Genomic DNA, 72,089 nt, shown 5'->3' on the forward strand with positions numbered 1-72,089 from the left:
GCATTTTGATTATTGATATTGTTTGGCAAAGCGTAAAAAACAAACTGCCAAACAAAAAAACCATCCATTTTACTGTATTAAACTTCACTGTAAAAAAAGTTGACAACTTAACATTTTAAGGCAACAAAATTCAGAACATTTTTGAGTTTCCTCAACATAAATCGAGTCAAGTGCAGTAATTGCGTTGAAAGTTGCCTTAAATTTTTAAGTTGAGTCAACAGTTTTTTTACAGTGTTCGGAATTTGCAGTGGAGGTATTTTTATAGGTCATTATACTAAATATAGCTTACAACAATACAAAAAATGACAGATATTTACCCATCTTTGTCTTTCACTGTCCACCAGTTGGGTTCGGAACAATCAACGATAAAATACTCTTCATCTTTTTGCAGAGGCAGATCTGTGTGTTCTTTAGGGGTGAAATTCCTCAAAGCCACAACAATCCTCTCCTCTGGCTCTGAGGATCGGCGCTAGAGGAGTAAAAGACAGCTCTGTTAACAGCATTTCTTAAACATAAACTATGGTCTATTATGTAGTAGACATTGAAAAAAACTATAAAACTTGTACAGTGTCCATATAATCTACTAACACTAAATTATGCATGATGCGATAACCCTAAATCAAACCCCAATTTTAACCGTTATTCAATTAAAGATTATTTATATAACGCTTTTTACAATAATTCGTTTCAAAGCAGCTTTACAAAAGGTGCACTAACTACATTACTGCATTACAATCAAAATCAGAAAAGGTAAGGTTATTAGTTACCATAACTTTAATAGTAACTACGAATTTTAAGTAATTAACTAGTAACTAATAGCTTTCAACAGTTAAAATTTATGTTATATAAACATAGTTAACCTGCATTTATATACTATATAGGTGATGTGTACATGTTCAATCCATTTTATAACCATAAATTCAACATGTATACATTACACTCTTCAAAACATTTCCCAGAAACTCTCTAAAGCTGAAATTTGAGGATTTTTGTAGCATATTTCAATCATTCAGAATAGCAAAGTTAAATTACTATAAACATTTGTGCTTTTTATCCAAAGAGTACTGATAATCAGTCTAATAGCAGTTTGGAATAATACATAATAATACATAACTGTTTAATACACTGTTGTGTTTCTATACACTAAATCAATATAAACAATTAACAAAAAGTTTTAGCCTTTATACTAAATTAATATCACTCAGTATGTAATGACAAAGACTAACACTGTAAAATAGAGTGCAAGCCTATAAATAAAACATATTCATAAAGATGAAAGTAAGAAATAAAAGACTGAATGACAAACCGATGGATCCGGCGTTGGCGGAAGAGGTTTGGCTGTGGAATGAGATGAAATACATTTGTGAAACTGATGAAAATGGATTTATTGTTTGTCATACTGCACATTATACTTATTGCATTTACAGACTCTACATTAGAGTGATAAAGAGATTTCATATGAAGTTGTTTTATGTATAGCAAAACATTAAAACAAAGTGTGCACCTCCATTGGGATAGTATTCGCTGCATCCCGTCGCCAGCTTCTCTGTCTGCTGACAACATCTCCATTTTCCTTCTACCCAGAAGTCCGGATGGTATTTCAGGAATAAGCTGTTATTTTGTATGGCTTCATTGGTGGAAGAACATATTACATAAACAAATTATTTACATGTATAGTTGAAGTCAAAATGATTAGCCCTCCTGTGAATCTTTTTTCTTTTTTAAATATTTCCCAAATGACGGTTAACAGAGCAAGGATTTTTTTCACAGTAATTCCTATAATATATTTTCTTCTGGAGAAAGTCTTATTTGTTTTATTTCAGCTAGAATAAAAGCAGTTTTCTTTTTAATTTTAATCCATTTTAAGGTCAAAATTATAAGCCCCCTTAAGCAATGTTTTTCGATTCTCTACAGAATAAACCACTGTTTTACAGTGATTTGCCTAATTACCCTAACCTGTCCATTTAATCTAATTAATCTAGTTAAGCCTTTAAATGGCACTTTAAGCTGAATACTAATATTTTGATAAATATCTAGTCAAATATTACTGTCATCATGGCAAAGATAGAATTAATCAGTTATTAGAGATGAGTTATTAAAACTATTATGCTTAGAAATGTGTTGAAAAAATATTTCCGTTAAACAGAAATACAGGGGGGCTAATATAATTCAGTGAATTTTTCAAATATACTGGAAAAAAGGTTAACTAGTTCATAGTCCCCTATAGGTAATATTTTTATTTCTTTATTTAAAATGAAATAAATTAGACATGTTGATGATTATGTTTACAAATGATAGATATGTTTATTTACAGTTTTATTTTGCATAATGCAATGACAATAAAGAAAAACAATAAATTAATTATTTTATCAACCAGTGCATCAATCGACTGAAAATGCATTGTATTTTATTTCTTTAGGCCGTGTAGAGTTTTCAAACAGCTGCTCACCTTCCTTTAAAGCTTTGACCCATTTTAACCTGCAGTCGTTGTCTGGAGCAAACACATACAGATAGTAGCTGTCATGGATGATCTGTCAACAAACAATAACAACCAAATGAGCTAATTAATCTTTTAAGCAGTTCTGTATATACAGTTGCAGTCAAAATTATCCTGTGACTTTTTTCAAAAATTTCCTGAATGATGTTCAGCAGAGCAAAGAATTTTTCACAGTAATTCCTATAATAGTTTTTCTTCTGGGGAACGTTTGATTTGTTTTATTTCGGCTAGAATAAAAGCAATTTTTAATTTAGGTCAACATGTTTAGGTCAATATTATTAGCCCCCTTAAGCATTATTTTTTTCGATTGTCTACAGAACACTGTTAGACAATGATTTGCCTAATTACTCTAACTTACTAATTTACTAATTAACATAGTTAAGCCTTTAAGCTGAATACGATCTTGAAATATATCTAGTAAAATATTATGTACTGTCATCATGGCAAAGATAAAAAAAAATTGTTATTAAAACTATTATGTTTAGAAATGTGTTGAAAAAACACATTCTCTCCGTTAAACAGAAATTGGTTAAAAAATAAACAGGGGGGCTAAAAGTTCTGACTTCAGCTGTATATAATATATACGTGTGATGTTGATGCTATATACAGGTTCTTATATGTATGAGAAGTTGGACTCCGACAAAGATATTAAACAAACCCCCACTTGATACTCACCTGGAAAGGATACTTGTAATCGCAGGGAATGGGAACATCACTGCGCACAATCTCCACACACTTTATATGAGATAGCTCGATGCAGCCTTTTTGAGTTGGCTTTTTCTAAAATTACAATTTACATGTTATTAAACTGTGCATTCATTTTTGTTTTAAATAGTGTGACATTGCACATATTAAACATTGAAGAATGATAATTAAAGTGAATACATACCCCGGGACGTTGTTCAAAGTAAGCCAGATCCTGTGTATTCAGTATGAATGTCCTCTCTTTGTAATTGCACGGTGATGTTCTTCTCTTCTGCTGTGACTTCTTGTACAGCGTCTCCTTTAGGATGACCCTTGGGTACATGGTGAATTTGGGATATTTAATCACCACGTAGAAGGTTGACTCATGGCAAATGAGGTGTAAAAATCATTATACACTTGCGGAGCTTACAATCATGTACAAAACTACAAGTTTCCGGAGTCGATACTTAGGTAAACCACTTCCTGAATACAAAAAGACGATCTCTCCGGCAATCACAAGCATGCACACACACACACACACACACGCTGCTTCTCCTCCTTCACTGTAACTCGCACACTCACTCATGCATGCACACACACACACACACACTCACACTTACTTGTTCACACATAGGGAATTCTGTTGTTAACAATATTTATAGTTTCTCTTATTGCAGACTTAAGTATGACACACAAACATATTTAAATCTTTCAGTAATTATTATGTTTATTTTGCTGTTTCTTTGTATTGTTACAGTTCTCTCAACAGAGATCGTCATTTCTAACTTAACGTAGCCTTTTGTTTTTTGCTTAATTGTTGAGCTTCAAATAAGTCAACTGAAATGAAATGTTTCAATTAAATGTTGTGCATGAATTGGATTTTTTTTAAGTAAATAGTCACTCATAGACAGAGGCGGATTTAACCAATAAGCACTGTAAAACCCAACAGTCACCTTTATCCAATGAAATGAGTGTAGTTAACTCAAAATTCACTGAAAGTTAATTCTACTCATTTAAAAGGAGTTTTGAACTCAGTGTTGAAGGTAATGAGTTAATTAAATATCTCATTACTTCAACTTAAATGTAGTAAGTTCACCGTACTCATATAGATTAGTTTTTTTTAACTCAAATGGTTTGCAGCAATAGGTTTCCTCAAACGGTTTGGGTAGACTTAACTTATTAAGTTTTACAGTACTCAGTTGGTTTGAGTTCTCTTCATTTATTGGGTTTTTCTGTGCTCAAATTGCTTCGTTCACTCAAATGGATTAAGTTCACTCATGAGGATTAATTTTTGAACGTAAATGGTTTGTTGCAATTGGTTTCCTCAAATGGTTTGAGTTACCTTAACTTTTTGGGTTTTACAGTGCAAGGTAAGCGGCCGTTTAGGTCCCTAGGACATCTGGGAGCCCCCAATAAATATCTAGAAGTATAAATTATACTTATAAGCTATATATAACATTGTTTGGGTGAATACGAGAATTGGGTAAGCTAAATTGTTCGTAGTGTATGTGTGTGAATGAGTGTGTATGGATGTTTCCCAGAGATGGGTTGCAGCTGGAAGGACATCTGCTGCGTAAAACATATGCTGGATAAGTTGGTGGTTCATTCCGCTGTGGCGACCCCAGATTAGTTTTTCTCAGTGGCTTTGGTGCATTTCTCAAAACACTATTTACATTTGCACAACAGTTAATGTATTTCTCAAAACAGTTAGTCATTCGTGCACATGATAGTAGCAGTTTCTCATTCCTTCCAACAAATTGCAAATGCTTTTGGACATGCATCAGTTACTTTTACACAACTCTCTGCTGTTTTATAACAATATCATTTGCTTATATCATGTCAGTCAAAATGAACTAAACTTGTGAATGCTGAATAGTCATTCCATATCAAACTAATAGTCCTCATTTCATTACTTGAGTCATTACATATAAAAATGTTGAACTGGTCGTCAAAATCTGTCAAGCTAATTTTATAAAAAAAAGTAAATCTATTTTTTTCCCTGAAAAATGTCTTCTAAATTGAACAATTTCATGAATGATTCACAGACCTATGTATGTTGTAGGTTCAGTTCCAATATGTACTGCAATATTGTTTACAGTTGTGCAAAGCTCTACCCAAAGGGAGTTATGTTTGTTGTAAATAAGGGTGTATTTATTATTTTGCACAATGCTGTGAAAAAAAGAGCATATGCAGTCAAAATGTGAAACATATACGTGTCTTGTTCTCAGATACCTCATTAAATGCAGTGATGTCTAACTTTACTGTAGTTTTCAAATAGCTGTGCAAATAGTATATAGGGCTGTCTTGAGCATTTTTAGGAAGTGTCACCAAAATCTGACTTTTTTACATTGGAAAAACTGTACAGAGTAAACTGTCATAATGAAAACATGAAAAAACCATTTGACTATCTTGTTCATAAACAATTGTCTCAGGACTTTTCATCTTGATGACACAGACACTTTCATTGACATCAATAGTTGATTTTGAGGAATGAGCTATCCATTTTGAGCAAGTGACACACTTTTGCAGGTTATCAACTAGGTTTTGCCGTTTGTACTAATTGTTTTGAGAAATGCATTAAGTTCATTTAAAAAATTTACAAAAACATAATTATTATGTTTGAAGTATTTTTTACTATTTGTTTTTCAGTATTAATAAATTAGGAAATTACTATGATAGCTTTAATAGTTTGGCATATTTACCTTCGGCCCACCCCCTCAATCAAGTTTGGTTTTTGGCCCTTCGTAAGAAAAAGTTTGGGCATCCCTGGTCTATAACACTAATGTAAACAAAGCCTGAACGTGAAAAAGAGGGATTTGCTTAAACATTTCTGCTTAAATTCCCTCATGCAGAGAGAAGACAGCTTATAATGGATAATGTACATAAAACATACAGGCAAAGTTTAAAAGGTCTGTAACCCCAAACATTAATAAGACGACTTCATCAGATTGAAAATAACAGTTACTGTACACTTATGTTACAGGCTACAACAAAGTACAAAATGAAATCAATTTGTGTGTGTGTTGGGGGTGGGGAAAATATTTAAAAATTCCAATATTCATAACAGTTATGTCTTACTTTTCCTCTTTTAATTTATACTAATAAATATATTTATTTTCACAGCAAGAAAGTTGCTGGTTCGAGCCTCGTCTGTGTCAGTTGACATTTCTGTGTTGAGTTTGCATGTTCTCCGGGTGCTCCGGTTTCCCCCACAAGTCCAAAGACATGCGCTATAGGTGAACTAAATAAGCTAAATTGTCCGTGTATGTGTGTGAATGAGTGTGTATAGATGTTTCCAAGTACTGGGTTGCACCTGGAAGGGCATCCGTTGCGTAAAACATATGCTGGATACGTTGGCGGTTCATTCCTCTGTGGTGACCTTAGATTAATAAAGGGAGTAAGCCGAAAAGAAAATGAATGAATGAATGAATGAATGAATTTCCCCCAAATATTAACTTGGCTGTGATAAATTTTGGACAGTGATCTTAAGTTTTTTTTTTTTTTTTAGATTAGATCCAGTTTTGGCTTTGGTACTGACTAATCTAATGTATTTGCACAAATTTAGCCTATTACTGTACTGTACACTAGAGAAAATAATGAGAGATCTATGAAGGGTGTACTTATTTACCCTGAACAAGATATACATGTTTATATAATTTAGCGTTTATTAGAATTAAAACTAAATCAATATCAGAATGAATGAATGAATCAAAAGCAATGTAAAATGCACAGAACAGTATAAATAAAAACATTTAATTTTATAACCTTCTGATATGCTCATCTTTCTGAGTCGTTCTCTAAAGCTAGGCTACCTATAGGTGACCTGCCAGCACAGAGTGTAAGTAATATATCGTATAATGTGAAAAGTAGCAGCAAGAAGCAACTTAATAGTGCAAAATTCTACTAGAAACATGCATTATCTGTCCCTGAAATAAATTCATAAATACAGTGAATAAAAAGTATTTCATCCCACAAATGTCTAAAATGGCCTGATGGTTAATTTCTGTGAGTTGTTCTGTAAAGGAATATGTCATTCATTTGATTCTCATTCGTTTTTCTTTATTAAAACACTTGCACAAATGTACAAACCCTGTCATTGTCCTCAGCCCAATTGAATCTACAGCTTTAACAGTTTGGTTATGATAGAAACTGTGATTAAGAAACAAAACTTCAGAAATAGCAAATTTAAGTTGGTTTCATTCACATCAATTGATTAAAAACGTTAAATTCTGAATAAATTCTGCAGAAAAATTCAATTACAATTGTCCCCGTGTTTCTGTCAGTCCTGTCACATTTGCATTAAATTTAACATAAAATGCGTCATAAAATTATTGGATGGAGAAGCTGACAGTGATCAAGGATGCGTTATATCATTGAATTGCATGATTTTTTGAGGACGACAAGCTTAAAGGTCAGGTAAGATTTTTTAATAAGTGAAAATATACGTTTCTGGAAGAACGTCCCAAGTAGCATCTTAATAGCAGACATAATGACCATAATGACACAATACAAGCGTTTATGTTCTGACGTCAGCCGGTCTACATGAGACAAATTTATGTAATCAACATCAGGATGTTAGTTTTGTCGTTATTAATGCATTAAGGAGAATGCTGCAGACTGGGGGATTGCTTAAATATTTATCAATCAGTCGAACGACGACGTCATTGAACACAATTTTGTTTGGCCCCGCCCTAACGTGACTTAAGCCAATGAAATACCTCGTAGCTGATGACTCGCGAACCAATCCGTTCAGTTCATATTTAGACCTGAAGAAACCGAGGACCGAGACATGCAAGACGATTTGCTCGCTGTTTTTATGTTAACTAAAAATCTGTTTACGTAGTTGGCAAGACTCTTCTTCAGTACAACAAACAGACTCGGTATGTATTATCTGTTAAATTCAGTACCGACGAAACCCGTAAGGTTAAGCGCTTTGTGAATCCCTGCATAATTTATCCGTTGAATGTAGCATTTAGCTTGTAGCTGATAGCTGTATTTAATAAAAGTATCGTTGAATTAACAAACCTCTATTAAGTTTGTACTACTATTCTACTAAAGCAAACGTCTATGTGACGTTACATGGTTTGTGAAAACGTTTAATCTTAATTATTAATACAAGTTTATTTTAAATGTAATGTGCTTTAGTAGAACGAGATTTTATAACTTGATTTAATTTCAGTATAGACCATTGATTTTAGTAGGCTAAACCTTTCATTTTATTGTTAATATTTTCTAATGTTTGCTATGAATTCTATCATTTGAAGCTAATTGCTGTCTCCTATTTATACATCACAGTGTTGACATGGCATAACATGGTTTGCTAATCAATAAATAGTTAGCTCTCTCTGTTAGTTTTAAGTCAGCTAATATTATGGAAGGGCATAGATGTTATGGAAATTAGTATTAGTAATGTAACTACTCCCATCATTCCTTCCTCTGGCATATGTGTAAATATTAGATCTATTCAGCAGGTGTTAGAACATTAATTGCAATGGCATGTCAATCTAACATTTTCCCAGCTTGTAATAATCAATCAAAACACTCATCATTTTCCCAGTCTAGCTGTGTGTTGTATTGCATATTGTTTAAAGTGCGTTTAACAAAAACTTTAAATCAATGTAAAGGTGAACATTATTAATGTTAGAGCATAGCTTAGCATTAGAACATGGTATATTATACTGTAGTTTACTCATTCTTTGCATTCGCTAATTAGCATTTCACTGTAATGACAAAAAAAATAAATTGTTACTAATATATGAATTACTAATACAATTTGTATATCAGAAAACGTACATTGTGTATTATACAGTGTAGTCTACATCATGCATGTATATCTAGGTTTTTCATTAATATTACATCTTATTTTATTCTTTAAATCACGTGTTTATAATTAGATTGGCGTCACATACTCCTCCTCTTCTGTCTTTAAATGCGCTACTCCGGTTTCTCAGTCCCACCGTTGCAAATCCTTCTAAGTATTTTGAATGTGCAATTGCTTAATTTAAATAAAATATGTTCAAGACAAGCTAATAAGTTTCTTATTAGTATATGTACACTACCAGTGGAATTTCCTGCAATATGAAGGGGCGCCACCTGAAATCTTGCCTAGGGCACCAAATTGGTTAGTGCCGGCCCTGCATTCATTCATTCATTCATTTTCTTTTCGGCTTACTCCTTTTATTAATCAGGGGTCCCAACAGCGGAACTTATCCAGCATATGTTTTACGAAGTGGATGCCCTTCCAGCCACAACCCAACACTGGGAAACACCCATACAGACTCTTTCTTACACATACACTATGGCCAATTTAGCTTATTCAATTCACCTATAGCACATGTCTTTGGATTGTGGGGGAAACCGGAGCACCCGGAGGAAACCCACATGAACAAGAACTTGCTATCTCCACACAGAAATGCCAACAGGCCCAGCTGGGCCCACTGCACCACCGTGACTCCCTGATCCAGTTAATAAATACATTAAATATATATTCTTTCTTTTCTAGACTTCCAAAATGGGGGAGCCACAGCAGGTCAGTGCTCTTCCACCGCCTCCAATGCAGTACATAAAGGAGTACACTGATGAGAATGTGCGTAAAGGACTGGCCCCCAAACCCCCTCCTCCTATCCGAGACAGTTACATGATGTTTGGCAATCAATTCCAATGCGATGACCTTATAATTCGGCCATTGGAAAGCCAGGGCATCGAGCGCCTCCACCCTATGCAGTTTGACCACAAGAGAGAGCTGAAGAAACTAAACATGTCCATCCTGGTCAACTTTCTGGACCTTCTGGACATCCTCATCAAAAGCCCTGGCAGCATTAAGCGAGAGGAGAAGCTGGAGGACTTGAAACTACTTTTTGTTCACATGCATCACCTCATCAATGAGTACCGTCCTCACCAGGCAAGGGAGACGCTTCGGGTCATGATGGAGGTTCAGAAGAGACAGAGGCTGGAGACGGCTGAGCGTTTTCAGAAGCACCTGGAGCGGGTGGTGGAGATGATCCAGGGGTGTCTTGCTTCACTGCCTGATGATTTGCCACAACCCAACAGCTCCAGCATGGGGGAGGCTGGTGGTGCAGCTGGAAGCTCTAGACTGAAAACAGAGCCCATGGATGTAGATGATGTAGCGGGCGCTAGCTGTATGGTTTTACAGACGGACAAGAATATGCCTGTTAAGAAGGACAAAGTCTGTGATAATGATGCTGCAATGTGCCGTATTATAGATGAAATGACTTGAGCTGTCAACAAACTTTTTTTTTATTATTATTATTGTTAGAAAAATGTCAGTTTAACATTGTTACAAACTACTTAAACACAGTCAATAAGCAGACAGCAACTACAGACAGTTTTAAAATGTAACACAGGGCCAGCCTACAGTCAATAAAGTAGACCTAAATGTGTAAAATAATAAACACCTACTGGTCTTTGTATTTTCATATCACTTGCTGTGCAGTTGTTATTTATAGTAAGTTTGGTTGTCCGTGATATGTGTGTCCATGACAATACACCCGATTTCGGTGTTAACATCAAATCAAATTAACAAAAATGATGCACAAATCTAAATCTATATATGACAAATGGGTGGTTTGAATGATAGTGGCGATGTTAAAAAAAAAAAGGTGTATATACAGTGCTCAGCATATATGAGCACACCCCTCATAAATCTATCATTTTAATATTTTTATTAGGAAGCTATACAATATTATATAAGTGCATAAACATTGGATTAGTCAGCACTGAAGCCAAATATGGAGCTAATGTAACAAAATAACTTGCGATAACGGTCCAAAAACTAGTACACCCAAATGTATATGTTATAGAAAAATATTAAATACAAATTTAAAAAAAGAGGAAAAATCAAGAGAAGCAAAAAAAAATTATAAATTTAATTGAAATGTAGTTTGTAATTTTTTATCAATATTTTGCTTGAATTTAATTGTATTATCTTTTGATTTCTAAATATGTTTGGTGACTAAAATATTATTTTAATAAATATATCTGTTTAATAAATCTGTTTTGTTTAAATGCACCAAAATGGTGTGCACTCAATTATGCTGAGCACTGTACATATATGGATTTATGGTTGATAGTTATGTGTTTGAGTAAAATGTCATTTTTTAAATTGTGTATACTATGAATGAAAATTAAAATTTAAAAATGTAATTAAGATTTTTTTTTTTTTTTAAATAACAAAATTATGTGATTTATATGAAGTTTTAGACTTGCAGAACTCATTTTTTTTTTTTACTTTATTAGAGTTGAATCAGTTTTTGGAAACGTTATTCTGACCCATTGTTTTCTTTAAAAAAAACTACGTGATTATTTTTATTTAAATTTTGAAAGAAATGTTATCAGAACTTTATCAGGGTTTCTTCAAGTCAAATCTAAGACATTTTAAAACCATTATGAAAGAAATTTCAGTCTTTTAAAACATATATAAAACTATTAAAGACAAATGTTATTGTAAGGAAAATAATTAAACAATATTGGTAAATAGAGTTAATAAAAAAAACTTTTCTTAACTTTTATTCTGAATGATAGTGATTGGATGCCTTTGTTGGCTCGATTGGGTAGCTTTACATGGACATAGGAAAAATAAGGCCTGTTAAAAATGACCTACAACATAATATTTCAGCAAATATAAGACTTTTTAAGGCCAAAAATTGTGTTTTTAACATCTAAGACCTTTTAAACCCTGTGGATACCCTGTTTATAGAAACCTGACTAACTCCTATCTAATAAATCTAGAGATTTTTCATCCCCACGCATTGTGGAAGTGCCATTTGTACATTATGTATAATATGAATATTATTAAGTCATTTCTGTACTTATAAAACTGCTGCCCAATAACCTGCTCCACAAGATTGCAGCAGATAATTAAAAAAAAAACTTATGCGATGTTGTTATGTGATTTAGCCATTTTCAGTCACATGCTCATATGATGCAAATTTTATGAAAGAAAATAGTTATACAACCTTTACTACATTTATGCAACCTTGTGCAAGTGCACTTTAGACTGAGAGACGGGCGTTTAACCAGCTGAATAATTGTTTCCTCGACAAGTAAACACAACACCCTTTTATTTGCAGCGTCATCTTATGTTGTAATGTCCCTGTTTTAATAATGGCTGACAAGTATAAAACTGAACACAAAGATTTATCAAACTTCTTAAAAAATGGACGGCAAAATAAAAAATCTAGACAAATTTGAAGAGAAATATGAAGTTTGTGACAATGGCTGTAATTGTGGATAAGAATGCAGAATCTACACAAAAATCTAAAGCAAAACCTCTTTATAATTGCTGAAATAAACAAAGAGGAAGGAAAGGACGCTATTAATGATCAAACACGATTATTGAGCACCCATATGTCCAGTTTGTTTTGCAGGGGTCTGTCGTTGAATTAGTGCGCGAGATTCCCTGTTATGAAACTCGTCGTTCGCTGTTTCACAACAGGAGAGGAACGCGGAGCGGGGAGCCAATGGGAAGCGCCGCAGCGCGTCACGTGTTTTTATTTATGTAATGTAATGGTGTCAGGAGCGAAGCGAGCATAATCTGCGTGCTAAACAGAAGAGAAAGATGATGGTCTCGCGAACTTTAAAACAGGTAAACAGAGACCCGTAGCTTGCTTTGTAATTTGTCCTTGCGCTGCGTTGATGGAGTTCGGAGGAGTCAGCAAAGCCACACGGATCGGACTGAAGAAGGGGAGTGAAGCTATTCATCATGCACAGCAAGGGGAAACGATACTCTCACAACAAAGACTGAGATATGATTGACCATGGATGAGCATAGATGTTAAATCTAAATGGTCACCTTTAAACGTCAGTCGGAAGGGAATCCCTGTAGCATGCCATTTCGTAGACCGTTTATAAGCAGTGATCGCGAAATGAGATAAAGCTGTTAAACTATTGGTCGTGTAACTTTTGAATCATGTCAGATTGTATGCTGAAGGATCGGGCTTTGTAAGTTTTGGCAGAGCGCATCAGCTGTTCAAGTTTCAGCAGGAGGCTGTGGCCGGATGAAGGAGTGGGTCATGGATCTGCTGGAGTGCCCGATCTGTCTGTTCCTCATGTGCGAGCCCATGACCATGAGCTGCGGTCACTCGTTCTGCAGGAGATGCATGGGTGCCTTCTTGCCCTCGCGATGCCCCACGTGCAAAGAGAGATTAAAACAGAGAGATGCAAAAAACATCAAAAACAACGTGCTACTCTTTAGCATCATTGAGAAATGCTGCCCCGAGGAGACCAAGATGAAGTGCCACATTCAGGAGAAGCTGAAAACCAGCGAGTTCACGGAAGCGCTGCGTATTGCGGATGAAGGAATCGAGATGGGTAAGGAGGAGGATGCAAAGAGGCATTATCTTATGCAATCACGCTGATGTTTATGTATAACTTACATTGTGCAACGGGGAAGGGTTGGTGTCCCGTTTCGGTTATGCAAACTATGGCTGTATCTCAGGGCAGGGAACAAAATTGATTCAGTTATATTGTTTGGGATAAATACTGCAACTGAACGGTTTTAGTGGTGTTTAGATGACTTACGGTGCTCAAGTTGTTCTGAAGAGTCGATTTTTTTGTGAATCAAAACAAACTACCCAACCAGTGTTGTTAGGATGCCAAACAAATGACTATTAGAAGTCGCTTCATTTGAGTGATTCGATTTTACCCGATTCTTATAAATAAACTCGGCAAACTATGGCTGTGTCTCGGGGCAGGGAACAAATTGATTCAGTTTTTTTTGGATAAATACTGCAACTAGACAGTTTTAGTGATGTTTAGATGATTTACGGTGGTCAGGTTGTTCCGAAGTGTCGATTCCTTCTTTTGTGAATCAAAAGAAATTAGGCAACCAGAGATGTGAATACCGAACAAATGACTCTTAGAAGTCGGTTCATTTGAGTGAATCGATTTTATCTGATGCTTTTAATTCAACTAGAAAAACTATGGCTGTCTCAGGGCAGGGAACACAATTTATTGTTATATTTTTTTAGATAAATACTGCAACTAATTGGTTTTAATGATGTTTAGATGATTTACGGTGATCAAGTTGTTCTAAAAAGTCGATTCTTTATTTTTTTAATCAAAACAAACTACTCAGCTAGAGTTGTGAATATCAAACAAATCACTCTTAGAAGTCGATTCAGTTGAGTGTATCAATTTTTCCTGATTCTTTTAATTCAACTAGAAAAAACTATGGTTGTCTCAGGGCAGGGAACAAAATTGATTCAGTTTTTTGGGGGGAATAAATACCAGAACTGGACCATTTTAGTGATATTTAGATGATTTACGGTGCTCAAGTTGTTCTGAAGAGTCGATTCTTTATTTTGTAAATCAAAACAAACCACCAAACCAGTGTTGTGAATACCGAATAAATGACTCTTAGAAGTCGGTTCATTTGAATTAATCGATTTTACCTCATTCTTTTAATTCAACTAGACGTTACTACAGTACGTTATCACTGTGGAATAACCCTTTTTTTGCCAAATAAAGCATATGAAGGATTTTTGTGATGTTTAGTTCCCTTTACTGTGCAATAACCATCATTCAATTCAAAATATTCGAGTCGATTCATTGTTTTGTAATTTAAAAACACAGCACTAAAGTCAGAATGCCTTTTATGGACCATTTTGAGGGATGTAAACAATAACAATAGTCCTGACGTATTTCCTGTTTTACATTTAAAATTTTCATAGCCTCTTAGAGTCCAAAAAGTTCCACATATTGATAAATAATGTTACGATAGCTGTTATAACACCATGCTATGATTGAATTTCCTCTTGTTACAAATATGAAATAGTTTGACAACAAGCAGGAAATGTTCATGGGCCAATGACATCACCACAATGAAATGGTCTATAAGGTGTTTGTTTATTTATATTAATAAAATTATTTGATTTATTCTAATCTGATTTTAGATGATATATTTGTAGACAGCTTTATATTTAACATTTCTTTCTTCAAACCGAATTATTTAAAATGTAAATGTAAACCCCAAACTGCAGTTTAAATACACTTTGTATAATAGGAATGTATAGCACAGAATAGTAGGACCAACATAGCTACACTGTACTGTATATAGACAGCAAGTATACTATACATAGAACTGTATTTTTGGTGCACAATAGATTCTGTTGATATTAAAGGTGCCTAGGTTTGTTCTAGATAGGGAACTAGAAAGAAAAAGAGAGATACAACTTAAATAGCAAATAAAATTAAAGTATATTCTTTCTTTTTTTCTGTACTGGATATTTATAACCCATAATAATAACTGGAACTTCCCTTTTATAGGACATTTACGCAATGACAGCACACTTCATTCTGCTGAAGTAGGTCACTGAGTTTGTGAACCTCGTACTTATTAATGAAAAGGTATGCATTTAAATGTGTGATCATTGAATAACTAAATTAGTGCAATGTTACAAGTGCTCCTATAGTATTTCAATCATGCCAGTTGAGGTCATCACTGTAGAAAAAAGCATCAGAAAAATGATGTAATAAATGTACCGAGTGCATGTTTTGAATCAGATCAATCCCACACTATCTGTAAACGCAGGTAGGCAGAGATAATGAAAGCCATATGCAGCAGGAGTTTGAAATCTGTTGTTTTTAGAAATGTTTGCCCTAGATTGCAGCATTTTAACACTGCGTGGGTTAGTTAGACTGTTAGAAATTGTCTTTGTGATCCACCTACTCGCACACTAGTGAGTGGAGCTTGTTAAAAGCAACAGTGATTTCATAAGCTCAGGCATCATAAAGGGTTAATGAACAGCGGAGAAAGTGGGTTAAAACAGGTTGTCGGCAGCCGATATCACAATCAGACGGAAGCCAAGGTTAAATAAGGTCACGTTAGCATCTCTAGGGCACGCATAGCTGAAATAACAAGTCCCCCAAGGTATACGACATACACAAAGGATTATATAACATATTGTAAGATGCATTTATGATACTTCTAGGTGCAATGAATGTTTTCTTTAAAATAATAAGCTAGTGAGGTTTGATGTTACACTAAAGTTCTTCTCTTGAACATATGGCATTACTCTTAACCGTACCATTTGGCCTTTAGTGAATTAAGTATCATTTTACAGCCACTAAATGTCTGCAATTATCCGTCTAGTAACACGAACCCTCCGAGGCAAAACTGAGATGACTGTCAACTCTTTGAATGCAATTAGATGCAGTTTCCTGTACGCTCAGCATTCTGCCCCACATCTACTTTCCCTCTTGTGTAACTGAGGATCCTATGACATAATCTGGTTTTGTATTGATAACAGTGCGGCTATTTCATCTGTCAAAGAGCACATACAGCTGGGGAAAAATTGTAAGACTACTTAAAAATGTTGTTCTCTGGATTTATCAGGGTTAGATTTGAGTAAAATGGTGCTATTTGTTAAAGTATGGTCAAATTTATTCCAAATTTCTAATTAAAATATTGTAATTTTAAGTATTTTTTTTCTAGAAAATGAAAGTCGGTCAGCATAACGTTTTTTTTTTTTTGTTATTTTATGCAAGTGCACTAAAAGTAGGGCTGGGCGATATGGAAACAATGCAAGCTCGATAATTATTTTCCATATTGAACAATAATGATATATAATTCAATATAAGTTGTTAATGGTTCCAGATTTAAAAGAGTATCCCAATAATGACTGAAGCCACAAAAATTAGAGGGTCACAACATTTTTGGCCAATAAATTTTCAGTGGCCGAAAATTCAGTATACAGTAACATTTCTGCTGTGTGATTGGCTCTTATATCAATATAGAGTAAAAAAGTCCTGAGCTTATCATTGTTATTAACATAAATTTTAATCGCAATTCGATATAATATTGTTTATCGGCCCAGCCCATAACTTAAAGTCATTTTTATTTTAAAGTGGACTTACTATGCCACTCTTTACAAGATGTAAAATACGTCTCTAATGTCCCTAGAGTGTTTATGTGAAGTTTCGGCTCACAATACCCCTCAAATATAATTTTATATTTCTTTGACGGCCTCTTTTAGACTTTGATCCAAATTGTGGCATTTAGGTGAACATCGTTTTAAATTCAAATGAGATTGTGCTCACAGTCCTTTTTAAAAAAAAGTGCATGGGGCTAAAATGTGTTAGCATAGCGGCATCAATAGATAGATTCAAAGAGATTCAGAATGGCTGTATATGCATGTTGTGTCGTCCCAAACAGAGCACTAACGTTTTTTTTTACAAAGCGAAAATTCTAACCATTTCCCAGATGACATTTGACGTTTGCCAAATTAGTGAAATAAATGACCAAACTACCAAATAATACCTGCCATGAGTGTAATTGCATTATGCAATAGGCATAAGCTTTCACAATCCAACATCAGTGCCTGAAAGCTCCGCCTCTTTCGCTACATGAGCACAGCCACAGCTGTTGAGTGTGTGAAGTGTCCAACAGTCTACACTTCTGTTAACGGGTCAGTAAGTGCATCATCCGGGTATTTAAAGTGCACTAATTCTTTTTAGAGTTTTCAGTGTGAACACACTATTACACTATTTATACCACAAAATGGCGTAGACTAGTGCATAATTATGTGATTAGGGACGCAACTAAAGTGTTTTTGCAGACTGTTTTTATGAAGTGTGATTATAAAAAGTACAATTAATACATTTTTACCATTAGGCGCTGACTATATGCACACACTGTTGCCACACAACTGTGTTTAAACCCCTTATAAAAGTGATTTTTACATAATAAGTAAAATTTTAAATAAATTTTACTACTTTAAATTAGTAGTTTCCAGAATAAAATACAAAATGACACTTTGCTCAAATACATAATAATAAATCATAAATGTTATATGCGTATACATTTAAATGTACAAATAAATGTAAATGTAACTATGTATTTCTATTCCTCTGTGCAATTATTCATAGAAGTGTTGGATTTGTTAATGTCGAATCCCTTTCAATAACCTCTAATACATGTTCATAATTTCCTTCCTTTTTGTCTCCTAGTATGTGAACTCCATCCATTGCATTTGACCTATATGCATTAGACAGCGTTTTTACCTTCTTTTTAGCATTATGTTATTAGATGTTCATTTAATCCTAACCGAGTGTGTAAGTGCTCACCCACTTGTTCTGGAAGCATCTTTAAAATTCAAACCACCTAAGAGGTCAGTCACAGCGGTACAGACATTTGAAGAAAAGTATTTAAAAGCTGAACTAACAGACAAAAGATACAATACTTCTTAAGGGTTAGAACTAGACATGAAGTAGCCATATAATAAGTGGGTTAATGTAAATTTGTTCATCTGCTTTGTGATTACCCGGTTGGGATTTATTCTGTTAACAATCAAGTGGATGGACATTATTTTGAACTAATGAAATCTCTATTTCAATTGTTACTTCAAATAACAATATAAAAAAGCACAACTGGCTGTTTTTGGGAATGGCATTGCACGTTTATGTTACAAATGCCTATGACTAATACTTACAGTCTATTAAATGACAAGCAGCAGAGATGGTCAGCACTCAATTTATTATTAATACTTACAGTCCTACTGAAATTAAAATGGATTTATTTTGATATTGCAATGTGTGTGTTCTCAAGTCACATCGCAGGATATCCGATGTTAAAGTTGGGACTATAGTCGATCAACAATTGAGAATACGTGAGATTCGTGGAGTCATTGCAACGTATAACCATAACAGAGTGAAACTTTATCATTCGCATTTGTTTTAAAGGCATTTCAAGAAAGTGTAAAGTAGGTCTTTGCGATTAATCGAAATCGATTAGTTAAATCGCAAGAGGCTGCAATATAAAATACATATGTATATATGTAAACAAAAATAACAATAACATCTTCAAAACCAGTCCGCTATGCTTCATAAAATTAAACATGCTAGCCTTTCTACGACGATGTCGTGAGGCATCACAGGCATGGTATCGGTTGTCGTGAACTATGCCACATTACACGAGAAGAAATGATTGATTCTTGTGTCACGATGTCCATTTGTCGTTTACGACTTCCCACGACACTGTACGTCAAGGAAATTGTGCCAAAATCGTGTGATCTGAGCTTTAGAACTAGCCAACTGAGTGAGCACACTTTTGTTCCGCCCAATCAGAATTATGCAACTGAACTACACCCACAATAAAAAAAGAGAAGAAGACAAAAAGAAAAGCGCTGACAAGTGGGATTATGGCGTCTGCTGCTTCAGAAGCAGTAGTTGAGGAATTAATATAAAAGAATAACATTCGTAATATGGAAATATTTTGGTTTCAAAGTCACAGAAACGGAACAAAAACAGGTGATTTTTAAGAGCTGTCACAGAATTGTTGACACAGCTTTAAGATTACTGAGCTGTAGCTTGAATTAAATTAAAATCAGCTTGAAGCTTGAATTCAATCGTAAATCAAAATCGCAATATCTGTCAAAAAATAAAAATAAAAAAAAATTCGCAATTAGGTATTTTCCCCAAATCGCACACCCCTGGTGTAAGCATCAGGCACAATAACGTTAAACATTTGTAACTTTAATGAAATTTTTTTTACTGATTTATTAATACAATGAATTAATACAATGGTATATACAGTATTTGCATATTAGCATATTGCATTGATTAACAGCCTGAAATCAGACAACAGATCTCTCTCTCTTTTTGTTTATGGCTATTTAAAATACTCGTTAAGTACTTCTCCTAAAAATAAAGTAATAAAATACTTCTCTTACGTCTCAAGTCTCTTGTCTGAAATTTTTTCATGTATCTGCAGCCCCTGACGATGTGAGTCTGAAAGTGTGGCGGGCTGAGGCCTGCATGGGTCTTCGTCGCTTTTCTGATGCCCTCCGTGACCTGGATGACCTATGCTTTGTGCGACCCAATTGGACGGAGGTGAGGGCTGTCTTTGTTCATTTATATACTGGATAGAGACACGGCTTTTGTTTAAATACTCTCTGGTAATTGGAACTATTTTCTATATTACTATCATTAATATCATTATATCTTTTTACAGATTGGTCATCAGTAGTTGTTTTTATTGGGGCTATATAAAGTTGAGTTGAACCCTCTGCATGTACAGTTAATGTGCTATTATTTTAATAATTATTATTTTCTTAAATGTCTGAATTCTTATGATGTGGTATTATGGCAATGACTAACAGTTTCATAATTATCCCTCTTGGTATGGACAAAGCCCAGTGTGGGAAACACTGACATAATTGCTTTAAAAAAATATATATATATATATAACACTTTTATTCAACAGGGAAGCATTAAATTGATCAAAAATGACAATCTTTCCAACACTAAAGATAATAAGAAATGTCTTGAGCACCAAACTAGCTTTTCTAGTGGATAATGTAACACTGAAGACTGGAGCAATGGAGCTTTACCATAACATGAATACATTTCTTTGTGAAATATATCAAAAGAGAAAGCAGTTATTTTTAAATTCTTACACCATTTCACATTTAATAATATCTCAGCATTGGTGAGCATAACACATTTTTCCAAAATATTCCAAAAATTCTTGCATAACCCAAACATTTGAAATATATTTTACTGTACTAAAAAAAACATGTAAAACAGGGTGGAAATCATTTCTGTGTTCATAAATATTCACACAGTCTCTGTGTTTTACAGGGCTTCTTTCGTAAAGGGAATGTGCTGCTTGAAATGGGCAGACAGACCGAAGCCCTTATCCAGTTCTACCGTTGTCTGAAACAGCATCCTGACTTTGCCCCTGCTAAAAACCAGATTAAAAAGGTGGGCATATCTGAAATCTATGAAATTATCACATAGTGCATAACAATAGCAACGGGCAACACATCAATAAAAGATGTATAATTCTTGTATAATATGCAGATCTTGGAAGCAGAGGGCATGGCTGTGCCGGAGGAAGTTCCACGGATCCTGCATGTTGTGTCTGAGTATTTGCAGGATCCCTGTCCAATCACCAGCTCTGTAAGCCCCTCATGCACAGATGCTCAGCGCTACTCCCACACCAATGCTGAAGGTCAAAGTGATCCAGGGCAGGTGAGATGTGCTTGCAGCACTAATGCTCTTGTAACTTCATTTCTGAACTGTAACATTGGTAATGCAAGCAGAAATAACTGAAAGATCTGGGACCAGTTCTAAAAACAGCTTGCACTAGTGTAAACCTTCTTTTACCGTAAAAAATTAACTACATGCTAGGGCTGCACGATTAATTAAACAAAGATCACAATCTCAATTCAACACTACACACGATCTTAATGCTGCTTTTTTTCTACAATATAGCCAATTATATTTTCAAGGTCAGGAGAGAAGCGTAAAGGCGATCGCACAAGTCTTCAAATTGTTTTATACATTGCTCAGCAACATAGACACCTCCAAATGGTGGTGTATTTATAAAGTATAAGTCACCCCAAAATATAATTACTGTTTTAATGTAAATTAAATTAAATGTAACATAATTTTTTCCTCAGAGTGACGGTAGCCATGACATGAACTGCACTCGCCAGTGAAAGTGAAACCAAAAGCGCGCACATCATTTACTTGATCATATTGCATTTTAGAGTTATGATTACGACAAGCATTTGACATGTTATTTCTTTCATAGTGAACACAGTGTTGTGCATGCAAATAAATGTTTACAGGGTCAGTATAACTACTCTAGCCAATATAATGTTGAATATAATGCAATAGGGGATCTGATAATGACAAATGTATCAATTTATCAGTGAAAAAAATTATCTAATAATGTTGTCAATTAAAAATGGCAAACATGTCTCAAACATAATAATTCAACTTTAGAATTATGAATAGTTGTATTCTGATGTCATCACTTTACTGTAAACTAACGACGAGGATAAAATTTAAAGTCTGTTCAAGTCCACCATTCCAAGCCTATACACAATGTATAATTTTAACCAACAGTAGACCTACACATAAGCCTAATATTATTATTGTTGTTTTACCATAAGTTTGAGAAATAACAATAATAATAGCCTACTCACATTAAACTTTATTTTACATCTACAGAATCGTGAGAAAATTGTGATCTTGATTTTAAGCAAAACAAATTGCGATTCTCATTTTAGCCAGAATCGTGCAGCCCTGTTATATTTAATTGAAGTCAGAACTATTAGCCCCCTTGTATATTTTTTCTACAATTTCTGTTTAACGGAAATAAGATTAACACATTTCTTAACATAAAAGTTCATTCATTCATTTTCTTTTCGGGTAAGTCCCTTTTTTAATCCCGGGTCGTCACTGCGGAATGAACCGCCAACTTATCCAGCATATGTATTACGCAGCGAATGCCATTCCAGCTGCAACGCATCACTGGGAAAGATCCATACACTGTAAAAAATCTTATGTGCTATTTACAAAAAACAATTGTGGTAACACTATTGCACGTATTATTTTTAAGTAAATTTCAAGACTTGATTTTTTTAGCAAAAACCACTTGAATGATTCATGTGAAAATTACTAAATGTTTTGAGTGATAAATGAAGATTTTAATATTATTAGCGGAATGTGCTTTTATAATTTAAGCTAATCCACCACCATTTACTCATATTTATTTTTTTTTAACAAAAACCACTTGAAAGAATCATGTGAAAATTACTAGTTTTTTTAAGTGATAGATGATGATTTTAATATTATTAGTGGAATGTGCTTTTATAATATATGCAAATAAATCACCATTTACTCAAATTTATTACTGAAAATTACTCATTCATAAAATGTAAAATATTTAATGTATAATGAAATACATACACAATACATTTAGGCCAAATATCATTTTATTACATGTTACACTGATAACAAAATGGTACAATATGTTAAACAAATCTATATAAAATTTACAGCAATGTTAATCTCTGATAAAAATTCCTTTATCCATGTCATGGAAAAAACTGACCTGTCAACTTTCCTTTGTAGGAATAGTCACATTTTAGACAATATTTGACAGAATTTGTGTATTGCAAACTTAATATTCGTTTCTTTGTAAGTGATTTTAATTTGTGGAATATTTGTATAAATCCAGTTCAGCGATTCTAGATTTTCCAGGCTAGCCATGACTCACTTATCCTCCAAGACAATGCAGAAGTCCTCATGGTTGGTCATCCCTCTGACAGACAGCAATTCTCTGTGCATTCCCACACTGTAAAATAAACATTTACGTTTATTATATTGAAATTATGCAGTTGTACATTTCAAATGTTTAAGGTTTACTAAAACACATTAAGGAAATATATTAAGGAAATAAACCATTTCTTTTTATATCTGTGAACAGTAATTCTTCATAATGTTTGAGTAGATGTTGCTGACTGACACAAATACACAAGTATTTTGACTTATAATGGACAGGGTGTTTAAATGTATACTAGTGTACAGACATTTATAAAAACAAACCATGTTTATACAAGGAATAGTGCATTCAACAGTGTAATACTTGAGCTATATATTTTTTGTAAGCATGCAAAAATATAAAATGCCGTTTTTGGAAGATCATAAATATCTGAAACAGTTTGAGACACTTACATTGCACTCCTGGATGAGCTCTTCATCTTATTCATACAGATAAACCAGCAACAGAGGACGACATCTCTCATTTCATCCCTGATTTAATGTGAGGTCTGATGCAAAAAAGTGTAGAAATTAGTAATAATAATAATAATAATAATACACAAATAACATTATTAAAAATACCTGATGTATGGCACCCATTCTCTTTATCAAAATCTGCCTCAATAAACTGCTCCTCTTTAGTGGGAAAACTCTGCAAACGTTTTCTTCATTAAACTGAAAAATGAAGCAAACAAATATTAGTATTTATGTACAGTATTTTATATAAACAGTTCTTTACATTACATCAGCAATGCTGTAAAAGGAACCTTATGAAATGGAATAGAACTAGCTGTACATAAACCCCATTGAATAGCTAGCTAACTTAGCTTAGCTTAGATTTACCACTTAACAAGCTCACTGTTGTTCGTCTGCTTAACTGTTGCCTGATCGTTGCTGTTAAATATTACGATGCAAATAATTTGTTCAACTTCATTATATAATTCAGAATGAACATTGAAGCAAATCAATTTCAAATAGGAATGGGTGGTTAAAAATACCCATGTATCCCTATATACATCATATGGCAAAAACTAAGCTCCTGAACAAGTTTGAACAGCATGTGTCTTTCCTGAAAGAGCTTAGACTACTTAAGACAATAAAATGATAAACTGTTAATGCTTACCTCTTAACATGCTCGCTGTTGATCTGCTCCTTCAAAATGTCGTCTGATCACTGCCGTTGTTGAGATTCAAATGCAAACATCTCAATCAAATCCACATAATTGAGTGAATTTTCTTAAAATAAACGTGAAGCCATCTTTCCTCAATTTTATTAGCTTAACTGGTTTCTCAAATTAAGCTTAATAATTGCACTAGTTTGCTTAAAAAAATAAGTAAAATTAAAATCTTAGTTATATTAGCGAAATCTTCTTAATATTTTATAGTAAATCCAGAATATCAATTTTTTAAAGAAAATATGCTCATTATTTTTAATGACCACATTAATTTTTTTAATGAAAATTACAAGCCTCAAGATTCATTTTTTACAGTGTACACACTCATTCACACACACACACACACACACTATAGACAATTTAGTCTACCCAACACGGGGAGAACATGCAAACTCCACACAGAAACATCGCCAACTGATCCAGCCAAGGCTCCAACCAGCGACCTTCTTCCTGTGAGGCGAACTTGCTACCCACTGTTCCACCATGCAGCCCACATAATAGTTTTAATAATTAATTTCTAATAACGGATTTATTTTATCTGTACCATGATGACAGTAAATAATATTTTACTAAATATTTTTAAGACTGTATTCAGCTTAAAGTGACATTTAATGGCTTAACTTGGTTAATTAAGTTGACTAGGCAAGTTGTTATCTTTGTATAATGATGCTTGTTCTGTAGACAATCGAGAACAAATATAGCTTAAAGGGGCTAATAATTTTGACCTTAAAATGGTTTTAAAAAATAAATAAAAAACTGCTTTTATTCTAGCTGAAATGAAACAAGTAAGACTTTCTCCAGAAGAAAAAATATTATTGGAAATACTGTGAAAATTTCTTGCTCTGTTAATTTGGGAAACATAAAAAATAAATAAATGAATAAATTTAGGAGGGCTAATAATGTGGGGATTATTATTATTAGAAGATCTGTGAAAAATCTGCATGACCTTATTGCATATGCATTTATAGATGCTACTTTTCAGAAACAAAATTTAGGGGAGGAGAGCTTTTAAATGAATCATGTTATATGATTTACTAACGTTTACTGTGCTATGATTAGACGTTCTCTACACTGGTTTAAATCTGCTAAACTCACCCTCAAGAATTTCTCCTGTTTTGTTCTAGAATACAACTAAAACGAAGCTTGGCAGCAGCAGCAGCGAGTGCTGTCTGAGCCTGTGTCAAGCTGTGTCCTTTCTCCCCACTGCTGAGGATGATGAGGAACTGATGATGAAGAGAGAAGAAAAACATAACAGAGGTGACCATATCTTACTCCCTACAACCAAATACATGAAATTCTATTTACGTGTGTGTGTGTACATATATAGATATGGTTTCAGCTACATTCATTCTTCCATTGCGGGGCGCCACGCCAAAATTGATCCCGCCACCGCTACATTACCGCTTTTCATTCAAAATATTTAGTCGTGTTTTTTAATAGCGGGTGATAATCACACCAAAATGTATCTAAAAAAGGTACGTGAATTATAACAGCGCAAACTTTTCTGTAACCGTAGTAGTGCTGTGCATCATTTGTTTAATCCTTTAAGGTTGCATGCTGACTGACTGACTGACTGGCTGAATGACAGGTACGTGATGCGTGAGGTCAGCAAACACGACGTATAGCCGTTTCACTTTACTTCAGGACGCATTAATGCCTCCCTGTAGGTCTACTGGAGACATTCATAAATATTCCTAGCAAATCTAATAAAAGTTGGAGACATACTCGTTACATAAACGCACTAAATCGCACTTCAGCAGCGTTTATTTGAGAGCACACAAGAAGATCTGCGCTTGAGCAGCGTGTATTTTAGGGGGCGTGCAAGAAGTTTTGTGGAAGCAGAGGAAATCGGCGCGCAAGCAAAAACATTCACATGCTTATAGGCTATTATATGAATGTGATCTCGAATTGTAATACTGTGCACACATTTGTCATTGAAATAACGCCGCAGATAGTCGGTAGATCTGTGTAAAAAAAAGGCCTGCCGCCACCGCTGGAAAAAATCCTAGAGGAAACACTGATATATATATATATATATATATATATATATATATATATATATATATATATATATATATATATATATATATATATTCAGCTTCTTTAAAGGGCACCTATGGTGAAAAATCTACTTTTCAAGCAGTTTGGACAGAAATATGTGGGGTGATATAAACACACCCAGTCCTTTTTTTTTTCTTCAATTTAACAACATAAAAACAGTGAACCAATTGTAGCGGTTTTCAGAACGATCCCCCCGCCCACCAAATTGATTGACAGCTGCGCGCATTAACATGTCCCAGTAGTCACATGTATAATCATATCAACAAGACCAGACGTGCGCAAAGCAACCGGGAATAAAAGGTGTGTTCAGTTTGCTAGGATCATCAATCATCATCAAATGTGATCAAGAGTAAGTTTTACATGTTTAAAATGTTTTAAAACAGAGCACGTGTGTAATGAATTTAGATTTAGCTTAGCTTTACTTCATCAGCACAGCTGCGTGTCAGAACAATTATAAAAGAAGACGCTTCAATCCTGGTTTGTGGACGTTAAATCAGGTTTATTTTGTACATTAACATAACAGATATCCATACAGCAGTGGATATTAACCTGTATCCTGCCATATTAGCGTGAAAAAAAGAGTGCAAAGCTAAACGCGCTCTGTCTGTCTGTGTGTGTCTGCCTGCTGCGGTGTGTGTGTGTGTGTGTGTGTGTGTGTGTGTGTGTGCGCGTGAACTTTGTGTGACTCATCAATGCAACTGCACAACAAATACTCATTGGGAAAGTTCTTACTGTAGTATTTCTCACAAACGCTACGTGAGATCTGCTTCCTTTAAGTCTGTCTGTTGTCTGATGCAGCCGAGGGAGGAGGTTAAGGCATGCAGAAAGGCACGTAGAAACGGTGGGCGGGGAGGACTAGCCTTAAAGGTGCAGTACGACAAAACAGCCCTCTATTGCAAAAATGTATAAAATAGAATCTTGCAAATGGTATGATAAAAAGTCTGATGGGTGTTTTGAGCTGAAACTTTACAGACACATTCTGGAGACGCAAAACACTCATATTAAATCTGAAAAAAGGGCTAACCTAGGTGCCCTTTAAATAAAAAAGTTTTAGTATTAAATATAATTTAATAATCATTTTAAAGAACATATTATTTATAATAGTATTAATAATAAGCGTTGTCAGTTTTTAATGATTGTCTTGGTTATCGTTAATAAAATCGATTATTTGCATCTGACATTCCGTCTTTGATCATGTTTTTAATGGCCTGTACAGAATATCCTTTACCACTCCTCTCTAGGCTTGGGCGGTAATATGGTAATATGGTATACCGCGGGATCTAAAACTAGCAACGGTGTCAGTTTCAATACCGTTATACCGTCATAAAAAACAATGCACTTATTTAGGAGACAAGTATTAAATATTATTCATTTAATGCCTAAAAATGTGTATGTGTGATTGTCATCACTGGACAGTGTGGAGGAGAGAGAGAGGTGAGGTCAGATGGCGAGTCGCGCACCAAGTGACCTGGTCTCAAAAAAGAGGTTTCAACTTAATGAGAAGGGAGACGTGGTAAATACGATCTAGAGGTCTGCATTCCCGCTGCTGTTCCGCGGGACCCGACAAGCTTTCTTGCGGTGCGGGAATACATTTCCGAATAAATCGTGGAAGCGGTCGGTAATTCTGGTGTAATTTGAACGGGAGCGGGTGGTCTAACAATATCGCTCCTGAGCGAGCGAGCGAGCGAGCACGCGCGCATCTGGGTGGATGCTGTTTATGTGCGTGTATGTGTGTGAATGAGAAAGAGCTTGATGCAGTGTGTTGCTATATATATATATATATATATATGTGTGTATATATATATGTGTGTGTGTGTGTGTGTGTGTGTGTGTGTGTGTGTGTATGCGTGTGTGTGTGTGTGTGTGTGTGTGTGTGTGTGTGTGTGTGAATGAGAGAGAGCGTCCCGCGCAGATATCTAATACGAACAAGACAAACGGGTGACTGCAAACCTAAGGTTGCATATACGGTATTCAGTTTCTGAATGGTTTAGGCACAAGCCAACAGTTTGGTGACGCTGTCTGAGCCTTACATTATTATTTTTTTTTATTATGCACGGTAAAACCTGATAACGAGGTAAAATAGGGAGGAGGTTTGACGGTATCAACAATTGGATACCGCCCAAGCCTACTCCTCTCCAACCATTAGTTTGCTGCGCTAAAACAAAACCACATCCTTTATTCAACATTATAGGTTAAATGAAATATGTGAATACTACATACAGTAAAATGAGTGTGGTTCAGGTGGACTTGGCAAAACCGTGGTATTGTTAATTCACAAATGGCATCCACTCAAACAGTGCGTTCTTAGTTTATGACATTACTAAAATGATTAGACAACACATCAAAATGCATCATTTGATCCTTACTTATTTGCTTTACTTTTGTAGGTGTGTGCAGTGTGGGAAGAGAGTCCTGCCTCAGTGTCCTGACAGTGAGTGATTTTGAGTGCCCTCTGTGCATCAGGTCAGTGAAGGCTTTATTATACTGCCCTTATGTCCTGCTACCAAAGTTCCCGCAACATTTATATGATATTTAACTCTTGTGTGCTGTTAAGGATGTTTTCATCCATGGGGGGATTTTGAGTCTTAATTTGGCCAACAGATAAAACATGATCAACAGTTAAAAATTACACATTTTACCACCAACAATCAAGAATGCATGATTATATGGTGGCATGGCTTTGCAATAAATAAATAAATGTCATTATAATGGAAGTTAATGGGGCAAAAACAGCCACCAACATAATGAAAGGGTAGTCCATTTGAACAATACACAAGGGTTAAATTATTCCAGCTACTTGCTTATCTGAAGAAATCATATTTTTGTCATACTTTAAATAACTAATATATACAGTAAATTACAATGTTTTCATGTTTTGGACTGCTGCCAATATAGTGCACTGACATTTTCTGGCTAAAACAGCCATCCGTTTAGTGATCTTAACTTGGGTTTTACCAGTTAAGTATGGTAGAACAGGTTTTTCATAAATTTTTGTTAACTAACTTCTTGCCTGTGTTAATGATATGTTAAATGGATTAAAGGTTATTTTATGAGCCTGTGACAACACCCTGTGGACACACCTTCTGCAAAAACTGCATTGAGAGAAGTCTGGACCATAATCTACGCTGTCCACTCTGCAAACAACCACTGCAGGAGGTACTACTGTTGATAATGTCTACGTTTCTAATACATAAAATAATAATAATAAAATGCCCCATTATGCTTTTTTCAGAGCTTACATTGTAGTATACAATAAACAAATTTTTGAATGTTTGAATTTAAAATCAAAATATGTGACCAGATGTCCTTAAGACAATCCTGTATTCAACCTATATTTGTAGGGTCCTGAGTTATGAATAGACTTATTCCACATTTGCTTAACAATTCTTCACTTGTTGCAAACTTTTGGCATGTGAAAATATCCTAATTGCTAGCCAATCATGTCATGTCAAAAAAAATTAATAAATAAAAACAACAATAATAATTACCAATCATCCACAATTCCATATCGATCAAGACACTTAGTGAAGTTGGGACCTGTGCTATTAGGTCTTTGGTCAGTCATAGTGATTTATTGTAGTTCTATCAAAATAAAAGCATGAATGAACACCAGGTAAGCTGAAAGAATCAGTGCAAGCTCCTGAACTGCTCAAAGTGTCTCAGGTGCTGTTTACATGTGTTTTTGTTTTAATATGCATAGGTTTTGTTCCAATTATACCTGACATCCGCACTACTCTTCAATCCGTGAAAACTGAGCATTTTTAAAACACTAAAGACCCAATTTTAGTTTGAAAATGCTGGTGTTCTGTTTTAGTATTGATGGACTGAAAGGCAGACTATTAAAAATGGAGGCAATCCACAATTGCTTTCTGATTCGTCAAGCCCCTTTCATATGACCATTACACAATTGGTAGACTGCATGCAAAATATGTGCATGCCTTATTCTAAAATGCTATTTAAAATGAAAAAGCACTAATGCAAACAAAGCCTACACTCAAAAAATGACATTTGCTGTTTGTTCACTACTTAAACGTGAGCAGAAACAAAACAATTCTTGAGTTTTTGCGGGGGACATATTAATTGTTTTATGTTTAATCTATTCAATTTGTAAAAACTAATAAGTTAACTTAATTCCTTCATGTTGTCCCAACACAAATCAGCTGTTTGGAACCCAGCATTTTTTACATAGTAATTCATGGAACAACGTCAATGAAACATTTTGTAAACCACATGCTACAGAACATATTATGTGTACATTAGGATAGCCATTCAGTATCCAAAACTTGTGACTGTCTATTCCATATTCCACTTTGAGAAAATAGTTAATCTTCAAAAGGACAAAACAATTCTGGACAGCCTGAAATTATGGATGTAATCTTGGATATATGTAAACAGAAACCTTTACAACAGCACAATAAGGGAAAAATAAAAAAATTAAATGATTTACACCTACAGGTCAGTCCTAAGTAACATGATCCTTCCAATTCTACTCAATCACAAACAAGTGACACCAAATAAACAAATAAAACAGCAAACCACATTACATTTTCTCACCAACTATCTTCCTGTTTCTAGTATTTTAAGAACAGGAAGTACAACCCCACGGTGCTGCTGCAGGAGATCATGTCTCGCCTCTTCCCTCAGCAGTTGGCAGAGAGGAAACAGGTGCATGAAGCGGAGATGGAAGAGCTCTCAAAGTGAGTGCCTTCCTCAGCGATAACAAAAACTGAATATTGCAAATCACGTGTTGCAATTAGCCGAATTTCCATTGCTGATGAGGACTGGAAGAGCTGCGGTATTTGCAGTCTTAACATTTGCACAAACTTAACAGTCCAAAAGACCTTTGATATACTGTGTGAAGTTATGCAAAAGCCGAAATATTATTAAGTTGCTCATGTTTTACCTTTAGTTTGACCAAGGATATCCCGATATTTGTGTGCACGGTGGCATACCCTGGCATCCCATGCCCGCTGCACATCTTTGAGCCTCGATACCGTCTGATGATGCGCAGATGTATGGAGACAGGAACAAAGAAGTTCGGCATGTGCAGCTATGAGCACGGCAAAGGGTAAAAAAAAAAATAGATATCTGTCACATATCTGTTATGTTAGCTTCTACAGCCTTACAGGTGTTACAAAATGTTTTTAGGCTTTGTTTAGCTCTTAAACTGTTTATATTAAATAGGGGTTGAACGACTTTAGATTTTTGAAGTCGACTTTTATGTTATCAAAGTCGAGTTGACGTTGACTAGTCAATAATTCACAAGATGAAAGTGCAACATGCCGAAATTTGCGATATATTTGCAGGAAAAATATATACACATGCAGCTTGACAGCTCATACAGAATCTGCACATGCAGAAATCCGCAGATTTTTAGCCCATTGTTAAGTCTATTTATTTTTTGTTTAAATGTGTATACATTTTTTCCGTTTTTATTCAGTTTTTAAATTAATTTTAGTAATATTATTGACTAATATGAAAATATTCATATGATGCATTTACAATTTAGTTTGTAAAGTAAAATTTCTTGTAAGTAAAAAAAATGTCAGCAGAATCTGTCTGGCCCTACTCATAACACATTGCAAAAACAATGCAACTTTACCAATGACTAATTTTAGTGCAAAATATATGCACTGTCAACACTTTCATTTCATTAGTAATGCAACATTAGCACCCGGGCTAATTTTATTGCTAAATAAATGGAGTCAGCAACACATTGATCACTGCCCGTTCTAGTAAGAATATAACAATAAAAGATATTTTAGTGCAGAAGTAATGCATACGTCGTCAGCACACAGATTCATGTGAAGTTATTTCATAACAATATAACACACAGCAGACTCCCTAGTTTTTCACTTTTTTGTGATTTTTGCGATAAAAATTACAAATTTGTGGCAGTTTGTGGCAGGATTAAGCCAAAGGAAGGTTGTATAACTCTTATTTTTATCCATGATCTTACTTTCTCTCAAATTTCACTCCCCAGAGCATCTGACATCATGTACCTCCTTCAGGACATGTGTTAGGGCTTCCCCTACCGTAATATACCTAAAACAAGGATTGCTGTAAAACTCGTCAATGGCAGGGAATCGTTTTATCTCATTAACTGCACGAAAAGAGTTCATTTATAAATTTGACACACATAATAATAATAATAATAATAATAATAATAATAATAATAATAATACATGTAAAGCACAAATACTGTCCTTCAATTCGGTCATGTCCATCGGCCATCATCCGTGAACCTATCTTCATCTGTTTGCTCTATTGCTCCGTTTGTTAGATGTTTCCTCACACTTTCTTTTGCAGTCTGAAGCGCGTCAAACGCACAAAACGCCCAATTCACGCCACAGGATGTCTAATCCCATCTTTGCTTTGACTTCACATGTAAACCACTCTTGCTTCATCCGCTTATGCCTACTGCAAAGGCTGAAAACTCCCCCTTGCCCCCGCCCCCCATTCCATGTAATGTAATGATTGTGAGGTGGCAGGTGAGACGTCATTTTTCGAGAGACACTCAAATACATCACATGCACTGTGTATGCAACTGGGAAAAAGTGTGAAAATAAGTCATGTGAAAATAAGTCATGTAAAACAATTAATTGCAAACTGAAATAAATATATAGTTTGATTATATAGTTTGGAAATGGATGTTTATAAAATTATTTACATTTTTTGCGATTATTTTACATTTAAATTAATAAAGATTTGCGACTTTTTGTTGATTTTGCGTTGGATTCAGCGATCGCGAAATCGTGAAAAACTAGTGGGTCTGATAAAGCCCTATTACACTGTCAGAGACTTGCTCAGATGCATATTTTACCGTTATGATAGTGCTCTCTAGAAAGCTGCTGAAGTCAGGCGTTTTTTCAGTTACTGACTAATTTTGGTTATTAGACATCTCCTTGATGCACATCTTCACTGCTATGCTATGAAGTTTGTCATACCTCCGGCGGCTGCGCACTTCACGGTTCATTCACAAAATATGTCAGCATCTACGCTTTGCAGAGGACAACAGCCAATCACATTACTTTGTGTACACATGGTTGGCTAGCATCTGCTCTAGGGAATTTGCCTAACTGGCATCGGTTTGACGCTTTAAAGTTCACACGAATCTTTGATGCTGACATAAGAAAAATAACACTTTAAAAATGACTTTAAATAATTTGAAGGCAGTTTTATTCAGTGAACCACCTTCGTGTGTAAAGCTGCCATGTAGTTCAGGTCAAACGACGTGATCTGCAGCGCGATTAGTCGACGTCAATCAAAAAGCATCATGGCAGACTATTAAAGTCAACTAGTCGGTGCAACCTAATATAAACAATATAGTCTATAAGGGTTTGTAAACTTTCAATTTCAAATAAATGCTGATTTCATCAACTTTCTAGTTGTCAAAGAATTCAAAAATTTTTATAAAGTTGCAATTTTTGCATTTTTTTCCCTCAGAATTGCAACTTTGCATTGAGCTATTTTGAATGAATCATAATTGCAGGTTTATATCTTGCAATTCAGATTAAAAATTCAAGAAAGAATTGCAGGAAAGAAAATAAACTAAAAATGATAAAATTAAGAAATTCAAATCAGGCTGGGCGATACTGAAAAAAAATCAGATCTGAGCTTTCAAGTAAAGGAACCATCCTTTTTTATTTACAATCTCCTCACTGCTGCTATACACCACTCATTTTCACTCGTGTTGTTATTCTGACCTGAAGTGACAAGCGCGAATGCATGCTTTGTGTTTGTCTGAGGTAATTATTCTGCCGTTATTATTGAAATGTGTATATTCCATACAAAGTGTGAAGCAGATAGGTTCGTTCTAGCGCTTGGGGCATTCGGAAAAGTTCAGATATTTTTCAACTAGGGGTACCTGGAAAATGCGCACGTGCCGCTTGCACACCATGGAAACAACATTGGAAATGAGGCTCAGCAGCCACGTTTTAATAAAACTATAGCACTTCATACCGAAACTACCGAACTTTTTTATTATCGATATTGACAATGGTTCTCGGTCAGTAAAAACCGATAGCGATTATGTTACCCAGCCCTAAATTCAAAAAGTTGATATCTTAATTCTGACTTTTTTTCATCTGAATAGTGAGATTACATTTTACAGTTGTTTTTTCATCTCACAATTTACAAACGCTTCCACAACACTCGTTTGAACATTGATTATAAGAAATTTTAGCCTAATTATTTTAAATTGTTATATATATTTATCATCACATATCAGTATTCTTGTAGCTGTATTTGTATTTACCTAAAATGTAAAAGTAGTGCACATTATATGACTTACCATTTTATTCATGCCAAAATTCCATGTCACAGTTTTGCAGATTATGGCTGCATGTTGGATATTCTGGACCTGGATTTGCTTCCTGACGGCCGCTCCTATGTGGAGACATTGGGAGGAAGTCGCTTCCGGGTGCTCAAAAGAGGACAGAGAGATGGTTACCACACTGCTGATATTGAGTACCTGGAGGACCATAAGGTGAGAGGTTAATGTATGCTGAAACCCAAAGTTCAGTTCTAAGGCCAAGAAAAAGTACATTAAGCAGGATTGTAAACAGACAGATCATATAACAATTTACTGGCCTTAATGTAAACCAATGTCTCAACCACGTTCCTTGAGTACCACCAACTTTGCACATTTGCCATGTCTCCTCAACCAAACGCACCTCAGTCAGATCATTAGCTGAGACTGAAAGACCTGTAATGGGTGTGACAGAAAAAGGAGGCATCCAAAACATGCAGTGTAGGTGGCCCTCCAGTAATGTGGCTGAGAAACACTGATGTAAACTAAATTTCACCCATGAAGCCTTATTACAGAAACATCTGACACTATAGAATTATAATTTGTTTAGTAACTGTATAGTGATCTCAGTAAATTAGTGATTATGTTCGGACTACACAGTATCAGCTCAGTTTTAGCATGATCCTGCCATATTTCTAAACTTAATCATGAGAAAAATGGTTTTGTTAAGTTAAAACATTTTAAACTAATCTTTTTTTCCTATGGTTATGCAATTTAAATCACCTAAATACGGTGTCACGATTTTAATGAAATGCATGTATTAAAGATTCATGTCCGAGCCTGTTTGAATGATGGATTGCTTGTAATGGCAGCAAGTATGAAACCTTTTGTTAGTCCTGCAAATTTAATATCAAGTAAATACTTAAATTTTAATTAGCGTTATTTACAAGTGTATTCAGTATACATTAGGAAGAGGAGCTTGTGATTTACTGCCTGTTAGTCAACAAATTTAAACTCATCTACATTTTGATTACACAAGCATTATTTTATTCTCCAGCTGAAAGCGTATAAATAAGAGCAGAGTGTGACAGTAAAAGTTCTGCTTGTTTACCAGCCTGCCGTTTGTGTTTATTTTTATGTTCAGGTGGAAGGTGCTGAGCTTGAGATACTGCAGCATTTGCATGACAGTGTGTATCAGCAGGCGAGGGAATGGTACCTCCGTCTGAACAGCCGCATACAAGACCAGATCAGCCGGCAATACGGCATCATGCCAGAGAAAGAGGACAACATTCAGGTCAGAACGCTGAATGCGGTTTCATATCAAAACTTTATCACACGTAGTAGTAGTAATTGTCACTGTCGCCAGTATTAATGGCAGTCTGTATCAAACAGGATTGTTGCAGATGTTCTGCTCAAACTTTGTTTGGAATTATTATGTATTATTTTATGAACACAAAGAACAGACAATATTGTGTCAGTAATAAGTGTGTCTTAACAATATATTTTTGAATTCAACTTGAGTTATATGGACATTCATAACTGCATTCTAATAGGCTTTATCATACGGCAAATGCTTTTGGACTCTGATGTTTTAACAACATGTGAGCTCACATTATAAAAACAAAAATTCCATCAATCACGACATTAGCATAGAAACATACTGCACACGCACTTTTAACCAGTATATGTTAAGTATGTGATATAAGTATGTAGTGCCATACTACAGACCATCCGTTACATCTAATCATCTTTTTTATTTTTCATGTGCTTGCTTCACTTTCTGATACACAGCAAATATTTTCAACCCAGAGTTAATAATATGAAAAAATTATATAAAAATCTTGTTGGATCATCTTAAATGAGCCATGTTTACATGTTTTTTTAAAAGCAAAATTGAGGCTGTGGTGGGAAGAAACTCGAAAACATCACCTGGAGTCACACAGGAATGTTGCGTACCTGGCTGTATATCTTATCAGCGAAGAGAATGTGACACAAATTAATCATTTCACTGCCGAGTGACCTAATGTCCATTCTGAATGGAAAGTGAAAATAAAAAGAGATATCAAACCTAATTTTTAGTTAAGTGAAGTTAAGTGAAATTTCACTAGCTAGCTAACTTTTACTTTCCCAAACACACGTTTTAGATGCCATTTATCAAACTCAAGTTAATAAACCGATTCTTTCAGTACTGAAATAAAAAAAACTTCAGTTTCCCACTAACATTTAAGCACTGTTGAGCGCGTTCTTAAGCACCGCTGATTTGTCATGGTATTCACCGGTGCTCAACAGAAATGACACTGTAATTGGCCATGAAGGTCATAAGTACACCGATGTTTTCCAAATGCAAACATAGACAAGCAATCGACTGATCTTCGCAGCTTTAAAACGCTCCAGTGTCCCTGTATTTGTGTTTTGCACTCAGTAAAGAGCGGTGAACTGATGGCCTTCACGGCCAATCACAGTAATTTATTGCTTTTTTTTAATCATTATTTTTTAGAGTTTTTTTTAACCTTCATTATGAAAGGACAGTTGAGATTTCAGACAGGAACGCATTGGGAGCAGAGAGAGAGGAAGGATCAGCAAAGGACCTTGAGCCGGGAATCGAACTCGGGTCGCCGTGAGCATGTCAGGGCTATATGTCGGTGCACAGTACCACTAGGCTATTGGCGCCAGCAATCACAGTAATTTCTGTTGAGTACTGTTGAATACTATGGCAAATCAGCAGTGTTTAAGAACGCACTTAGTGGAGTTCAAATGTTAACGGGAAATGGACGGTTTTTTTTTATTTCAGTACCGAGAAAACGCTATTTCTGTATTGTTTTATCGCTCACCGGGTTACATAGGCTGAAGCAGGCAAACATCCACACTGTTTATGTGGGACCATGAACTGAAGCCTAGGAGGACACTTAAGCGTATTACTCTTAAAGAGATTGTTTTGTTTAATGTCTAATATGCTTTTAAATGTTTAAATGAAACCTAACTGAATTATATTAAAGTGATGTTTTTGAAATTGCGGCAACAGCTGGAGGTTTGTAGTCCACAGAATGTTGTTGCAATGTTTACGTGCTGATCCTCTACTTCCCGTTTTTTTCTCACTGCAGCCTCGCTTTTGTTCATTAAAATGGCGGCTGCAAGAAATAAGCATATTAAGCTACACCTGATGCATCAACACACTGACTGGGATTAAATTTCTGTGAATACTTTTAATACATTAAATGTAACTTCCTAGCAATAATCAATGTGTTTTTGTGTGTTCCAGGCGTCTTCTAATGGGCCGGCCTGGTGTTGGTGGCTGCTGTCAGTTCTCCAGTTAGATCCATCCTATCAGACCACGGTTCTGTCTCTGACCTCGCTGAAGGACAGACTGGGTCATCTACGCATTGTGCTAGAATACTTCTCTCAGAGCTAAAACAGACACAACACACACTCATATCTCTAATCTCATCACATGCATGCACCACGAAAGACAATACATTTTCATTCAACAGCGAGATTTTTGTTTTTGCTCTCGCCACAAAAATATATCACTTTTTTTATTGGTAACAATCCTTACACAAGATCTCTCGTGGAGGGCTGCGATATGGGTTGGCTGAAAAATTAAGGAGACCCGTTCAAATGGCTGTACAACTATTGGATTAGTGATTGAACTAATTCCTACTTGAGTTGAGCACCAAAGAATCCAGGACTGGTTCTGCACGGAACAGCTGTTTATTGGTTAACGCTGTCCGCTTCATTAAACAACATTAGCACGGATGCCAAATGTTGCAGCTAGTCTTGTTGACACACATTTGAGATGTTTCCAGTAGTACTGGACTCCGGCCAGGGTTTTTAAAATGTGTGTAGCTCACATTTGTGGCCGATAGGGAAACGGCTGGCCCAAGAGACTGAAGACTGAACAGGAGATCATTGATTATGCATGAATGAATCGGTTATGCCTCAAAAATCTCACTGTTCCTGTCTAAGGTTTTAGTGGAATCAGAAATAATGTTAGTTACAGATGAGGAGATATGTGGAAGGGATACTTCACCCAAAAATGTATATTCTGTCATTGCCAATGAATTTCATAGAATTTTTTTTTCCTACTATGAATGTCAATGGCTCATTTTTCAGCATTTTTCAAAATATCTCTTATTACAGGAAAAAAAAAAGAACTCAAAGGTTTGAAAGCATTTGATAATGAGTTTGGTTTAATTTTGGGGTATATGATTACTTTTAATCATTAATATTGCAACACTAATGGCAGAGTATACACTTCTTTTTTTCTATGAATGAAAGCTGCTTATTTCATTCGTAGTGTTAAATGTTTTACAAGCTTGCTGGCACAAAAGTAGAGAGAGGGGAGAAAAGGATTTTAGTGAAGCTTGTATTTATAATACATTATAAGAAAAGTCTTGATGCATAATAATGCATTCATAATGCCTTTTTAAAAAAGTAATAATGTGCTGTATCATCTTATGAATAATCTTAAAACAGTAATTTTACCCACTTAAGTTATGATGGGTTTTATATCCAATATTATAATCTTATCTTTTACTGCTTAACAGTGACAGAAACAAAGTTGCCTTTTAAGCATCTAAAAAGCTTTATAATGTGCTGAAAATATAATATTCTCACTTTTAGCCAATTGCTCATTAACTTGCATGTAGGCTGTTCATACTTATAAACGCCTTATGAATGATTACATCCCTTAATCCTACCCCATACCTTAACTTCAACAACTACATTTCCAACTGTTGTTCAAGATACTGCACTATTATACTAGTTTATTCTTGTAACTGTTCTTATGATTATTCATTACATGATACAACCCATTATAAATGTTTATAAGGAATCATGCATGCAAAATAATGCATTAAGTATCGCCTTATAAAGCATTAAACATACAGACTTCATAAAAAGTATTACCATATCTTCTAGTAATAAGCTACTCAAATTGTTTAATGCTTTTATTTAGCAAGGATGCATAACCATGACAGTAAACACTTAATAAGGTGACAAAAAAAATCTGTTTTGAACATTAATTAATTATTTTGTTATTTTTCAAATGATTTTTTATTAATTAATTGTAATCAATTCAACTAAATTGCATAATAATAGATTTAAATAGAAACGTTATTTTAAATTGTACTGTTTTTACAGTATTTTTTGCTAAATAAATGCACCCTTGGCGAGACTTTTTTTTTCCAGAAACATGATAAAATGAATCTTTCGAATGGTAGAAGCGTACAATTTTCTCTATCGAACGCCGGTTTCAGACCTAGTCATGGGCAGCAGGGCAGTTGTAGGAGGTGTTGGGAAGGTTTTAGCCATCTGTTTGATCAGTCTAGCTCTCCAAACCTCTTTGCGTCAGTCAAACTGGACTACTTCTGTGTGCTTGTGCCTTGTGTTAGGCCTTAAAATGGTTAAGGACTGAGATTTGGTTCATGTTTCTTATTTTTCCTTCCTTTTGTTGTAGTGCCACATTCAGAGGAATGTTAAAACGGCAACGTTACATGTGATGTAACACTTAAATGGGCTTGAATCTGACTTTTGTTTTCATGCTATGGTGATTGTGCCATTGTTTTTTTTTTCTTTTCACGTGTGTCTCCTAAGGGCTGGATGTCCAACAAGGGTTAACATGCACCCACTTGCACTGTTAATTTATTTTCATTTTTCGGATTTGATCTATTGTGCACTGTTATGAAGATTATTGTTATTTTGCCATAATGAAAACCAGTTACTAACAGATGGGTGCTTTGTTTTCAACCCGTTTTGAGTGCAGTATGCATAAATATGTACTGATTTTAGACAATAAATATAAATCTCGGATCTTCTGGAGGATTTTTAGGGTTGTTCTATTAGATAGAAAAAGGTTCCGACAGCTGAGATTTTCTTCACGCTGTAGAAACAGATCTTGGCATCGCAGCTTTAAATGATCACACGTTCATGGTCAAACTCATGCTGAGCCGCACATTATTCATGATCACATGACAGCAGTGTGATTCAGAGTGGCAAATATTTATGAAAGGGAATCAGATCGGAATAGGACTTTATTTTAAATTGCAATGCATTAGTAATTTAAATGATAGAAACATTTCTAATTGATCTGTAAACATGTTATGTGTTTTTTTCTCTCTCTTTTTTTTTCAATGTCTATGGTGCACATTTGATGTCTAATACACCTTCCATCCACTGGATTCAGGACTTGAAAATCACATACAAATTCTTACTGTTGCATCATATACTTGTAGAATGACTTAAAATTGTGTGTTAGTTATTGTCAAAACTTTCACCCTTCTGGTTTTGGTGTAAGTGAAGGTGGCAGATCCTGTGGTGTTGCTTTGAGATATTACAAGTGCAATGTTGAGATTGATTTCAGTCTTCACCAATAGTTTAAAAACCAAGACGAACGCTATTCAAATCAGAGGAGGAGCTAAGGTTATAGATTTAATCTACACATATAGATTGATGGATTCATAAATTTCACATAAGCAGCACATATTTTCCAGTCAATGGTAAATAAGGCTTTCACATTTATAATAAACCATCAGTGAACTCTGATGAATGGTATTTGTTTTTTCTCTTTTTTTTTTGGTCACTAATACTTCTTAATGTCATGTATTGATTTGTTTGGAATTAAGGCTGTCTTTGCTAGAGTATTTTATAATATGTAATCCCTGGTGTAAACAAGGGGTCGGTATCTGTGATATTTTTTCTTCTTTTTGTGAGAGATTGTCTTAAAGTCTTAAGGGGGTTATACGATGCACATTATACAATAAATGGAACATTAAAAACATTCAAAATGACTGCTTTTCTGTCATTTAAAATTGCAAAAGCAATAACATTTGAACCCGGTATAGGTTGAACCCACTAGATGGTGCCATAGAACCGCTAAATAATTGGCATGTCTGCTGTATTAACCCCTGTGAGAGACTTTGTCCTGCTCCATTATTTTTCAAAAAGGGATATAGTTCACCCCAAAAATCATGTTATAAAACATGTTTATTTATTTTTGACTAAAGTAAACAATAAACAAACAAACAATAAAAAGATGGACATGCTAACTGCTATATTTGTTAATATAATAGTGATGCTGATGGTGTTTAGAGAGCAGGCTGTATTAGCATAGATTTTTCACTATTGTGACCAAAAGACAAATGTAATATCTATTCAAATAGTAATAGGAATAAAGCTGTCAGTCAAAATCATCTTATTTTATTGATTTTGTTCCTTTTATTTGATGATGAATAGCACCATTGCATATAAAAGAGCAACACATAACAGAGGTGACTATGACTGAGACATACAACTAATTCAGGTCCGTTGCCAGCCTGGTGAAAGGGGTGGTTCTTTTTTTTCCTCAAAAATTTGACCTTTTTGCAGTTATTTGACTCATTTTCTATTTAATCATGAAATTTAAATGCATTTTAAGCATTATTTTTAGCTGGATTAGCTTGTCGGATGGTCATCATAACCACACTTTTTGATGTACCACAAATATTTCCTAAATTTAGATTGAACAAATATGAAAAATTAATTGTTTTTCAATTAAAAATGTATAACATCAAATATTATTCGAAAAAAAAAGGAATCTGTTTTAAATAAAAACAAGCCTATTGTCATTTATTATGCAAATCAAAAATACCAAAATTGGCCAGCACATAAACCTTTCCTCAGTGAGAATTTGGTCATTTGAATAATATTATTAAATAATAATAATAACAATAATTTTCACAATTTTCTAGCCTCTCTTGTAAAAATTTGAAAATTCATGGAAAACAACAATTGTAGTCCAATTAATTGTAAAGTGATTAGTTTTCTATGGGTTATTTTCACTATATATGATGGCATAGCAGTAAAAACAGGCTAAATTAACTCATATATGGGACAAATTCTGGACCTTTGTCAGTGAGGGGTGGGTCTCTTTCGAACCACCCGAACCCCCCTGGCTACGTACGGGCCTGTATTTTAACTGATAAAATGCCTGAATAGAGCATTTTGAAATGATTACGTTTTGTGGACTGATCAAAATTGTATATATTCTATGATTACCTTATGCAGCGATAGGTTTATTATAATATTAGAGAAACAGACTGCGTCCTGAATGCACACCTATAACATTATACACTTGTGGAAATTCCTGAAATGACTTGAGGAACACCAGCTGCAGCTGGATATTATTGTTCAAATTCCACACCCGGAATTTGAACATCAGCAGCACACAAGCCAAATATCAAATATTCTAACGTTAGACCTAAAATCATATAAGCTTTCGAAATACACACCAAAGTCCCCAGTCTTTGTTGTGTGACTTCCACAAATTCTGCTGAGATTCTGAAGTGCACATTCGTTGGACGCAGTTAGGTCATGTGATAGTGATAATAACAACACTGGCCCTCGATAGCCTCGACCTAAATCATCTCAATAAATAAAACCATTTTTAAATAAGATCATACCCGACGCTAATGAGCACATGTAATACTTTAATAATAATATTAATAATAACAATGACCTAGTGCTCTATTTGAGGTCATAAAATGAGCAAGTTATAGAAGAGATGTGAATCACATTATAGCTAACAACAAGGATTGACTTACGCTTCCAACGACGACAAATCAGGTTTTAGTCGGTAGACCGCGTCCATTTTTCCTTCCAGGCAATTGTAGGTCATTCAAAAGTCTCTGAAGAAGGACGACGAAAAGTTCTTTTTAAAATTGCAAACGCCAAATTAGCTCCCGCCACAGTATGGGTCACGTGACGCCCAGAATTCTAGGGAGTGATTTTGGAGACAGACAACTCTTAATTCTTTTATCTTAATGCATGGTAAAATTAATAATTACAAGTTTATAAAAAAGCTACCAGAGCTTATAAAGGTGACACGGTGACCTAGGTGACCACTATATGTAGCTATTTATTACTGGTACCGTACATTGCTTCTCTACCCTAGTCGCAGTGTTGGAAAAAGTCACTTTTGAAAGTAATGCATTACAGTATTGAGTACACCCCCAAAAGGTAACTAGTTGCGTTACTTGGTGACTTTTTTTATGGTAAGTAATGGGTTACATTACTTTTGAGTAATTGCGTTACTTTTTCTTACCTGAGGCTTGACCCGTTTCAGAACGTGCAGGTGCCTTTTTTTTGTCAAATAGAAGGAGAAAGGAGCTCTGCAATTAACAAACTGTATAACCTTCATTTGCCCCTAGAAAACACGTAAAAAAATATATAATTTAGGATATTATTTTCATAGAACTTCCTGTTAATATTAATTAAGCAATTTTATTTTTAAAAGATAATGAAATTAAAAAATATATATATATATTTTAAGTAATTCAAATATCATTACTTATTTTTCAAAAGTATTGCACTACTTGTTAATTAGAAAAGTAATATAACTCACATTACTTTTATAATGTGTTACGCTAACACTGCTAGTCACATCAAACAGTTGCACATTTGTACAGCTTGACATAGTGTGAATGATGTTTCTAACTGAAATGCACATTATTAAAATGACGACACGGTGGCTCAGTGGTTAGCACTGTCACCTCACAGCAGGAAGGTCGCTGGTTCAGTCCCAGCTGGCTCAGTTAGCATTTGTGTGTGGATTTTGTATGTTCTCCCTGTGTTTCCCAGTACTTGGTTGCAGCTGGAAGGACATCCACTGTGTAAAACATATGCTGAATAAGTTGGTGGTTCATTCCACTGTGGTGACCCCTGATAAAAAGGGACTAAGCCGAAAGAAAATGAATTAATTGATGCAGTCATGCATGCAGATATTTACAAGCGCTGGCGACTAGAGTTTCTTGTCTCCGCTGTTTCTCAGCATGTATTATATTCAGGCCTATGAAGCGTCCTTGTGGGGAAAAATCCACAGTAGTAAAGACTTTCCTTGTGTTTTCACTGAAAATTACAACCACAAATTGCACATCTTGACATATCAGTATTTTGTAACTAACCGAGTGCAAGCTCTTGACATCATGCTCTGCTTGCCTAAAATAATGGCAGCCCCAAAGTAGCCTACACAGTTAATCCAGAAAAAAAGAAGTTCTTTTATGATTCTCTTTACTATATAAGAAATAGACAGCAGTTACCTTACTGTACATTAAAACCACACAATTCTTAAAACACAGATTTAAAAAGGTACCTTTTAAAATTTGTCTGGTGAAGCTCCTGCTGAATGCTGTAAAAACAAAAAACTTTCCTGCACGGTCACAGAGACTCTGTTTTGAGGGGGAGCTCAGTATCTAAGAACGTCCTTGTGATGTAGCTCAATGTGAACATCAAAGCCCATTACAAACACAGGCAGGAGAGCAATACGGTAAGCTAAATTGATCCATCACCCGGCTGCAACTCGCCTGCCTATGGCTTTTTGAGTGGAGATGACAGCCATTTTTTGTAGTTAATAAGTCATTACAAAGAACCTGCTGCTATGAAATGTGTGTGTGTGTGTGTGTTTGAGGGTAACCTGTATAGGATGTCCATGTGCACTGATGAAATCCACATAATATGTTGAGCAGAGAGTTTGAAGTGAGGTGTCAAAATGGTGGCAATTAATTTGGGCTGAAATCAATGTAATTTTCACACTGCCAGTCAGAAATGGAGGGTGCTGAAGAATTATGTGAATTACAATCATTGTATGAATGATTCGGGGCAGGGGAGATTAGACCCATCTCTGACTGTCAAATAGAGGCCTTGAGTTACCATGGAAACCACTGTCTGAAAGGTGTATAAAACTTTTAAGTATCTAGTTAATTAAAATGAAACTTTTCTAGTGCACGCGCTAACTCTCTTGTTTGTTTACAGCCTGTGAGCCGTGGTGTCAAATGCAAACACTCCAGAGAGATAAATTGCGAATGTATGAGGCGATACCAAAAGTGTCTGTTTGTCTCCCTCTTTTGGTTCTCTTTGTAGGGATTATAGAGCGTCTAAAGGGTGGCAGAGCTGGGACTGATAAAGCAGCCTTGTTTCACACCAGCCTAATCCCCCTGTGTCAATACACAGATAAAGCTTTAAATGGGGAGTGCAAAAGAGAAAAGGTAAATATATCACAGCCTGGGTACTTCAGTCTCGGGGTGCAATTGGTAATAATAAGACAAACGCAGGCAGTGGAGATTACGGTGAGAGGCAGCTGGCTTTGTACCCTCACTGAAGTGGCAAGAAGAGACACTATAATCACTATCCTTGCTCTAAAGAGCTAACACACAAGAAATTTCTTAATATTAAATCAGTTGTTGGGTGTTTTTTGGGCTGGTTTTTGATCAGTCTAAATGACTCTTATCTGTCTTATCTGTAAATATTGTATATGTAATGACAATGTTCCACAGAACTCAACAGTACCTCAAATAACCACTTGTTACAACTGAGGTATGCAGAAGAGTATCTTGAGGCTCCTTGAGGCGGATGGGCTACAACAACAGAAAACCACACTGGTTGCCACTCCAGTCACCTAAGAACAGGAAACCAAGCCTACAATTTACACAGGCTCACCAAAATTAGACAATAGAAGATTGGAAAACATTGTCTGGTCTGATGAGTCTCGATTTCTGAAACGACATTTTTATGGTAGGGTCAGCATTTGGCGTCAACAAAATGATAGCATGGATCCATCCTGCCTTGTATTAATGGTTCAGGCTGTTGGTGGTGGTGTAATGGTGTGGGGGATATTTTCTTGCCATACTTTGGGCCTATTAGAACAAATTGAGCATCGTGTCAAAGCCACAGCCTACCTGAGTATTGTTGCTGACCATGTCCATCCCTTTATGACCACAGTGTACCCATCTTCTGATGGCTACTTCCAGCAGGATAATGCACCATGTCATAAAGCACGAATCATCTCAGACTGGTTGAAAATGAAAATGAGTTCACTGTACTCAAATGGCCTCTACAGTCACCAGATCTCAATCCAATAGAGCACCTTTGGGATTTGGTGGAACGGGATATTTGCATCATGGATGTGCAGCCGACAAATTTGCAGCAACTGTGTGATGCTATCATGCCAATATGGAGCAAAATCTCTGAAGAATATTTCTAGTATCTTGTTGAATCTATGCCATTATGGATTAAGGCAGTTCTGAAGGCAAAAGGGGGTCCAACTGGTACTTGTAAGGTGTACCTAATAAAGTGGCCAGTGAGTGTACATAGAACTCTTATATCAAAAATTATATATGTGTTTGTTTGTTCAAACAAAAATCAACTATAAAAACTATAATGTCCACTAAATAAGTAAATATACCATTTTCACAAAAGCTTTATCAATGGATTTGTCTCAAAAAAAGCAAAAGCGAGTCATTTTAATATTTCTCCATTTCTACTTTTTTATTTCTAAGGTGAATAAAAAGCTTTTCAGAAATGACCAATATGTTCTAAAGGTTGGGCTGAACCTTTTTCAAGATGTCATGATAACATAGCTGTTGACATTTACCAAGAAAATCTTTTGTCCATTTTACAATACAGCTTAAATAGGTAGCTTAACAAAAAAATGGACAAAAAGACTCCAAAAACTGTATTGCAATGCTAATTAAATGCATCTAGAGTGCATTTGTGGAACGTTTCCAAGAACCATGTTGCATGTTCCAAGTAAAAAGAGTGCACTATGGCTTTTCCGCTGTTGTTCCAATGAACACAAAATGACAAGGTCAAAGTAAAAGAAAAAGCTTTTGGGGGTACTCAACCACCCTCTTCATAGGAGCCAATAATAATAAGAGCAAGTGAAATGAGCCGTTTAAATGAAAAGTGTGCAGCTGGAACTTGAAAAAAAAAAAAGCCTGGGAATGGCTTTGTTCACAGATCAGGTTTAGATGCGCAGCACTGAGTTTAATGGGGGTCACAGTAAACATCTGTGTATGAAAAAGCCACATCATTTCAAACAAGACATGACCCGTGATCCTCATAAATAAAGCCGTAATATGCTGTAGTACACAAGTAGGTCTACTGTATTACCTGCAAGGATAGCACTAAGCTTAATGTGTTTAAGAACGGGCCCAAAGAATACAAGAGCAGCATATTCCTTCCCTGTCTTTATGTAGGGTTAAACAGGAGACATTTTCATTCTGTTCGTGTTTAGCTTTCATTCTCCACAAACCTGCAAAGATCAGCAGTCTCCTGGCTTTCTCCAGGCTGTGCATGGAGATCTGAGCGTCAGAAAAGAGACCTGAAATCAGCAGGCAACAGAAGAAATAGTGACTGTCATAAAAGCCTCCCCACAGAAAACCAGCTGCTGCTGCTTACTGTGAGTTGAAGACTTTATTACATATTTTCAGAGCACGCTTTATATTCCTCAAATGGTGTTACTGCAACCAAACAAAGAATGATATGAAATACGCTTAAAAGTAGGGTTGTTTTATACGCAGCGGATGACCTTCCAGCCACAATCCATCTCTGGGAAGCAACCATACACACTCATTCACTACAGACAATTTAGCCTACCTAATTCACCTGTACCGCATGTCTTTGGACTGTGGGGGAAAACGGGAGCACCCAGAGGAAACCCACGCGAATGCAGGGAAAACATGCAACCTCCACACAGAAACACCAACTGACCCAGCCGAGGCTCGAACCAGCGACCTTCTTGCTGTGAGGTGACAGCACTACCTACTGCGCCACTGCGTCGCCCCCAATGTGCATATCCACCTTTCTAATCTAAATGGTATATAACCTTTTTAATATCCAATAATTTAGGATGGACAGTATGCACATCAAGGCACAGGCACTGTTATATTATCAGGCACCCTTATTAGTAGTTCAAAAACTAGCCGTTACTTCACTTAGCCGACAATAATACAAGTTTCTAGCACCGCAGTGTCTTGTTGTCATATTTCATTTACATTGTTTTCTGACTTTATTCAACAAAACTAGCATAAGCTGAGTATTTAGAGCAAATTGGTGCAACTTCGTTTATTGCTCGTTACTACACCCGTACACAGCGCAAAAGTTCAGCATCTTTACATTGGCTTTAGTCTTGACTAAGTGCGGTTGAATGACTTTTGTCCAGGTAGCTATTGACGCATGCTCAGGGTCCATATGCAATATCTAGTGTATATATTTATGGTAAGCACTTAGCAACTATGAATAATACAATAGTAATCACATAGCAAACACCAACACATAACACACTTTAGTAACCATATTACGACATCCTAGCAATCTCACAGCAACTTCTTATAGCACCTTTCTTATAATTCAAGTCAATTCATGTTTATTTATGTAGCAATTTTACAATGTAGACTGTCAAAGCAGCTTAACACAGACGTTCTAGTAAACTGAAACTGTGTCAGTCCAGGTTTCAGAGTTGAAGTTCATTTTAGTTCAGTTCAGTGTGGTTTAATTTTCACTGCTGAAAGTCCAAACACTGAAGAGCAAATACATTGATCAATCTCAACCGCCTATCAGCCACCCGTAACACACTAACAACCACATAGCAACCGCCTATCAATCCTTTAGCAACTGTACAGGGCACCCTAGAAAATGCTACTGCAGAATGTACATTTTTAGTACACTCTGACCTTTACTGTCATGTCCTCTACCACCAATAAATCCACAATAAGGACAGTCATATTACACACTCAAATAGTTTCAAGTGGTAACAGTGGACCCAGACTGGTGGACACATCTGGCAGAGCATCAGCGCAGAGGCTGATGAACACATTTGGCTGCGAGCCAGAGTGGCCCTTTTTGCTCCGACTGATGAAAACATGCTCGTCTATTCTCATCAGCGCCCCAATGAGCTCCCAGTATTCTTTAGACCGAGTATCATCATGGAGACGGATCTACAGAAGCCGATGAATTCCAGTGGAGCACGCAGCCATCACTCCCTAATCAGATTACTCTCATCAGTCTGATTACACAGTGTCAAATTATGACATCTACACTGTAAAACATGTCATTTCAGTGGTAGAAAACTGTAAAAATGCTACAGTAAAAAAGTTACAACCTAGGCTCATTCTGATTATGTACCCCTGTATACATTTCTGGAGAGAGCAAAATATGTCCCAGGAGCTACATTTTTTTGCAGTTCTTGTTTCCGCGAATCTGCCAGAGGCCGCTGTGAATGCTTTTTGAGATCTCAAATTTCTCTCGCAAGTGCCATTCGCGCCTCATGTTCTTATGTAAATCCACCAGAGGCCACTGTTGACTCACTCACGATCCCCCACCCTTCCCCTTCCCCTAAACCCAACCGATAGTATTTTGAAAAGCACCTATTGACCCACCCACCCTCTTCCCTAAACCCAACCGCAGTGTTTTGAAAAGCAATCCAGAAAAAGAAAAGCCCATTGTTTTTTTTACCACGTTTTTAGATTTGACCACATTCTCACCCTGTTATTTACTTGTTTATTTTATTTTTTGGCTTTTGTTTTTGTCTTGCCTGCATTTCGTCCTTGAAATGAACACTACAGGCGGTATGACTCTGTTCCTTTTTGCGCTTAGCAGCTGACCACTTACCTCTGTATGGGCGGTCTTTCTGCAGTTACAAGTTCGTCCAGCAGCTCATCGCGTAGGTCAGCAGACTTGAGATGGACTGCTTTTTAAAACGCTATCTGTTGGGTTTAGGGAAGAAGGAGGGTGGGTCAGTCAATCAGTCAGTCAGTCCACAGCAGTCTCTGGTGGATTTATACAAGAACAGCAGTCATGAATGAACTTGCGAGAGAAATTTCTTAAAATTATTAAAAAGTATATACAGTGGCCTCTGGTGGATTCGTGAAAGCAAAAACATATCTCCTGGGACGTATTTGGCGCTCTTTAGAAATGCAATTAGGGGTACGTAATCAGAGAGAGCGTGGGTTGGTTAACTTAATGGTTTTTACAAATTTAAGTGGATTGAACATAAAACAATTAAGCCGTTCCAAAAAAAGAGAGTTTTGTTGTTTCAGCTTGTTTTAAATAAGTAGTTTAAATGTATGTGTTTTTGTCTGTGTAACGACAGTACCAAGTATAAATGTTAGTACTTCAAAACATACATTAAATAAATACGATAGTTTACTGTAAAAATTTGAAAGTTCTTGACTTCTGTCATATTGCTGCCACCACAGCTGCCTGTTTTTTTTTTTACCATATATTTTCTGGATTTTTTTAAAACTCTACAACTATATAAAACCTCTCTGACACTATATGAAACAGTTGTGTACACTGTAAAAAAATGCAGGGTTCCACACAATTCATTTATGTTGTCCCAACACAAATTGATTAGGTTAACACTTTTAACAAATTTATGGGGATTGAAAACCAAAAAATTAAGTTGTCCCAATGAAATCTCAGGAGTTGTTGTTACAGCTCATTTTCAATAGTTTGAACGTGCACAAAAAAAAATATATATATATTTTTGAATGTAGAGCATGTAATGTTAGAGAGAGAGAGAGGCATATCGTCTCACAGGTCTTCTGGATTACACCAAAGGAGGTTTATCTCCTCTTAAAGATGATGAGAAGGGGATTCTGGGAGCACTACTGGGACATGGTAGCCAACCATATGAGGCTTCTCTGTGTGAACAGATCCATAAATAATGCAAAACCGAAGACATCTGAGGAAATGTGCCTCTCATCCTGCACAAATGAACTGAATCACTTTAATACAGCAAGAACATGTTTGTTTTTTATGTTCACATGCATGTTTAAACGCAAACATATATACATGTTGTGCAGGAATGTGTTTACATAAGTAGGCATCCTTTTTCAGCCTGGTTTTTATTTCTTTATTTTTGCAACTGCAAAGCTCCAGGATGCTGCGTCTTCCAGATTCTTTACAGCCCATGCTGTGGAAGATTGAGAATAAACCCCACTGGCGGCTTGAATGTGCTGAAGTGTTGATCCACTGCTGTGGACGGCTGTGTCGCGATTCACAGAACTGCACAGGCGGCCTCTAGCCCCACAGCAATAACAGATTGGGGACGTAATTTGGTAACAAAAGGGACTTATAGATTTGTGAATCACATAGAGTGACAGCCGCTTGCTCTGAGTTTGTCTGGTGGTCTATTTTAATGCATATTATTAACATAAATTTCCCCCATTTATTTTGGCCTTTTGCCTCTAAGTGCATTAATCATTGATCTTGAAAGTTAGAGAAGAGACCAAGCTTTGTGTTACTCTTCAGTGGAGCTAAAAACTGCAAAAGCCCTGTCCCTTGATGATACTTCATACCCGTGACAAATGTGTGTGTGGTGATAAAAACAGCTCCAAGCTACAGTATGTCTGAGTGCTCAGAAATCCAGCCAAAGCAGATTAAGAGGGGTTACATCAAACCAAACAGGTGCGAAAACATTAGCTGTGACAGGAGTGATTGTTGTAGAAACAGATGGGATTGATGTTGATGGTTATCCACGTCATCTTTGGCTCCTATATGAGAGTTGGTTTGGAAATCATTGTTTACCTTTTAAAACAGAACAGTAGCTGAGACTCTGGTTATCCAAAGCTGTTGTGACACTGACAGATATAGATGTTTTATGTTTGTTCTTTCCCCCCTCAGTGTTTTCAAATGTAAATGGAGAAACTTTAAATGCATTTTATGCACAAAAGTACAGTAGCCGAGAGAGCTCAAGGCACTGCAACTCGAAATAACACATGCAAATAGACAAAACACCAGCAAATTAAGAAACCATTTTAATTGGTTTGATAGGAGACATGTTGCAAATCCTCACAACTGCAAATAGCATGGGACCCAAGTGAAATTTTTCAAGTGGATGAACTGAAAAAAGTGACTATGATTTGCTTATTGTGCAGTGATTATTGGTCAGTGAAGCTGCAGGGTACCTGAAAGGTACATTTTTCAACCAATACCTTGATTCAATGATTGCATTGTCTTTTGAATATTCATCCGTTCATTTTCCTTTAGCTTAGTCCCTTTTATTTAGGGATTGCCACAACGGAATGAACTGCAAACTTATCCAGCATATATTTTAAGCAGGAGATGTCCTTCCAGCTGAACCCAATAATGGGAAATACCCATACATTCTCACATGCTCACACACACACTACGGCCCATTTAGTTTATTATATTCACCTATACCGCATGTCTTTGGTAAACCGGAGCACCCGGAGGAAACCCACGCGAACACAGGGAGAACATGCAAACTCCACACAGAAATGCCAACTGACCCATTTGAAAGTTGAACCAGTGACCTTATTGCTGTGAGACGAACCACTGAGCCACCGTGTTGCCCCTTTTTTGAATATTATTTGCTTAAATAAATTCCCTCTGATTATCTGTGAAACATAGCCTTTAGGGCTAAATTAACTTAATATCCTAAACAAAATATCATTTTAAGGTTAATGAAAATAAGTGAAGTTTATTTATAAACTATTAACTAATTTAGTTAATCTATTACCAAATTTAATAGAGGATCACATGCTTATGATTGCTTGCGGCTGGCCCCACATTATCCAATTTATGATTCACCAAATCATACAATTCCTAAGCCACTATAAATACCCTAAGTTCTATATAACAGCCATCTTCGTTTGGAAGAATCCCCCTTTCCACGCCTACTCCTCCTCCTTTCCTAGATGGGTGGCACGGTGGCCCACTGATTAGCACTGTTGCCTCACAGCAAGAACATGTCTGGTTATGTCCTTACCAAGTCAGCCGACATTTCTGTGCGGAGCTTACATGTTCTCCTCATGCTCACGTGGGTTTCCCCCGGGTTCCCCAGTTTCCTCCCACCATCCAAAAACATGCAACTTAAGTTAATTGACTAATCTAAATCGGCACCATAGACATGCACCTAGTAAGTAATTATCTCTAAAGAGCAATCACTCAATCATTAGCAACTACGGCAGGGGAGTTCTTAAGATCTACCTAAGCTCAAACTCCCTCTCGCCTTGCAATGGGAGGGAGCCCCGGGCTCGAGGATCTTATGAGCTCAGGGCTCTCTCCTGGGACAGCATGCCAAACAAGCTTTATAATCAATCATCAGCTAAGTGCGAACTCATGAAATTCATTAAGTATTATAATGGGGAAAAAGTGAATAGCAGATATTTAAAAATGTATTAAGGCCCTTTTAGCAGGCTAATGATGGAAAGGACAACATATTACACATTGTGCTAATTTCTGTCAAAATGTATATGCTTTGTAAGGATTTGCAGCACATTTTTTTAATTTGCATTTGCGTTGTGAGGATTACAATGTGTGCCGTCAAACCGATAAAGATGTTTTCTGAATTTACTGGTGTTCTTTCTATTTGCATGTGTTTTGTTAAGTTTCAGTGCCTTGATCTCTCTCGGTCGCCGTACAAAAAAGTTGATAAATTCTTCAAACTGGAGATCTGAGATCTCATTTGTAAAATATGCGCATGCTTAGATTTCATCTTGGGGAATTTTAGATTGAAGCCAATATGTAGATTTATATAAATAATAATAATAAAAAAAATAAATTAGGTTCCAAACAGACATATAAATTTTTACCTTGTTGCATATTCTTGTTGTTATTTGTTTGAAGATTCTTGCGTTTGGAGGCAACACTCATCAGCAGGCTGATACCATCCCTACAGTGAAGCATTGTGGTGGCAGAATCATGCTGTGGGGATGTTTTTCAGCAGCAGGAACTGGAACACTAGTCAGGATAGAGGGAAAGATGAATGCAGAAATGCACAGAGACATCCTGAATGAAAACCTGCTTCTGACCTCAGACTGGGGCGACGGTTCATCTTCCAGTAGGACAATGACCAAATGCACACTGCCAAAATATCTATTGAGTGGCTTCACAACAACAACTTTGTGAATGTCATTGAGTGGCCCAGCCAGAGCCCAGACCGAAATCCTATTGAACATCTGTGCAGTGATCTGAAAATGACTGTACACCGTCGCTTCCCATCCAACCTGATAGAGCTTGAGAGGTACTGCAAAGAGGAATGGGCAAAAATTTACCAAGACAGGTGTGGCAAGCTTGTGGCATCATATTCAAAAAGACTTGAGGCTGTAACTGCTGCCAAAGGTGCATCAACAAAGTATTGAGCAAAGGCTGTGAATTCTTATGTACATGTGATTTTTCAGGTCTTTTTATTTTTTATAAATTTGCAACAATTTCAAAAAATATTTTTTCACATTGTCATTATGGGGTATAGTGTGTAGAATTTGGAGGAAACAAATGAATTTAATCCATTTTGGAATAAGGCTGTAACATAAAAATGAGGAAAAAGCGCTATGAATACTTTCCGGATGCACCGTATTTTATATACTCATGACATTAATTACTGGCCAGTTACGAAGGTGGAGATCTGAAGCTATTCATGCACAGTATGCACAATTTCAAGGTCATTTGCAATTTAATAGATTGCACATCTGGAAGAGAGACGTTTGTACATTTGTTACTCAGAATCACATAAATGGACATTTGAGAAATGATCATACATCGATCTTGAGACAGTTTATATGCAGCATTTTAAAAATGGGTAGTGTTTGCTTTGTGATTGAATAGTGCTTAAACCAATGCCTTTGCCATTTCCTAATTCATTTTATCATTTTCTGTCTCATCACAGACCATGTCTTAAATAGGAGGAACATATAGCATGCAAGTTGTCTTGATAATTACTGTGTAACAAACAAACAAACAAACAAACAAACAAACAAACAAACAAACAAGTTGATTTTGATCTAAATAAAGTGATCAGTAAAAATAATTACCATATGGAGTTTAATTGTAAGTAAGTTTTGAAGATCTTCAAATTTTAAAAGGTCCAAGTGCAGATAAGGAAGTTTGAGAAATGTAATCTCATTTATGACATCTGTTGCAAAAGCATTAATCATTTTAATGATACGGTGGTGGAATGATTACTTAATGAATTATGACTTACTAACCAAATAAAAATATATTACAGTAGTCAACATTTGAAGTGGATAAAAAAAAAAAAACTAAACCAAAGTGAATTAAAATTGTCCTAAAACAATAATTGGTGTTTAATAGTTTTAGGTCAACCTTGACAAAATGTTTTGAACCATGTTGACTACTGTATATACACCATGCTGAACTCAATGCAAAACTAATCTTTCCTTCCTCAAGGAAATGTGCCAATGTGCTATGGCTCTAACACACTTTCCCATTTTCTGCTGTTGTTAAGACTGACATTTTCTGTTTGTGAAAGTGTGTTTTTAGGGATTAGTTCCTCCACAAATCTTTGACGGCAGTGGAGCTCAGCCAGAGTTTAATACCTGCCAGCTAAAAATAAAGAGACTTGCTCTTCATTATGTTACAATACATATAAATGGCTTTTGCTTTTATATTTTTTACAACCTGGAGACATTATATACTATTATGCAAAAAAATTTCAATACACATTTATTTACTGAAATCACTAGATGAAGGATTTCACCATTTTTACCGTATCATGAAAGGAAACAGCAGACTTCAGAATTGTCAATTTTCACCCTATTTCAAACAGGAACTTGCAGGTTTATTAGAGCTGGTGGCCTGTGATTGCCTTTTAATGAGAGAATGACTGGGAGCGGGAGATAAGGAAAGTTCAGACTAAGAGGTCCTTGGTGGGATTAGAATAATCATCAAAAATGCCATGTCTTTAAAAAATCCACAATAGGACATGGCACTCCAGCACACTTTCCCTCTCCGAAGCCAACCTATTTGCATTCCAGTGCAATGGTCCAGTGGATGCTCGTGAATGTAGAATTTGTACTCTTGTTAAAGACCCATCAGGCCATAGATTGAGTCAGGAACAGGAAAACCGTGCTCCAAAGGAAAGAAACTTAAATGTCACAACTGTGTGACAAGATTAATTATCAGTTTAGTTGTGCAGCACTTTGTTATGAGCTGATATAGTTTGCCCTTTATTGAATACGGGCTTAGAAATGCAAAAGACTGCCAATTATGTGACTATGTTTGTAAATATGTCTTTTTCCACATTGAGCAATACAGTGTTTTCCTATATGACATGTACTCACTGGCCACTTTATTAGGCACACCTTGCTGGTTCCAGATTAGAGCCACCTCTACGTTCAGAACTATCTTGCATCCCTGTGGTAAAGACTTAATCTGCCATTACAGCGTCACAGTTGCTGAAGATTTTTCAGCTGCATGTGAATACGAAGCAGGCACACAACATTATAAAATGTTAATATTTAATATTTATAAGATGTTAGATTTAGGTCGTGACACCAACTAACCATAATTCAACAGCTATGTTTCTATCCAAAGATGCAAATTAAATTTATGCGCATAACTGGAATAAATCGCATATAAGACAAGCAAATACAGCAGCGTTTCCAACAAAGTAGTCAAAGAGAACAAAATAGTCACTTCCTGATTAACTGGCAGCAAATATCAAAAGTAAAAACGGAATTTGCTGTAGGAGAAGCTGCATGAATCTTTTCTTTATTTAATAAATTACTCGCGCCTCAGAAGACAATACCAACATGCAATGAATGCATGGTAGTGGTGTAGGAGTAAGAAGCTGAGCACCTTACTCCTCACACAGATTCTTGACTATTCCGGAGGTCATTAATAATATACTAACACTAATAAAGGCGTTTTACAATGACCCAAACAACATTTCAGATGTTTTACAATGTGCTCAGCCTGCTGGTTTGTCCATTCACACACATTATCACCACATGATCTCTTATAACAAAATCACATGACTCTTATTAATGCGCATACTGGAATTTGTTCATTAAAAGTGTTTCCATTGTAGTTTATGCACATTTTTCTTATTGGATTAAAAGTTTATTCTACTCAGTTATGTGCCTTAGTTTTTTATGCATGTTTTCAAAACTTGTGTGCATCATGGCGTTTCCAGCAACCATTTTTTATGCGCATATCCAAAATCCAAAAAATAGGTGGATGGAAACGTAACTACTGTCTAGCCACCTTCTAAGGACAACATAATTTTGACATCCAATAACGACGTGAAATGATGTTGATATTTGGTTGATTTTAAGTTATGTTGGAAAGTGACCAAAATCCATCCATCTTAGACCAACGTCATATTGACATCATATTGACGTCCAATAGCGGGCAGCTAGCTCTTTGCAACTCTCACATGGTCGCCCACTGAAGCCAAGCAGGGCTGCGCTTGGTCAGTACCTGGATGGGAGACCACATGGAAAGCTAGGTTACTGCCAGAAGTGGTGTTAGTGAGGTCAGCAGGGGGCAATCAACCTGCGGTCTGTGTTGGTCCTAACACCCCACTTTATACTGCTCAGTGAGTGCTGTCTTTTGGATGAGATGGTAAACTGAAGTCTCGACTCTCTGTGGTCATGAAAAAATCCCTGGGTGTTCTTTGAAAAAGAATAGGGATTTAACCCCGGCTTCCTGGCCAAATTTTCCCACTGGCCTCTGTCCATTATCATAATTGCTCTCCTCTCCACCAATCAGCTCAGGTGTGGTTTGCAGTCTGGCACAGTATGGTTGCAGTCACGTCATCCAGGTGGATGCTGCACACTGATGGTAGATGAGGAGATTCCCCACAATGTGTAAAGCGCTTTGAGAGCCCTGAAAATTGCTGTATAAAATGCAAGATATTATTAATTATTATTATTATTATTATTATTATTAAATACTGATATTTATTCGTCAGGTATGGCAACCAAAATCCAATGTCTGATAGACATCATAGTGTTAACGCCCACACAATGTTAAGCGATCACATCATAAGAATTTGATAATTGGTTGATTTTAGGTTGGACAGGGACGTCGGCTTGATGTTTTAGTTTTGATTTCAACACTATCTTTATTTCCAAATAAAATGCAACGTACCCACAATATTGGTGTACAACCGTCATGTTGACGTCCTGTGCCTGCTAGGTAGGGACTGTGGAGGTAACTCATTGTCATGTTTAATAAATCAGTTGATTTCATATTGCTGGAATTGACCAAATCACAAGAGCTATGGGCATAAAGGAATGGACATGATCTGCAGCAATACTCTGTGGTAGGCTGTGGTATATATACACGAAAATATCCTCCACAACATTACACCACTATTATCAGCCTGAAATGCTGATACAGAGCAGGTAGGCTTCACGTTTTTTTATGCAGTTTACACTAAGTTCTGACCCAACCAACCAGTTTTTGTGAGCCCACAAAAGTCAGTTATAGCTTAAGTTTTCTCCCTGGTGTGCTCCACTAATGCTGCTGGAACTCAACTGCTTCAAGGTTTGACATGTTGTGTGTTCAGAAATGCTCTCCTGCAGACCTCAGCTTGAAACCATCTGACCTTTCTCCTCTTACCATCACCAACAAGGCACTGTTCACTGCATACTCTTGATTTTTCAAACCATTTTCTGTAAAACCCACAAATGTTTGTCCATGAAAATCAGCAGTTTGTGAAATACCCAGTCCAGCATCAAACATATGTTCAACCTCTCTTAAATTATTTTTCTTCCCAATTCCGATGATCAATTTGAAATTCGGCACATTGTCTTGATCACATCCATTTGCCTAAATGCAATGAATTACTGGCATGTGATAAGTGGCCTCATAAACCTTATTTACCTAATAAAATGGCCGGTGAGTGTACATTGTAAAGGGTTATTAGAGGGAAAAAAAGCCATATAAAAAGAAAGACTCTTTCGAGTACATGCAGCAAAAAAAAATTCACTTTAAAATAGTCATCACGCTCCGTTAGACACCAATAAAGCAATGCGACAATCTAATAGGAATTCTTTTTAGTTTTAATGAAAAAAGCCAGGTGCTGCAAGTCTCCAGTTTGTTTTTCACATGACCGTTTGCTGATCAGGTGCACTTCTGCCAGTTTAGAAAAAACAGCTTTGAATATGTGGACTGAGATATTGATTCCACCAGAGAGTCTGCGTAGTTCAAGAGCAGCCAGTGCCTGTGACCTCACTCAACATGTGCCTGCCGCTCATTGCTCGACATGCTTTCAAGTGTTTTTCAGGGATCAAAAAGTGGAAAAGCTTGTTCTGCTGTTTTAGATGTGCTACTCAAAACCTCAGAGGTTGTTGCTCCTTCAGGAAAAGCACGCCGGAGAGATTTTTAATGGAGGCTTTTTTAGGACTTGTGTTGTGAGTCATTCAGTCATTGGACTTCAGGCTATATTTACACCCTGATGACAAAATCTTAAACCTGGCCTCTCTCTTAAGGGGGTGGTTGTGATGTTCTGAAAGGTCCAGAAATAGTTTTTGAATCCAATGAATGAACTGAAATGATTGTTAAGCCATAATTGTAACGTTGTTCATTTTCACAGAAGCATAGAAATTCATCTCAGATAATTTGGAGGTGTTTTTGAGTACATCTCGGTGACAAGCCCAACCTTCGCCGAGAACGGATTATGTTTCTCTGCCGTAAAGCATTCTGACATTCAGAATGATATTAAACTTCAATGGACTCAGATCAAGGTTCACCGATCATTCTTGCAGGCGCTGAATCCATTATTCAAGGTTAGAGATGCTGTTTACTGAAATGAAAATGGGCTGCATCTATTATACATTCGCATTAGACTCAAAGCAAAAGTGCTGCTTTCTGTTTGTTAGAAGTAATGTACGGTTTGAGAATACAAAGACACTACCAGGAACTTGCGTATGAGATGTGAGACCTGCACTGCTATTACATTCATTGCTCTTGCAAAAGGTAATTATCTATATTATTACACAAATGATCACCAGTTATTTATCCATTTTCATAGTACAGCTTTTATTGTATTTCTTAAAAAGCTAGTTTGTGCCAAATATATATATAAAATATATATATATATATATATAAAAAGGAGTAATAAATAAATAAGGAGTAATAATTTACTCAACATGTTAAAAAAATGTTAAAGAAGTTGAAAAATTGCTACCATAAAAATCATAGTTCAGCTCTAAATCTACAAAAAAAAAAAAAGGAGCACAATAAAAGTGCTCATGAGCTGTGCACTTCTGTAAGTGACCTGAAACCAATTGATAGATGCAAAACAATTAAGTAATAAAGCCCGTTGTGTGATGTTAATTGGAAGTAGAAACTAAGTAGAAAACAATTATATAAGGTTTCTGAAAAATGTTGACACATGCAGAGAGATATTGCACAAAAGTAAGAAAAAGGGATTAAACTAGGATTTTAAAGCTACCCTGGCTGAATTTAGCCTTGACTCAGGTGAAATTATATCTCTCTATGGAAATTTATTCTTTGCCTGCTCCAGAGCAGGCTTACAACCAGGCTAGGATTTTATCCTGTTTATTTTGTCATTTAACCATTAATGCTACTAGAAATTTATGGCCATTAACATTAGAGGTTTGAACCTACACTGGTCTGACGGTTCGGTTCTGATTATTATGCTATTGATTCGGTTCAGTTCGATATCTCTGTGCGTCACGGTGCATTGACGATGTTTTCCATAGACAATTTGATATTTTACTTCACAGCACAGGCGACGCAGTGGTGCAGTAGGTAGTGCTGTTGCCTCACAGCAAGAAGATTGCTGGTTCGAGCCTCGGCTGAATCAGTTGGCGTTTCTGTGTGGAGTTTGCATGTTCTCCTTGCGTTCGCGTGGGTTTCCTCCGGGTGCTCCGGTTTCCCCCACAGTCCAAAGACATGTGGTACAGGTTAATTGGGTAGGCTAAATTGTCTGTAGTGTATGTGTGTGTGTGAATAAGCGTGTATGTGTTTCCCAGTGATGGGTTGCAGCTTGAAGGGCATCCGCTGCATAAAACAAATGCTGGATAAGTTGGCGGTTCATTCCGCTGTGGCAACTGCAGATTAATAAAAGGGACTAAGCCGAAAAGAAAATTAATGAATGAACTTCATAGCAAAACAATTCTGGTCCTAATGTATAAATATATTTATAAACGATTTGTAATACAATTTTGTCTTTTAATACAAACAGTCAAATATCAGACATCCCAACTCTACGCATCTCTCTCAATTGCATAGAGACTCCCGGATGCCCGCAAACGAATGATAATCTCCTGGGAATCTCCCGCGCGGTACTTAAAGTACATCGGGCACCCCTCTCCACCGCATCCCTACCAGCTCCTCAGGTACGTTGCGCGCACATGCCCCACCGCTCTTCAGATATGTCCCACACACAACCCCCCACCGCTCTTCAGATACATCCCGCACAACTCACCCCTCACCTCGAACAAACTTTTGCCGTGACAATCACAATAATCAAAACCGCCCTCAAGCGGAAGGCATTTCCAGGAGTTCTTCCCTTGTGTCCCCAGTCGGGCTCATAACAGACTGGAGGTCAGCCGGGACTGTCCTGCTTCACTGTTCCTGCTCGCCTCTCAACAATGACAAGCAAGGCTCCGGTGCAACTCTGTAATCCGTTCATCCGTCATCCCGTCTCGCTTCATGTGTGCTTCCATACATCTTTCGGCTCTCAGTGTTGCTCATTTAACTTCACCATCCATCTTACCCGGCAACTTTCTGCACACAAAACTGGATACGGTAGACAAAGGGGTGCGCCTTCATTTTAACTTTTGATTCCCTGCATACCGTTTAGTGATTTCCTTCTCAAAGAGGAGATCAAAGGTTGTGCTGGGATGAATCAGTGAAAGGTGGCTTTGTAGGACAGGAGTGAAATCATGGGTGCATTAGTGTGACTGCTGGCGGTACAGGGGATCTGTCACTGCACTGATGAGTCTGTGTGATTAACAGGCCTCTGCTCTTTGCACAGACCGCAGAACAGTGGGAGGCCACGATGAGCCAATGCACAAATACAGTACAGTGCTGTTTTTTTCTCGCCTGCTCATTCTTATACATGTGTTTGTAGCATGTGCAATCTGTTTTTTGGTGGATCACTCATTGCTCCCACTATTATATGGACAATTGTAGCTAAACATAAAAATCAGAAACCCCTAGTTACAACAAAAAATAAAGATGAAGATAAAATTTATTGTAAAGGAGAACTTTGTCATATAATTTAAGTCAAAAGCATTTGCTAAATGACTAAAATAAACTATACAGATTTTCTACAGTAAAAGGCATAAAGAGTGTTTTTTTTTCTCACTTTCAATTATTTACAATGAACATGGGGTTGAAAGATTTGACATCTCAGTGTTGGAAAATTACAACAAAGTATGACAAGTCATACAAATCATATTAAAATACAACTCTGGAAAAAAAGAGAATTAATCAGACTACTGCATTTGTCTGTTCATTTCAGCATCAATATCGCAATATGCACATTCCCAATAGTCACATCGTAGGACCTGCAATGTCGAGTTATAACAGTTCTGGACACCTGAGAATTGTGCAGAGTTGTACCAAAATGGAAAGTTTTTCATTTGCATGTGTTTTTAAGGCCTGTCAAAGTATTCAAGCACAAGGAATTTTGTAACCTTAATAAAGAATACTTTTATTGAATTATTTATAAGATTTTTGCAGTATTATATTACATTTTGTTATTCAAATTCTGTACCTGAATGCTATTTAACTGCTCCATCTCTTGCTTAAGCCCGTCTCATTTTAAAAATAAGAGATCCACATACACTGGAAATATAAGCTGTGTTAAACTTAGAAATTAAAGTCCGGAAATCATTCTTGCTATCTCACTATGAAGCATTGTGACCAATCAAACGTTGCTGGAGGTGTGCAGATTAATGATCATGTGGGTAATGTCAGAGTCTGTGTTTTGTTCTGATTGTCCTGTTTTTCAGTGGTCTTTACATTCACAGGATTTTCATGAGAACGAGTAAATAATGGTGTTTGAGTATCAAACTTGTATTATTTAACTACGCTTAGCTATATCCAGGTTTTCATTATATGGTACCTACAGTATACAGCGGGGAAAATAAGTATTAAACACGTCATCTTTTTTCTCAGAAAACATTTCTAAAGGTGCTGTTGACTTGAAATTTTCCCTTGATGTTGGTAACAACCAAAGAAATCCATATGCAAAGAAAAATCTAATTAGTTTACAAATTAAAGTTCTGCATAATAAAATGAAATGATTCAGGGGAAAAAATTAAACACATGAAGAAAGAGAGATGCAGAAAGGCAGTAAAAGCCCAGACAGCAGCTGAAATCTCTCAGTAGTTCTTCAGCAACCCTCTGCCCTTTGTCACTGTAAATTGATATTAGCTGCTTCAGTCCAACATCTACATTAGCAGGATGATGAAGATGAAACCAGGGTGGACATTTCAGTAGGACAATGATACAAAACACAGCCAAGAAAACTCTGAAATGCTTTCAGAGAAAGAAAAATCAAAGCTGTAGAATGGCCCAACCAAATCACCTGACTTGAATCTAATAGAAAATACGAAATAAACATAACGAGACAGACGAAAAACAGACGAGACCTACAGAACCATTAAGATTTTTACACTCTGAAGTCTGTGAAAAACTGAAACCTGAGCAATTCACATGACTTCATTTTTCATATGAGAGGCGTCTTTAAGCTGCCATCACCAAAAAAAAAAAAAACCTTTAATATAAAGTAATAAATATGTTTCAGTAGTTTTACCTTGAGTCATTTCATTGTTATTACACATAACTGATTTTTCAGATTTAGTTTTTTGTTTTGTTTTAATGCTTGTATTGTTTGGGTTTTTACCAAAATCTGGTTAAATTCCATGTCAACAGCTCCTTTAGGAATACTATTCCCAGGAAAAAACATGACATGCTCAATACTTATTTTCCCCGCCGTATCAGTGATAAGTGCATTTCCTCACAGAAGTCTTGGACCTTTTCTTTTAACTTCCGATAAAAAAGGAAAAAAAAAATGCTTTAACCATTTTAATTACACCTAAAAGAGCATGGAGTAGCGTGATCTAAAATGAGATGACTTTCCGTCATGCTTGATGCATGTTAACTTCTATGAACCACATTCATCCATCCACCTTGCACCCTGAGCCATTCTGCCTCTCTGTGATGAGACTGTAGTGTCAGATCAGACTCGGATCAAATATTCTGCCCCCTTACAATTCATGATTAATATCAATCTCAGAGCCTGAAAGCTCGGGCAGAGCACCGTGTGTCACTTAAGATATCCTTTGCTTGTATTTTTTATAGCACATCACTGCGAGTCACATTTCCATGAATGTTTATGTCTGTATTTTATTGGAAATCTGGATGCGGATGCTCGGATAAAAGCAGCTGTGACTGAGTGGGCTACGACACGATTGTTCAGCCAAAAGGAAGAAGGATAGATTGATGGGAAATAATACAAATCACAGGGAGGGGAGTATGAGAGAAGAGCAAAGAAAGGAAAAGAAAAGAGCGTGGGATTGAGGCACAGTGGCAGGTGTCATGGATCCTCTCATGCCGTCTCTCACACCCACACAGTGTCTTCATTATGTATGCTGTTCGGGCCCACACAATCACACACATTACAATGCCACAGTCAAAGTGTGAGCAATCAAACAGCTCAGGCTACCAGGTAACATACTGCTCTTTTAGACTGCCTTAAAATTGAGGTGTTCTTTTGTACCGATTGCTTTTCTTGGGCTTTTCCGATGGGAGCATGTCATGGTAGCCATTGCAGCATGTGGGGGTTTGGATAATGAACATCTATACAACAGTCAGTTCTGGTTCACAAGTTGAATTGGTATCACTTCACTTATCTGGGTTTATTAGTGCTAGGGCTTTTCATTGTCTCTTAAGACACTGAATCATTTGTTAAAACCGTGTTCAAATACACGGATTAATTCAGGAATTAAACAAAACCATATTTAACAGAAAGCCATTGAATTCTTACCACATGATTCAAATATGATCGGTCATTAAGGATTGGCTATTATTAAAGTTATTGAATAATTCACTCAAATGATTTAATTATGCTGTTTAACTCAGGAATGAAACAGGAATTTGTTTTTAGTAGGGATCTATTGAAATATTCACTTAACTTATACAAATACACAGATTCATCTAGGTAACAAGACTGTCTTTATACACTCACTGGCCACTTTATTAGGTACACCTTACTAGCGCTATTGGATTGAGATCTGGTGACTGTGGAGGCCATTTGAGTACAGTGAACTCATTGTCATGTTCAAGAAACCAATTGGTTCAAAGGGGCCCAAAAGTGTGCCAAGAAAATATCCCCCACACAATTACACAACCACCACCAGCCTGAACCGTTGATACAAGGCAGGCTGGATCCATCCTTTCATGTTGATGATGCCAAATTCTGACTCAGAATGTCGCAGCAGAAATAAGGACTCATCAGACCAGGCAAATGATTTTCCCATTTTCTATTGTCCAATTTTGGTGAGCCTGTGTGAATTGAAGCCTCAGTTTCTTGTTCTTAGCTGACAGGAGTGGCACCCGGTGTGGTCTTCTGCTGCTGTAGCCCATCCTCCTCAAGGTTAGGCATGATGTGTGTTCAGAGATGCTCTTCTGCATACCTCTGTAGTACTGAGTGGTTATTTTAGTTACTGTTGCCTTTCTATCAGCTCTGGCCATTCTCCTCTGACCTCTGGCAACAGAGCATTTGCTCCCACAGAACTGCCGCTCAGTGGATATATAATCTTTTTAAGACCATTCTCTGTAAACACTAGAGATGGCTGTGCATGAAAATCCCAGTAGATCAGCAGTTTCTGAAATACTCAGACCAGCCCGTCTGGCACCAACAAGCTTGCCACGTTCAAAGTCACTTAAATCACCTTTCCTATCATTTTAATGCTCAGTTTGAACGGCAGCAGATCATCTTGACCATGTCTACATGCCTAAATGCATCGAGTTGCTGCCATGTGATTGGCTGATTAGAAATTTTTACAATTCACAAGCAGTTGGACAGGTGTACTTAATAAAAGAGTGTTAACAAGCCATTTAATCATTAAACGGTTTGAAAATATAGATTCATTCAGGAATGATGCAAATCTCTATTAGTGAGCCACTGAATAATTGACTCAAATGATTTGTTCAAATATGCTGATTCATTCAGGATATAAACAGAATTTATTTGATCAGCCATCCATTGAATCTTTCACTGAAATAACTTGTTCAAATATGCAGATTCAATCAGGAATAAAGCAAAACTAAATCATTCTCTTAAACTGTTTGTTTAAAAAAAGGCTATCTGCCTTTTTCAAGGCAATGAGGAATGAAAAGGAACAGCTTCATCCAATAAGCTCATTTTGAAAACGTAGCACTACACATTTCTGGAGATCGCAAATTATGTAGCCAGAAACATGTACAGCCTATATGGCTACATTTCGTCTTTAAAACAAACGCTATGGGGTGGTATGGTGCGGTTTCTTTTTGCACTTACACTTACCACATCAATCTGTGCTTTTAAAAACACTATTGGTTTGGTTTAGGGAAGGTGGAGGGTGGGTCAGTCGATCGGTCAGTCAGTCAGTCAGTCAACAGCGGCCGCTGGTGGATTTACGCAAGAACAGCAGGCACGAGTTCTCAAAAAGTATACACAGAGGTCTGTGAAAAAAAAAAACGGCAAAAAAACAAACAAACAAAAAAAACCCCGTAGCTCTTGGGATGTATTTGGTGCCCCCCAGAAATTTATGTAGTGGTACGTGTAAGAATGAGCCTGAGCTGGCTTTTCAGCGAGCCACTGAATCATTCACTCAAAAGATTTATTCAAGAATGAAACCAGACTGCCAGCAGAGACATGGAATCATTTGTTTAAATATACAGATTCAGCAATGATACAAAACTTTCATAATTAGTGATCGACTGAATAATGGACTCAAATGATTTGTTCAAATATGGTGATTCATTCAGGATATAAACAAAATGTATTTTCATCGGTCATCATTCATACTCTCACAAAACATTTGTTCAAATATGCAGATTCAATCAGGAATAAAGCAAAACAATAGTTATAAACAAGCCATTGAATCAATCCCTTCAGCTCTTTAAAAGGCAGATTCATTCAAGAATGAAAAGGGACAGCTTTATCTGTGAGCCATTGAATTGTTCACTCAAATTTATTTAAATACTCACATTTATTCAGGGCTGAAACCAGACTGTCTTTATCAGAAATGTGTTGTGTAATGTGCTTAAACAATTTGTTCAAATATGGAATGAAACTTTATAAACGAACATTTAATCTTTCACTGAAATTATTCAGTCAAAACACTGATTCATTTAGTAACTATCCATCTTTGGCTTTGCTTCCAACAATTTCTCTTTGCAGAACGCATATAGAGTTGCAAAAATATCAAAAAAGGAAAAAAAGACAGGAATGTATAGATAGGATAGATTGGAAATGGTCTTTGCTTTAAAAATTAACGATGTTCTGGAAGATCAAAGGAGTAAAGGAGGCTAACAAGTGTCACACATCCTCAGAGAAATGAGAGACAAACCCATAATTCATGAACAAACGAATCTTCCTCTCCAGTGTCATGGCAAACAACAGGACTATGTTGAAAAAGCCACATCTGACGCTTCGCACAGTATGCCAGCTTTCAGACTAAACTGTCCTACTTGGAAATAGAGCAGAACTGATTATAAACCTAATATGCAAAAAGAGATATTCAGCCTCAACAGAGGCCTGCCTATCATGTGTGGAATTACACCACATCTAACAAATCATCTTGACAGAATGTCACAAATAAGTCTCTGGAGAGCAAATCATAAAGAAAGAAAACAACAACTTTCCGTTATTACCTTCTGCATCTTCACTCGAGGTTGAGGATTTGTCCTGAAGGAACTGCAACAGACATTGACGATCACTGAAGTTTCAGCACAGAGATGATTGTGAATAATATTGGCTACAGCTGTGACTGCTGCATTTCACGCACTGTAGTAAAGCTGTTTTGATATCCACAGCGTGTCTTGAATAGACTTAAAATGCAACGCAGGGCATCAGACCAAGCTAAAAATGAGGGAACAAACACCTGTTTCTTGGTTCCACGTTTTGTTAATATCTCCATAATTAGAGCCATGGGGCATCCCAATTAACTCCTTCCATTGTTTCTGCAGGGGAGTTTAAACTGACGGAGATTAAAGAATTAATAATTTCTAAAACGATTGGGTCGGAGGCAACATGTGCTACTGGTTAAACGTCAGTGAATACGTGTGGGATGCACCTGTAGGTAATTAAAACAGCGAGTCAAGCTCTAGAGATATGCTTCGAAATACATTAAACACAAATCTTATAAAATTGGCCACTTATCAAGTCATGAATAAAACATAATGGATTTATAATCAGTTTTATTATTTCCATGAAATAACGCTCATTTTAATATTTAGCTAATTAATTCACACCTAAAGCGGAAGTATTTATTACAAAAAAGGGACATAACTTCTAAAACATTACACTAATATCAGATAAAAAAAAAACTCTGTATTTTGTTCACAGGTGTTTTTGTTTATTTATGGCTAAAAGTTGCATTATGGGATCTTGATTTCTGCTCTGTCAAATTTTGATGTTGAAAATTCAACTCTGCAGTTTAACAAAGTTTATTGACATTTTATGAAACAATATACACCACCTAACAAAAGTTGTGTTGCCTATCCAAGTTTTAGGAACAACAAATAATAACTTGACTTCTAGTTGATCATTTGGTACCAGAAGTGGCTAATATGAAAGGCAAAGATCTCTAGATTACGCTTATTTAACCAAAATAAAATGATTATGCCATGATTTTTAATTATTTAATTAAGACAGTAAGGTCTGACTTTTCTTAGACAAAAGTCTTGTCACTTAACAAAAATAATGTACAGTATAAAATAATGTCATGGTGCACACTGTAAAAGCGAATAGTAATCCTTACTATGAAAATTCTAGTGTGTTTACTTAATTTAACCAAATTGTGGAGTTTACTAGAATTTGAGTAAAATTGCCTATAATGGCTAAGCCATGCTGTCAGTGGAAAAAGAATGAATGTTGTGTATGACTCCCATGAGCTTGGAGGACTGCATCCATACATCTCTGCAATGACTCAAATAACTTATTAATAAAGTAATCAAAAATGGCAGAGAAAGCGTTCTTGAAGGACTCCCAGAGTTCATCAAGATTCTTTGTACTCATCTTCAATGCCTCCTTCATCTTACCCCAGACATGCTCAATAAAGTTCATGGTGACTGGGCTGGACAATCCTAGAGCACCTTGACCTTCTTTGCTTTCAGGAACTTTGATGTAGAGGCTGAAAGTATGAAAAGTAGTGCTATCCTGCTGAAGAATTTGCCCTCTCCTATTGTTTGTAATGTAATGGGCAGCACAAATACCTTGACATCTCAGGCTGTTGATGTTGCCATCCCCTCTGCAGATCTCTTGCACGCTCCCATACTAAATGTAACCCCAAATGATTTTTCCTTCACCAAACTTAACCGTTTTCTGTGAGAATCTTGAGTCTATGTGGGTTCCAATAGGTCTTCTGAAGTATTTGTGATGATTGGGATGCAGTTCAACAGATGATTTATTGGAAAAAATTTCCTTCTGCCACTTTTTTAAATGATCAACTAGAAGTCAAGTTATCATTTGTTGCTCTTTCATCTTGAATCAACGACAAGTCTTTTGTCAGGTAGTGTATTGTATAATAAATAAAATATAGAGAATTAATTCTGTAATGTCACAATAAAGTTACTGGCAGTTTATTACAATTTATTAAATATATATAAATGCTAATAAAAGATCAAGTTTTCTTAATGCAATTCAAAAGCATTAAAAAACACGGAAACTGTTAATTTACAAATATTTTTTTACAGTGTAGATTCCCACTTTTGCAAGGCAAAGACCCAGATCTTGGTAAGTGTGTTTAGAAAAATTTTATTCATTATTGATTGAATGAATTTCCAGTAAATTTGATTCAACCACATCTCTCTTTTGTGATAAAAAAGGAAATAAACAAACAAAAACTAAAACAACAAAACATCCCAAATAAAAATGCTCAAGATTGCGGAATCAAGAAGTAAGTGAGCATGAACAATACATTTTTGCATTTAAAACACCCCCAAAATAAAAAAAATTATCAACATTGTAATAGCGGAAACACAAAGACTTCTCTCAGATTTCTCTCTGAACTAATCAAAATCAACATCAGTGAGTATATCCATCGTTTTTTTTTTTCACAGCGATGTGTAAACCACTAGTTCAGTCAACTCTTCAAAATCTCCCGGCGGTATAAATGTTAAATGTCTCACTTGAACTTTACAAATCTTTTACTGCTTATAAAATACTGCTCTCACATGAGGCCATAAAGGACCGCAGTCTTCGGTGTCTAATAAAACACGTCAAGGAAATGGAAAGAAAAAGCCAGAGAAATACAAGCGTTTCGATGGCTACACAGTGTGTCATATTTGGCGGTACAATGGCAGTGTGAAGGGGGAAGGCTGAATAGGTAGAGCTGTTTATGTTGAGCTGGAAGCCATGTTTTGAATGCCTGCAGTGATGAAGCCAAGAGCTAAGAAAGGTCAGCTTGGCCCCGATCAATGATATCTCCACAAACATTATATCTCGAGGAGTGTGTGTACAGGACAGAACAGCCTGTGTTTCTACTGTTTTTGGATCATGTGGCTTTTCTGCTCACTTTTCGTTGCTAGGTTTATTAAAAGAAAACAACCACAAGTGATGGCTCAATACAAAGTGAAAATTCTGTTATCATTTACTAAGCATTGGTCTAGAACTTTGCTTCTGGAGCACAATAGAACATTTTGTGAAGAACCGAAATAAGTTTGTAATCAATGTATGAGGAAAAACCTATACATAAACTCAAAATTCCAATATGTAAATTTGGACGTGACAGAAGTTCTGAATAACTTGTTTTGGAAAAAGCTCTGACCTTTTTTCCCCCATCGGATTTGAAGTTTATTGGTTTATATAAGGTTTATATCTTCCACTTTTAATGTTTTTTCTCTCCCAGGATTGTAAAATATAACATTCGAATTTGAGATATAAACCCATATAAACCCAAAAGGTTATACCATGCAGTCATGAATTTTTTCCCACCGAATTGCAAGTTAGTCTCGCAATTATTTTTATATTTGTGTCTTGTGAACTTCCCCCATCAGAATTGCAGATATTACCTTATGAGAAACTTAAAATCGTAAAAATTCTGAGTTTACATACAGCGTTTCTGCAGCTTTCACCAAGACAAATTTAAGACTTTTTAACACCCTTTTAAGACCATTATGAATGAAATTTTACACTTAGGAAAAAATGTGAAGTTTTTTTTTCTAATGGCCAGTGGATTTTTTTTTTACTTGCCCCATTAAAATTCAAACACGTTTTCCAAAAGCATACTTAAAAAATGTTATTGAAAAACAATGTTACTTTTGTTAAACATTTTTTTTTTAGATTGTTGGTTGTACCAATTGAGTATCTCTACATGGACAAAGGAAAATTAAGACCTGTTTAAAATGATTTAAGACCTACAACACAATATTTCAGTCAAGAGTTTTTAGGGCCTAAAATGTTGTTTTTGAAATTTAAGACATTTTAAGACCATGCGAACACCCTGTATATAGGTTTTTATCCTTGTCAAAATTATGGATTTATTTTAGTTTAGATATTTTTGAAATTCTAACTTTATTTCTCGCAATTTAGTATATATAATTCCCCATTTTTTTATTATAAGTTGAAAACTGCAAGA

General features: G+C 36.1%; 3 protein-coding genes and 1 long non-coding RNA gene across 4 annotated transcripts in view; 2 read left to right on the forward strand and 2 right to left on the reverse strand.

The window, feature by feature from the left end:
- The window catches only part of itk (IL2 inducible T cell kinase), a 16,091-nt gene extending 12,479 nt beyond the window's left edge, over positions 1–3,612 (reverse strand). The window contains exons 1-6 of the mRNA XM_056471924.1: positions 3,387–3,612; positions 3,173–3,277; positions 2,450–2,531; positions 1,505–1,627; positions 1,307–1,338; positions 318–469 (exon numbers count right to left, since the gene is read on the reverse strand). Of these exons, the coding sequence (XP_056327899.1) occupies positions 318–469; positions 1,307–1,338; positions 1,505–1,627; positions 2,450–2,531; positions 3,173–3,277; positions 3,387–3,524 (632 nt within the window). The 5' untranslated portion in view covers positions 3,525–3,612. The remainder of the gene's footprint in view (positions 1–317; positions 470–1,306; positions 1,339–1,504; positions 1,628–2,449; positions 2,532–3,172; positions 3,278–3,386) is intronic.
- Positions 3,613–7,952: 4,340 nt separating this feature from the next.
- Positions 7,953–10,622, forward strand: med7 (mediator complex subunit 7). Its single transcript, XM_056471926.1, has 2 exons — positions 7,953–8,061; positions 9,684–10,622. Exon 2 carries the CDS (start codon positions 9,693–9,695, stop codon positions 10,416–10,418), a length of 726 nt encoding a protein of 241 aa, XP_056327901.1. The 5' UTR covers positions 7,953–8,061; positions 9,684–9,692; the 3' UTR covers positions 10,419–10,622.
- Positions 10,623–12,682: 2,060 nt separating this feature from the next.
- On the forward strand, positions 12,683–41,525 carry lonrf1 (LON peptidase N-terminal domain and ring finger 1). Its single transcript, XM_056471925.1, has 12 exons — positions 12,683–13,510; positions 19,911–20,029; positions 20,780–20,902; positions 21,002–21,172; positions 25,553–25,685; positions 28,877–28,952; positions 29,531–29,645; positions 31,065–31,186; positions 31,399–31,557; positions 34,815–34,977; positions 35,885–36,034; positions 38,000–41,525. The coding sequence occupies exons 1-12, from the start codon at positions 13,198–13,200 to the stop codon at positions 38,147–38,149; spliced, it is 1,794 nt and encodes a 597-aa protein (XP_056327900.1). The 5' UTR covers positions 12,683–13,197; the 3' UTR covers positions 38,150–41,525.
- On the reverse strand, positions 22,921–24,559 carry LOC130240427 (uncharacterized). Its single transcript, XR_008838766.1, has 4 exons — positions 24,378–24,559; positions 23,837–23,929; positions 23,669–23,763; positions 22,921–23,288 (listed from the first exon to the last, which is right to left on the reverse strand). It is a non-coding gene; the product is annotated as an uncharacterized LOC130240427 (long non-coding RNA).
- Positions 41,526–72,089: the final 30,564 nt, after the last annotated feature.

This window comes from Danio aesculapii, chromosome 14 (genome assembly GCF_903798145.1).
Source record: "Danio aesculapii chromosome 14, fDanAes4.1, whole genome shotgun sequence".
NCBI classification, from domain to species: domain Eukaryota; kingdom Metazoa; phylum Chordata; class Actinopteri; order Cypriniformes; family Danionidae; genus Danio; species Danio aesculapii.

Excerpts from the sequence above, each read along its gene's own strand:
- med7 (XM_056471926.1), top strand. The coding sequence starts at position 9,693 with ATGGGGGAGCCACAGCAGGTCAGTGCTCTTCCACCGCCTCCAATGCAG.
- lonrf1 (XM_056471925.1), top strand. The coding sequence starts at position 13,198 with ATGAAGGAGTGGGTCATGGATCTGCTGGAGTGCCCGATCTGTCTGTTC. Across the intron at positions 21,173-25,552 it reads GTCAAAGTGATCCAGGGCAG|AATACAACTAAAACGAAGCT; the intron begins GTGAGATGTGCT and ends GTTTTGTTCTAG. Across the intron at positions 28,953-29,530 it reads GAGTGCCCTCTGTGCATCAG|GTTATTTTATGAGCCTGTGA; the intron begins GTCAGTGAAGGC and ends AATGGATTAAAG.